The sequence below is a fragment of the Elephas maximus genome, chromosome 16 (assembly GCF_024166365.1).
Source record: "Elephas maximus indicus isolate mEleMax1 chromosome 16, mEleMax1 primary haplotype, whole genome shotgun sequence".
Taxonomy (NCBI): Eukaryota; Metazoa; Chordata; class Mammalia; order Proboscidea; family Elephantidae; genus Elephas; species Elephas maximus.
The window spans coordinates 71,347,104-71,419,192 of NC_064834.1; the positions used below are offsets into that span (position 1 = coordinate 71,347,104).

Consider the following 72,089-nt stretch of genomic DNA (forward strand, 5'->3'; position numbering starts at 1 on the left):
CTGCACACAGACCGGAATCCGAATCTGTGTATGGGGTGGGAGGCAGTCTCTGAAACCATTTTAGAGCTCAGCAACCAACCGGTTGCCCTAGAGCTGACTGGGCTCATGGTGACCCCACGTGTGTAGAGTAGAACTGTGCTCCGCAGGGTTTTTGATTGCTGTGACGTTCTGGAAGCAGGCCATCACATCAGGACTTTCTTCTGAGACATTTTTGGGTGGGTTCGAACGAGGGGTGGATTATCCAATAAGCAAAGTAAGCACGGGCTGACTTGTGCTTACTTACTAAAATCTGTAGTGAACAATTTCACATGAGTTTCACCACACCACATGAAAGAGAAATTTGTGTGAAACTGTTCATTACAGGTTAGTAAGTAAGCACAAGTAAGCCTTACTTGCTCGTTGGATAATTCACCCCTGGTTCTAACCACCAACTTTTTGGTTAGTAGTCACACGTTTAACTGTTTTCGCCACCCAGAGACTTTAACCCATAGTCGTTGAGTCGATTCCGACTCGTAGCGACCCTGTAGGACACAGCAGAAGTGCTCCCTTGGGTTCCCAAGGCTGTAAATCTTTACGGAAGCAGACTGCCACATCTTTCTCCCCCTGATGGGTTTGGACCACCTGACCTTTGGGTTAGCAGCTGAGTGCTTAACCACTGTGCCACCAGGGCTCCTTATCAAACTATAAAGGGCCCAAAATGTATAGAGTAGGCTATTCTGACAAATTCCTTTGCAGTGGCCAGCAGCAGCCCCCTTCCTTGTCTCTGAATGACACTGGGCATGCCAATTTACATAGGGGTATATCGCTTTCAGAGAGCTCTTTGAAAAGCGAAAAGTGTATCCTTGATGTAAACTTTTCAAGAGAACACACTATTCCAGCCATGGGCCGCTCCCTCATTGTGGGTAAAGGAGCAAAGCCACAGTCAGTGGCCAGCTGGCCATTCTCAACATGAGTGAGGCTGGAGCTGTTGTATCTGTAAGCCAGTACAATTTGGGGGATTTCGTTACGTGAATAATTCTGATGAGCACAGAAGGCCTTCTGGGTGTCTCTGGGCACACCCAGCTCTCCTTCCCCTAAATGGAGACCCTGGTCACAGCCCTGGGTCTGTCCCGAGCAAGTGGTGTGATCTTGAGACAGTCATACAACATCTTTTGGCCTCAAATTCCTACAGGAAAGACACCATGAAAACGCTTCTTCCAGATTTGTTATCGGTGACTCTGAAGGACTAGTTAATGTTTTGACACTTGACCTCAGTTTTCTATGCCTTATCTTTTCACACAGCAGTGTAGTGCCAGGGGGGTAGCCCCAAATTTTAAGTCCAACAGCTTCGTATTCTTGGGCAAATTGTTTTCTCTCTCCAAGACTCAGTCTTCTCATCTGTAAAAGGAAAGTTGACCGCACAACGTTGGGTACATCACCTAGCTCACAGTGAACCAAAAAAACCCAAACCTGTTGCCATCGCATCAATTCCGACTCATAGTGACCCTAGAGGACAGAGTAGAACTGCCCTAGAGGGTTTCCAAAGAGTGGCTGGTGGATTTGAACTGTGGACCTTTTGGTTAGCAGCTGAGCTCTTAACCACTGTACCACAGTACTCAATACATCTAAGTGTTCCTCCTTTCTCTTATCTCTTGGCAGACTGAGCTCTTTGAGGCGTCCTTCTTTGCCTCTCTCATTCCCTAAACCTGGAGGGTGAGAATCCCTGGAGAAAAATCCCCAGAGGTGTACATGAATGTTCTTAGCACCATGATTCATCATAGCCCCAAAGTGGAAACAACCCAAATGTCCATCAACTGAAGAACGGATAAACAAAATGTGGTCTATCCATATAATGGAATATTATTCAGCTATAAAAACAGATGAAGTACCAATTTATGCTGCAACGTGGATGAACCTTGCAAACATTATGCTGACTAAAAGAAGCCAGGCACACACGACCACCTATTTTATGATTCCTTGCCCAGAAAAGGCAAATTCATAGAGACAGAATGTGGATTAGTGGTTGCCTAATCTACTGGGAACCCTGGTGGCATAGTGGTCAAGTGCTACAGCTGCTAACCAAAAAGATGGCAGTTCAAATCCACTAGGAGCTCCTTGGAAACTCTATGGAGCAGTTCTACTCTGTCCTATGGGGAATCAACTTGACAGCAACGGTTCTGGGGTTTTGTTTGTTTGGTTTAATCTACCGGAAGGCTGGAGGGGATGAAAATGTTGCAGGGTGATAGTTAAAGGGTACAGGGTTACTTTTGGAGTGACAAAAATATTCTGGAATTAGATAGTGGTGATCGTTGTACAACTTTGTGATTGTAGGAAATGCTACTAAATTATATACTTTAAAACGGTGAATTGAGTGGTATGTGGATGACATCTTAATATAAAAAAACTAATCCCTCGGTGGATGCAAAAGGGTGAGTAGCCCAGAGCTGGCAGCTGGGTGGAGGGGCACTACCACAGTAGCACCTCCTTCTTGGCCCCTCCAGCCTTACCTTGCTTGGGTCTCCTCCTTAATCTCTTTTCTGTTGCTACCACGTGACTGGCCGGGGGCGGGGGGGGCCTGGGGGTAGTCACTTGCTGCTTAGCCGAAAGGAAATGGTTGTGATTTTGCAAAGATCACTTTATTAAAAATAAAAAGGGCCAGGTAGGGTGGGATGGATCATAGTAATGTAAATGCTCAAAATATAAAGAGAATAAAATTAGGAAGTGTTCCGGATCTCAGATTCCTTACCCTAAAGTTGCCACTTTGAGGACTAACCCAAACCATGGTGTTTTCAATTGCCTCACATGCATGTGAAAGCTGGACAACGAATAAAAAGGACCAAAGGAGAACTGATGCCTCTGAATTATGGTATTGGCAAAGAATACTGAGTATACCATGGACTGCCAGAAGAATGAACAAATTTGTCTTGGAAGAAGTATAGCCCGAATGCTCCTTCGAAGTGAGGATGGTGAGACTTTGTCTCACTTACTTTGGACATGTTATCAGGAGGGACCTGTCCCTGGAAAAGAATATCATGCTTGGTCAAGTGAAAAAGAGGAAGACCCTCAAGGAGATGGATTGACACAGTGGCTGCAACAATGGACTTAAAGATTGCAACAATTTTGAGGATGGTGCAGGACCAGACAGTGTTTCCTTCTGTTGTACACAGGGTCACTACGAGTCAGAGCCGACTCGACAGCACCTAACAACAACAACAACAAAGTAGCCAGAGGCTCAGGTCAACTCAGGTCCTTCCCACCCCCTCATCCCCGAGAAGGGAAACCAACCCTGAAATCCCTATTTGGAGGCTCTGGACAACTCCCTCCATTCCTTCTTCCCTGCCATTCTGGGCCTGGGCCCCAGCTGGTCACGGTTTGGTGAGAACGTCTGGCAATTGGGTTGATGGTGCTCTCAGCAGAGAATGACACTTTTCTCCCCTCCAGCCCAAGGGACAAAGGCATTAGTGGGAGTGGGGGACATGCATGGAGACCCCCAGCTCTTCCACCCTCCCTCCCCAGAGAAGGAGATGCTCCTTCCTCACAAAAACAAACAAACAAAAAACCCAAACCCATTGCCGTCAAATCAATTACAACTCATAGCAACCCTATAGGACAGAGTAGAACTGCCCCACTGGCTTTCCAAGGAGTGGCTGGTGGACTCAAACTATCAACCTTTTGGTTGGCAGTTAAGCTCTTAACCACTGCACCACCAGGGCTCCGACAATGCTCGGCAAACACCTGTTGATGAACTCACCACCCAAGCTCCCAGAAGCATCATAACTTCCCCCTTGCTTCCTGGGAACGTGTAGCCTCCTTAGCCCATCTTCAACTCCTAGGTTCAAAAACCACCAGTTCAATTGTTAGAGCATCTTAGGAATGTGGAGAAACATTCGTAAGTTTCTCTTTCCTGCTTTTGCTTACATGGTTTTAGATTTTAAGATCAAATAACACATTGAAGGCCAAATCTTTGGGTGAGTTTAGATTGGTCTCAACCCCTGTTGGCCTCTATTACATGGCCAACTTGAGCTGATGTGTAGGGAACAGCCCACCTGTTTCCTCTGGTGTCTCCCATAAAAGGTGGCGAATGGGTACCACTTTGGGGTCCCCCCCAGGCAGAATCGCCATCACCAGTCGGGGGCGGGGGTTGCTTTTCCTTGCCAGACCTCATTTACCTCCAGAGAGACGGGGGAGCTGGTGTTATCTAGAGAGAGTTTGGAATACAGGAATGAGGCTTTCCTCTTTCCTCGGAGCTTTAGAAGCTTATTTACAAAGCCCTCAAGTTCCGGGGTTTGAAAGGGCTCCCAAAAAGACATAAGATATTCTCAAAGCAATCCAGGCCCTAGTCAATATTTATAACCAGGGGCTTCAGCTCAGGTGGCTTCATGAGTCTATTTGAGCTCCACTTAACTGCTGTACATTGATCATCTATGGGAGACCTTTCGCCCGTTGGCTTCTCTTGCTTTATTATACTGGGCAATTGGGAATACACTTAACCTTCAAAGGCTTAACTCGTGCCATTCAAAGGAAAAATGTCCACCTTATTTTTAAGCCCTATCTTGTTCCCCTGCAGTCTGAATAAACATTACTCAAGAGCCAGAGTTACTTAAGCATCAATCATTTCCACTTCAAGGAGAAGGTAAAGGGAACAAAGACGTAACACCAGAAAAAGACTGAAATTTAACCTCCTCCGCTGTGTGCTTTCCGAGCCTGTTCAGATGAGTTCTTCAAAAAGAAGCCCCAGAGAACTGATGTTACCTCAGGTTCACTCAGGGAGTGTTCTTGAGTGTGAGGCAAGCCATCCTGGAAGCCCCCAGGCAGGCAGTACGAGTTTGCTCTTTGTCCTCTTTTGAGTCTTTTCCACAAAACTCTTACTCTTCAAGGGACCCTCCCTCAGACGAGAGGCCTCTGTCTCCCACCCTATCTCCCTCCAAGACGATTCTCTGTTCACGACCTTCCACCTGGTCTTTCTCTTCCTTCCTTTGCTTCCACTCATCCACTGGGAAAAGACAATTACCCTCTCCAGAAAAACCAGCCTCAGAAGTCTCCACATTCTCAAATCTCGTTAACTCCCCCCACCCAAAACACCAAGCCAGTTTGCCATCAAGCTGATTCTGACTCACAGCGGCCCCATGTGTATCAGAGTAGAACTAACGGTATTCCATAGGGTTTTTTTTTTTTTTAATAATTTTTATTGTGCTTTAAGAGAAAGTTTCCAAATCAAGTCAGTCTCTCACACGAAAACCTATACACACCTTGCTACACACTCCCAATTACTCTCCCCCTAAAAAAAAAAAATTTTTTTTTTTTTTAATGAGACAGCCCGCTCTCTCCCTCCACTCTCTCTTTTCATGTCCATTCCGCCAGCTTCTAACCCCCTCCACCCTCTCATCTCCCCTCCAGGCAGGAGATGCCAACATAATCTCAAGTATCCACCTGATCCAAGAAGGTCACTCCTCACCAGCATCCCTCTCCAACCCACTGTCCAGTCCAATCCATGTCTGAAGAGTTGGCTTCGGGAATGGTTCCTGTCCTGGGCCAACAGAAGGTCTGGGGGCCATGACCACCGGCGTCCTTCCAGTTTCAGTCAGACCATTAAGTTTGGTCTTTTTGTGAGAATTTGGGGTCTGCATCCCACTGCTCTCCTGCTCCCTCAGAAGTTCTCTGCTGTGTTCCCTGTCAGGGCAGTCATTGGTTGTAGCCGGGCACCATCTAGTTCTTCTGGTCTCAGGATGATGTAGTCTCTGGTTCATGTGGCCCTTTCTGTCTCTTGGGCTCGTAATTACCTTGTGTCCTTGGTGTTCTTCATTGTCCTTTGATCCAGGTGGGTTGAGACCAATTGATGCATCTTGGATGGTTGCTTGCTAGCATTTAAGACCCCAGATGCCACTCTTCAAAGTGGGATGCAGAATGTTTTCTTAATAGATTTTATTATGCCAATTGACTTAGATGACCCCTGAAACCATGGTCCCCAGACCCCTGCCCCTGCTACGCTGGCCTTCGAAGCATTCAATTTATTAAGGACACTTTGGGTTTTTTTTAGTGGGTCTTTGCTTTTGGTTGAGTCCAGTTGTGCTGACCTCCCCGGTGTTGTGTGCTGTCTTTCCCTTCATCTATAGTTCTTATCTACTATCTAATTAGTGAATGCCCCTCTCCCACCCTCCCCGCTATCGTAACCACAAAAGAATGTCTTCTTCTCAGTTTAAACTATTTCTCAAGTTCTTATAATAGTGGTCTTATACAATATTTGTCCTTTTGCAACTGACTAATTTCACTCAGCATAGTGCCTTCCAGGTTCCTCCATGTTATGAAATGTTTCACAGATTCCTCACTGTTCTTTATTGATGCATAGTATTCCACTGTATGAATATACCATAATTTATTTATCCATTCATCTGTTGATAGGCACCTCGGTTGCTTCCATGTTTTTGCTATTGTAAACAGTGCTGCAATAAGCATGGGTGTGCATATATCTGTTCATGTAAAGGCTCTTATTTCTCTAGGATATATTCCAAGGAGTGGGATTGCTGGATTGCATGGTAGTTCTATTTCTAGCTTTCTAAGGAAGCGCCAAATCGATTTCCAAAGTGGTTGTACCATTTGACATTCCCACCAGCAGTGTAGAAGTGTTCCAATCTCTCCACAGCCTCTCCAACATTTATTATTCTGTGCTTTTTGGATTAATGCCAGCCTTGTTGGAATGAGATGAAATCTCATTGTAGTTTTGATCTGCATTTCTCTAATGGCTAATGATAGTGAACATTTCCTCATATATCTGTTAGCTACCTGAATGTCTTCTTTAGTGAAGTGTCCATTTATATCTTTTGCCCATTTTTTAATTGCGTTATTTGTCTTTTTGCAGTTGAGTTTTTGCAGTATCATGTAGATTTTAGAGATCAGGCACTGATCAGAAATGTCATAGCTAAAAACATTTTTCCCAGTCTGTATATATATATATATATATATATTTGTAGGTAGTCTTTTTACTCTTTTGGTGAAGTCTTGGGATGAGCATAAGTGTTTGATTTTTAGGAGCTCCCAGTTATCTAGTTTTTCTTCTACATTCTTTATAATGTTTTGTGTACTGTTTATGCCATGTATTACGGCTCCTAACATTGTCCCTATGTTTTCTTCCATGATCTTTATCGTTTTAGATTTTATATTTAGGTCTTTGATCCATTTTGAGTTAGTTTTTGTGCATGGAGTGAGGTATGGGTCTTGTTTCATTTTTTTGCAGATGGATATCCAGTTATGCCAGCACCATTTGTTAAAAAGACTGTCTTTTCCCCATTTAACTGTTTTGGGGCCTTTGTCAAATATCAACTGCTCATATGTGGATGGATTTATGTCTGGATTCTGAATTCTGTTCCATTGGTCCATGTATCTCTTGTTGTACCAGTACCAGGCTGTTCTGACTACTGTGGCGGTATAATAGGTTCTAAAATCAGGGAAAGTAAGGCCTCCCACTTTGTTCTTCTTTTTCAGTAATGCCTTATTTATCTGGGGCCTCTTTCCCTTCCATATGAAGTTGATGATTTATTTCTCCATCTCATTAAAGAATGTCCTTGGGATTTGGATCAGAATTGCATTAAATATATAGATCGCTTTTGGTACAATAGACATTTTTATAATATTAAGTCTTCCTATCCATGAGCAAGGTATGTTCTTCCACTTACGTAAGTCTCTTTTGGTTTCTTACAGAAGTGTACTGTAGTTTTCTTTGTGTAAGTCTTTCACATCTCTGGTAAGCTTTATTCCTAAGTATTTTATCTTCTTGGGGGCTACTGTAAATGGCGTTGATTTGGTGATTTCCACTTGGATGTGCTTTTTGCTGGTGTAGAACACTCCAACTGATTTTTGTATGTTTATCTTGTATCCCGATACTCTACTGAACTCTTCTATTAGTTTCACTAGTTTTCTGGAGGATCCCTTAGGGTTTTCTGTGTATAAGATCATGTCATCTGCAAGTAGAGATACATTTACTTCTCCTTGCCAATCTGGATGCCCTTTATTTCTTTATCTAGCCTAATTGCTCTGGCTAGGACTTCCAGCACAATGTTGAATAAGAGAGGTGATAAAGGGCATCCTTGTCTGGTTCCCGATCTCGATGGGAATGTTTTCAGGCTCTCTCCATTTAGAGTGATGTTGGCTGTTCGCTTTGTATAAATGCCCTTTATTATGTTGAGAAATTTTCCTTCTATTCCTATTTTGCTGAGAGTTTTTAACATGAGTGAGTGTTGAACTTCACCAAATGCCTTTTCTGCATCAATTGATAAAATCATGTGATTCTTGTCTTTTGTTTTATTTATGTGGTGGATTACATTAATTGTTTTTCTAATGTTGAACCATCCCTGCATACCTGGTATGAATCCCACTTGGTCATGGTGAATTTTTTTTTGGATATGTTGTTGAATTCTATTGGCTAGAATTTTGTTGAGGATTTTTGCATCTACATTTATCAGAGGTATAGGCCTATAATTTTCTTTTCTTGTGGTGTCTTTACCCGGTTTTGGTATCAGAGATATGGTGGCTTCATAGAATGAGTTTGGTAGTATTCCATCCTTTTCTATGCTCTGAAATACCTTTAGTAGTAGTGGTGTTAACTCTTCTCTGAAAGTTTGGTAGAACTCTGCAGTGAAGCCATCCGGACCGGGGCTTTTTTTTTGTTGTTGTTGGGAGTTTTCTGATTACCTTTTCAATCTCTTCTTTTGTTATGGGTCTATTTAGTTGTTCTACCTCTGTAGGTAGTGTGTTTCTAGGAATTCATCCATTTCTTCTAGGTTTTCAAATTTGTTTGAGTATAGTTTTTCATAGTAATCTGATATGATTCTTTTAATTTCAGTTGGGTCTGTTGTAATATCGTCCCTCTCATTTCTTATTCAGGTTATTTGCTTCCTCTCCTGTTTTTCTTTTGTCAGTTTGGCCAGTGGTTTATCAATTTTGTTGATTTTCTCAAAAAACCAGCTTTTGGTCTTGTTAATTCTTTCAGTTGTTTTTCTGTTTTCTATTTCATTTAGTTCAGCTCTAATTTTTCTTATTTGTTTTCTTCTGGTGCCTGTGGGTTTCTTTTGTTGCTCTCTTTCTGTTTGTTCAAGTTGTAGGGATAGTTCTTTGATTTTGGCCCTTTCTTCTTTTTGGATGCGTGCATTTATTGATAAAAATTGGCCTCTGAGCACCACTTTTGCTGTGTCCCAAAGGTTCTGATAGGAAGTTTTTTCATTCTCATTGGATTCTCTGAATTTCTTTATTCCATTCTTAATGTCTTCTATAATCCAGTCTTTTTTGAGCAGGGTATTGTTCAGTTTCCAACTGTTTGATTTCTTTTCCCTGCTTTTCCCGTTATTGATTTCCACTTTTATGGCCTTATGGGCAGAGAAGATGCTTTGTAATATTTCAATGTTTTGGATTCTGCTGAGGCTTGCTTTATGACTTAATACGTGGTCTATTCTAGAGAATGTTCCATGTGCACTTGAAAAGAAAGGACACTTGGTTGCTGTTGGGTGGAGTGTTCTGTATATGTCTACGAGGTCAGGTTGGCTGATTGTGGCATTTAGATCTTTCGTGTCTTTATTGAACTTCTTTCTGTACGTCCTATCGTTCACCGAAAGTGGTGTGTTGATGTCTCCTACTATTATTGTGGGGCTGTCTATCTCACTTTTCAATGCTGATAGAGTTTGTTTTATGTATCTTGCAGCCCTGTGATTGGGTGCATAAATATTTAACATGGTTATATCTTCTTGGTGTGTTGTCCCTTTAATCATTATATAGTGTCCTTCCTTATCCTTTCTGATGGATTTAACTTTAAAGTCTATTTTGTCAGAAATTAATGTTGCCACTCCTGCTCTTTTTTGGTTGTTGTTTGTTTCATATATTGTTTTCCATCCTTTGGGTTTTAGTTCGTTTGTGTCTCTAAGTCTAAGGTGTGTCTCTTGTAGGCAGCATATAGTCGGATCTTGTTTTTTAATCCATTCTGCCACTCTCTGTCTCTTTATCGGTGCCTTTAGCCCATTTACATTCAGGGTAATTATGGATAGGGATGAATTTAGTGCTATGATTTTGATGTCTTTTTTTGTGTTTTGTTGACAGTTTCTTTTTTCCACTTGATTTTATGTGCTGAGTAGATTTCTTTATATATTGTCCTTTCCTCATATTTGCTGTTGTTGGTTTTGTTTCTGCTGAGTCTCTATTTTTCCCTTGTATTTTATTTTGATGAGTAGAATAATTTGTCTCCTTTGTGTTTACCTTATTTTTTACCCCATTTTTCTAAATTTAAAACTAACTTTTATTTCTTTGTATCACCGTATCTTCCTCTCCATATGGAAGGTGTATGATTACATTTCTTAGTCCCTCTTTATTATTTTAATGTTGTCTTCTTTTATATAATAACATCGCTGTTACCCTGTTTTGTTTTTTTTTGGATTTACCTGTGTAGGTTGACTTCTGGTTGCTCTGCCCAGTGTTCTAGTCTTGGGTTGATACCTGATATTATTGATTTTCTTACCAAAAAACTCCCTTTAGCATTTCTTGTTGTTTTGGTTTGGTTTTTACAAATTCCCTAAAGTTGTGTTTCTTTGGAAATGTCTTAAATTCACCTTCATATTTAAGAGACAGCTTTGATGGATATATGATTCTTAGCAGGCAATTTGTTTCCTTCAATTTTTTAAATATGTCATCCCATGCCTTCTTGCCTGCATTGTTTCTGCTGAGTAGTCCGAGCTTATTCTTATTGGCTGTCCCTTGTAGGTGACTTTTATCCCTCGCTGCTCTTATAATTGTCTCTTTATCTTTGGTTTTGGCAAGCTTGATTATAATATGTCTTGGTGACTTTCTTTTAAGATCTACCTTATGTGGAGTTCGATGAGCATCTTGGATAGATATCTTCTTATCTTTCACAATATCAGGGAAGTTTTCTGCCAACAAATCCTCGACAATTTTCTTTGTATTTTCTGTTATCCCTCCCTGTTCTGGTACTCCAATCACTCGTAGGTTATTTCTCTTGATAGAGTCCCACATGATTCTTAAGGTTTCTTCATTTTTTTAAATTCTTTTATCTGATTTTTCTTCAAATATATTAGTGCCAAGTGATTTATCTTTGAGGTCAGAAATTCTAGCTTCTACTTGCTCAGTTCTGCTCCTCTGACTTTCTACTGAGTTGTCTAATTCTGTAATTTTATTGTTAATCTTCTAAATTTCTGATTGCTGTCTGTCTATGGATTTTTCCAGCTTATTAAGCTTTTCATTATGTTCCTGAATAATCTTTCTGATTTCTTCAGTTGCTTTAGCTGTGTGTTCCTTGGCTTGTTCTGCGTATTGCCTCATTTCCTTCCTGATGTCTTCAAGGGTTTTGTATACTAAACTTTTGTATTCTGCATCTGGTAATTCCAGGAATGCACTTTCATCTAGAAGATCCCTGGATTCTTTGTTCTGAGAGCCTGTTGTGGTGATCATGGTCTGTTTCTTTATGTGACTTGATATTGACTGTTGTCTCTGAGCCATCTCTAAGTTATTGTATTAGTTTATGCTTGCTTACTGTGTCGTAGTTCCTTGCTTTGTTTTGTTTTGGTATACCCCTATGGGTTGGTTAAGTGAGCTAGCTTGATTATTTTCGCCTTTGGAGTTCTGGTGTCCTGTCCCCAGCTGGCTAGAGCTGTTATCAGGTATATCATTCTAGCAGTCCCTTCAGTTTTCTTGTATGAATTCAGCTCAGGTTTCCAGGTAGCTGATATCAAGTGTGTGGTACAGGCTCTGTCCTACAGTCTTAGAGGGGCAGGGGTGATTGGCGTATATACCTGTATCTGATTGCAGCAGGGGGTCACGCTCTGAACAAGGCAGGGGACTGAGAACTGACCCCCAATGTCTCTGAGGAAAACCTGTCTCTGTTCCCTAGAGCGTGCTGGTGGGTGGGTTCTGCAGAGGGACCATGGGCACCCAAAGCTTTTGGTTGTATGGACTGGGAGGTACCAGTTATCTTTGGGCCCCTGTCTCGGGTGGCTGGGTGACCTGAGTGGAGCTACCAGTCCTTAGGTCCCTGATGTGGGTAGGTGAGGACCTTTTTTTAACAGGAAAGCAATGTCAAATGTCAAACACCCACCTCTCCACCATACAGCTGAAATGGTTGGAGTTTGCCAACAAGGACCTATTCTCCTGAAATAGGCCCACACAGGTCCATGCAGAAGGGAAAGGTGCTCAAGGTCCACGGATAGTTTATGCCTGAACAGGAGCCGCTTCTGTCCTGAGCTCCCCCAGTTAATGGAGCTAGCAAATTATCTTTTCCCCCCAGTTGCAAATTTTTTCCTTCTCCAAGGCCGGTAGGACGGCTCAGGTGCTCACCAGGGTCTATCTCAGGCCCAGGGATTCAGCCGCTGAAGCTGGCTTGGGGGTGGGGGTGCGGTAAAATATACGCAAGTACTTAGCTTTTGCCGAGAGCGCCCTTCTCCTCAGGTTCCGGAGGTGTGAGTGGGCTGTGTGGCTGCTGCTTCTCCCTGAGGAAAGTGCGGCCGAGCGCTAGGACCAGCCCACCGCTGCCACCCCCGCCGCTGCTACCCCCGCCACTGCCACCCCCGCCACTGCTCCAGGAATGGTGCCTGAGGGCTCCCCGTGATTCAGGTCCGGTAACTCCTCTCCACTTCTGAACGGCCTCTTCCTCCCCTTGCCCCTCAGTTCATTGTCTAAGCTTGCCTTTGATGCTCAGGGCTCCCAGTTTGTCACAAATATACTCATTTCACTTGTTTTTTCAGGTCTTTGTTGTAAAGAGGGCTCCACGGAAGCATCTGTCTATTCCGCCATCTTGGCTCCGCCTCCTCCTCCATAGGGTTTTGAATGGCCAATGTCTATAAAACACAAGATTACACCTAAAAGTTCACCATCACTCCACTTCTACAAAAACCAGTTGTTTTCTAGTCGGTTCTGATTTGTGGTGACCCCATGTGTGTCAGAATAAAACTGTGTTCTGAAAGGTTTTCAGTGGTTTCGTTTTTGGAAGTGGATTGCCAGATCTTTCTTCCAAGTTCTGTCTGGATGGAATTGAACTTCTAACTTCAGTTAGCAGCCCAGTACGTTAACCGTTAACCGTTTGCACCACCTAGGAATTTCTGTTACCTCCACAGGTCTCTGTTTTTGGCTTTGAGATGCAAACATCCACCTGCCTCTGACTCACCTGGGAAGCTTGTTAGCATACAGATTTCCTGAGCCCTATGCCTGGCACTCTGGGAAGAGGGCCAGGGCATCTGCGAACTCCTCAGATGACCCTTCTGCCCTCTGGCTTTGGAGACAGAAAACTGTGCTGGGTTCCATGCTTTGCCCTTTACTAGCTGCATGATGTTTTTCAACAGCTTCGTTGAGATATAACTCACAGACGTATACCATACAATGCACCCACGTAATGTGTACTGTTCAATGGATTCCAGTATATTCAGAGTTGTGGAACCGTTAAAAAAAAAAAAAAAATTACTACGATTTAATTCCAGAACCTTTTCATCACCCCAAAAAGAAACCCTGTACCCTGGAGCAGTCATTCCCCATCCCGCAGCCATGCCCCACCCCCAGGTGATGACTAACCTGCTTTCCATGTCTATAGATTTGCCTACTTCAGACACTTCATACAAATGGAATCCTATAGTATGTGGCCTTTTGCATCTGGCTTATTTCACTGAACATAACGTGTTCAGGTGTACGTATCAGTAATGCATATCTTTTTAAGGCTGAGTAATATTCCATTGCACGTATATACCGTGTTTTATTTATACTTTCTTCCATTGGCAGTTGTTTCTTCCTCTTGTCTATTGTGAATAACACTGCCATGAGCATCGGTGCACAAGTGTCTGCTGGAGTCCCTGCTTTCAATCTCTTGGGTATATAGCCAGGAGTGGAATTGCTAGGTTGTATGGTAGTTCCCACTGCCTGCTTTCCTCCTTGATGCTGATCTGGCCCCAGAGAACTACACCCTCCTTGTTGGTTTCCTTTAACCCTGCCCGCACATCTGTAAAAAGCTCCTATTTAGAATCACTCTAAGTGTTTCATCTGCCTCCTGCCTGGACCTGGACTTGCGGATATAAGACTGCAGACCCTAGTGAATCCACAAGGTACCATCCCCTCTAAGGCTGGACTCCCATTGTGGGAGCAGGGGACCCTGGTGAATCAACAGGTATCAACCCTTCTAAGGCTGGACTCCTATTGTGGGAGCAGCGGACCCTGGTGAATCCACAAGGTATCATCCCTTCTAAGGCTGGACTTCCATTGTGGGAGCAGCTGCTTTTAATGTGGGGTGGGTCCTTCTTGCGAAAGTACATCTGGGAATCTGGAAATGCGAAGCAGTCCTCTGCAAGGAAGGTCAGCTCCTTGCAGCAGCCTCTGCTGGCCAGAGCATGGCATGGAGGCCAGAGCAGGGGCTTTGGTGCACAGGTTCTAGTTGCTTCTGGAGCAACACTGGGGACATGCCTCAGGTCATTGGGTACTTCTGCACTGGGGGAATGAGGATGGTCTGTTCTGTATTCTCCTTTGGGGCAATGGAGGGGGGTGACAAGTCATCTCACGCCACACTCTGGCAATCTGCCCAGACGAAAGGTAGATGTGGCCTGGGCAAGGTTCCTGGGTGGTGCAAAGGGTTTGTGCTTGGCTTCTAACAGAAAGGTTGGTGGTTGGAACCCACCCAGCAGCCTCATGGAAGAAAGGTCTGGTGATCTGCTTCCATAAAAGACAACAGCCAAGAAAACCTACGGACCACAGCTCTACCCTGTAACACATGGAGTTGCCATGAGTGGGAATTGACTCCATAGCAGTGAGTTTGGATATTCGCTTTAATGGTCTGGGTGGGAGGTTAGGAGACAGACGCAGGAGGAGTCCAGCTTACCAGACACCTCTGGCTTGCTTTCTAGGTTATGTGCAACCCCTTACTAGGCCAGCTTTACCCCTGCTCTCTCTGCGACTCAAAGACACCAGGCCCTCCCTGGCTGGTTGGCCAGCTGGAAGTCCTGCTGCAGGCTGACATGACACCCCCAGGCAGTGCCTTATCAGCATCCTCCTTCCATTTCCAGAAATTCTCTCTCCTCCTAGGCTCAAGTTCAGACCGATCTCCCCACCTTGTAACTCCCTCCTCCCGCCCTTCACTCCGTCTTTGCCCCATCCCCCCTCATTGTCATTGCTGACCTTAGTCGGTTGCATTCCTATTTCCTCGACCTTGGCTATGAGGGCCAACCCCTCTGCTCCACTACAGATGGATCCTCCCCAGATTTCAGCTCCGATTTATGAGCAGAAAACACTTGCTTTTAGACGTTCTCACAGCCCATCATGCTTGTCTACTGCAAATGAGCCAATGCATGCTGCCTACAGAGGGGCGGCTGTTCATTGTCCGGGGGCGTTTATCTCAGTGGGACACAAAGATTGGGGTGTCTGCCAGCCCAGCTCTTTCTCAACATGCTGGAGAGGGGTACACTTCACTCACCTAGAAAGGCTCCGAATTTATGGTGCTCTCAGATCAAAACAAGGTCACAGGAAAATTGGCTGCCCCCACTGTGAGTCCAAAGTGATTTCCACTAAAATAGGTAGAGAAGATGGAGATCATGGAGAAGTGAATTTTGAATTTAGTGTCTAGTGCTCCAGCTTCTAAAAATAGCCTCTCTCCCGGGATCTGACCTTGGCTTTCTCTTTTGGTTGTCTCCTTTGAAACTGTGTAGACGTGTCTTTGTGAAATTTCTTCCTGCTTGCTACCAATTCCCCACCGCGAGTCAGAGCACACTTCAAATGCAGCATATCCCAAACTGAACTCATTCGTTCGTTCATTCATTCATCCATTGTGCTCAGTTGGTCACCATCATCTCCAAACTGCTCTGCATCCTCACTGCTCCCCCACCCCGAGTTGCTGGCACTGCCATTCCACCTCACCTTGGCTCTGAACCTCCCAGTCTTCCGCATTCTCATCCCTTTCATTTCCCACCCCCAGCAGACCACAACCCCCAGCTGTCTGCCAACGGTTCTCTGCTTCCTGGCTTTCCCTGCTCCAGTCTACCCTCGAACCCAAAGCCTGAATTCTGTGAGGCACCACTCTGGGCCCTCTGCTCCTGCTACAAACGTTCATTCATTATGGAGGAAATGTTGACAACTCATCTCATTCTTTGTGCATCTGACATTTCTTGAATATATATTATGTGCTGGGCATGATATTTGGGGCTGGGATTATAATGTGACCGAGACCCCCAGGTGCTCACAATTCAATATGAGAGACAAACATGACACTGCACCATCAAATGGAAAGCTCTGTGATGGAGCAAGTGTGTACTCTGGGCAGGGATGGGTTATCCAATCGACAAGGTAAGCACAGTGCTTACCTTGCTTACCAGATCATCTGTGGTGGCCAATTTCATATCAGAGATTCTGCTTCTGGGTATGGCTGCCATCTGTCTTTTCCCCAACCCCCTAGCACATTCCTACAGAATCAAAGCCTGTTTTCAAATTTACAATCCCTGACAGGGGCGGATGACCCAGTAAGCAAGGTAAGCCTGGGCTTACTTGTGTTTACTTACTAATCTGTAGAGAACAATTACACGTGGGTTTTACCACTGTGTGAAACTCATGTGAAATTGGTCACTGCGGATTAGTATGTAAGCACAAGTAAACCCGTGCTTATCTTGCTTACCGGGTTGTCTGCACCTTACTCTGGGACCACAAATAAGGGCCCTGACCACAGACACAGGTGTCGGGAGGGCCCCCAGTACTTGCAGGATCAGGTCTAGATTCCTTAGTGTGGGGGCAGGGTTATCCACACTGGGCCAGCTTCCCTTCCAGCCCTGGCCCCCAGTCTTCTCACATGTCCCATGAACCAGCCACAAAGGACTCCTCCGGCCTCTTCCCAAAGACGCCAGCATCCTCCGACACCTGAACATTTTTGCTCATTTTTCTTTCTCCCTGGATTATCCTTACTCCTCACCTCTACCTGTCAAAATCCTACTGAGTCTTCAAGAGCCATAAAACACTACCTCCTCCCTGATGCTTTCCCTGGTTTCCAGATTCACACATAATCTCCTTTTTCTGCCCCTTTCTCTTTCTACATGGTACACAGCAATGGTCTGTATGCTTCTTATTGGTGGCCTTGAACCCAGCGGGGGCAGGGACCACATTTGTATATCTTTGAGAACCCTAAAGGACTGCCTTCCATAATGCTCTGTAAGCAGTAGAAGGGTGAGCTCAGGAGAGGGCCCAGCAGGACGGTCTTCCCAGCTACACTGAAACCCTGATGACCCCGCACGGTAGATTCAGACTGCCCTATGGATACTGCTGCTTCATTGTGCTGGGATCCTCTAAGCCGTTTCCTCCCTCACTAGGCCCAGACAAAGTCAAGGGTGAGTCCCATTCATCTTTGTGTCCCTGGAGCCTTGGCTGGCAACTTGCAGGTCCTCCTAAACATTTCCTCTGCCCGACCAAGTCCAGGTCATTCTGTCTTTCACTTAACCATGTGTACTCTTTAGTACGAAGTCCCTGGGGGTCGCAAATGGTTAAGCACTTGACTACCAACTCACCCAAAGGTGCCTCAAAAGAAAAACCTGGCAATCTGCTCCTGAAAGCTCACAGCCTTGAAAACCCTGTGGGGTACAGTTCTACTCTGCACACTTGGGGTCGCCACGAGTTGGAATGAACTCAGTGGCAACTGGTTGGTCTTCAGCAGTGTGAGACTGAATTAAAGCTCTTGCAAGTGTAAGGGCATTTTGTTATTTTTCTAGGTCCACTGCTCGCTGCCATCCTTCTCAATCCATCCCTATTTCTCAACCTGCTGGCAAACCTTCCCCTCCTAACCCCGCTTTATTTGGACTGGCCAGCAGCCCAATCCATATGACCTCCCTCCCCTCCCCTCCCCTTGCACTTGAGCCTCTCACCTTGACTTTGCTTTGGAGAAAGTATAAGGGGCTGGTTTCCTCCGTCCCCTTGAATCATATTCTGTAATCTTGATCAGCATTTTTATTTCATGTGGTAAGATGTTCTGCCTTGGAGTCTGACTTCTTTGGGGGAGGGGAGGGAGTTGGAAAGAGGAGTGTGGATGATGGCTTATTTTATTATGTGTGATGGCCACGGGGTAGACAAGCAATCCGTCAAGCTGGAGGCTGGGGGTGGGAAGGGGGAGAAGGACACTAAATACCGTAAAGTCACAGTGCAAAATATTTTTCAAGGAGACATCAAAGCCTTTTTCCATAGTGTCTTGCCTTGACCCCATTTCACACTGGCAAAACACAAACTCAAATTAGAATAAAAAATACCAGGCCAGCTCCATTTAGCTAGTTGGGCTGCTGGGCTAAGTGACTGGTTTTATTAAAGTCACCAAGTGCAAACATTCCAAGATTTATTTTCCTTGCTTATAATTTTTTCTGCCTTTCCACTGGTGGGCTGTTTATTTCTAATGATTTGGTAGGAAAAAACACTCGCTCATACCAGTGGAGGTCTTATATGCCAAACAGCAAGAACATATTTTACTGCAGAATAAAACCCCTGCAAAACAGGCTCCGGGGGGTCGGCTCAACGGCCAGTTTACAAGTGTAGTACAATTGACGCCATTATAATTAAAAAAAAAAATTAGTTCCCTGCAACAGTCTGATTTTTCAGGGCAAAGATCTGAATCTTTCTCTTTGCGCGTGAATATCCCCGGACTGGAGCAGAAACATGGAGGGTGAGTCATAGACCAGCTCTGGGCTTTAAAGACTAACGCAGATCCTATAAATCTAACCCACATTCTTTCATAGGGAATGACTGACTTTTATGAAAGCCAAGGGTTGTAAATCTGAAACCTAAATAGCTTACTTTGCAGCAGATAAACACAGATTTATTTATTGACTGAGCCCTAACTTAACCCTTTCACGGCACCACTGAGGACTTGGTGGCAGGGGGTGGGGGATATATGGTTTCTGGGTGACACAACTACTAACTTAAGGGTTGATATTTCAAACTTACCCAGCAGCACTGTGGAAGAAAGGCCTGGCTGTCTGCTTCTGTAAAGATTACAGCCAAGAAAACCCTGTGGAGCAATTTACTTTGCGTGCATCGGGTTGCCATGAGTCAGAGTCGACTAGATGGCCATGGGTTTGGTTTTTGTGGTTTATAGTGGGGACTGCTCAGACCCAGCACTGGTGTTTCTCCCTAAAAGCTGAAGTGTGGATGGGTCGTACCACATGACTATCTTCAGGAGTCCGGGTTGGAGAGACATAAGGAGTGTGTCTTTCTGCGGCCAAGGGCGCTTCCTACTGGTCCACCTCTGCCTGGTGCACCTTGAACTGCTGGGAGATGGCATTTAAAGGACAGTTTCCAACACACAGGAGCTAACGTAGAAGGGGTTTCTGTGTGGGTGCTTGTATGTGAGCCGGGGCCAGCCTCGGCTTCTGATCCCGAGATGTGTGCCCCTGGCAAAGCATCAAACCTCCCTGGAGAAGGACCCCAACCTTCTCCTCCACAAAATCGTGCATCTCATATGCTGTGACGATCAAATAGGATGCTTAATAAAGTGCTTAAAAAAAAATTTTTTTTTAGCACAGTGCTGGCCCATGGGCAGCACTCAAGACCTGCTAGCAGTATCTTAGCACTATTAGAACTATGGTTAGGTAGACCAGGCTTCTCAAATGCACACAGCAGTTCCCTGGGGAGCTCACTAATATGCAGATTCTGAGGCAGCTGCCTGAGACTGAATTTCTACCAAGCTCCCAGGTGATGCCAATGCGGCTGGTCCCTGAACACACCGTACCCTTTCTCTTTCAATTCTCAGCACAACGCTTTGCCATGTGGCCAGGTCAAGGAATCCTACTGGGGTTGATGTTACTATCATCCCAGCCATCAGCTTGATTCTTGGCAAAGCCACAGGTCTCACTGGGTCTCGAAACCTCCCCAGCCCAACGTGTGCTGCCACATTCCTCGCTGCAGGGCCAGCAGGTCCTTGGGTTGTGGTGGTGGCCCAGGCTTGATGTCCACTCTTCACTGCCTCCTGTCCCTCCAGCCGCCTCCTCATGGTTGCTGGGCCTTGTCTCCATGGGCCTGGCCCGTGGTCGTGCAGCCCCTTTTAGCCTCAAGCTTCTGTGTTTAAACAAGTCACGCCCTGTGTTGCCGACCAAACTTTAAAGGGAAAAAGGGCCCGCCAGCCAGGAGGGAGGGAAGGGCGTCTATCATTTTTATGTGGCATTTCAAAGGAGGAGGCCCCGCACAGCCTGGAGACAAAGGCCTGCTCTGGGCTTAATGGAGACCTGGGTTTTAATCATTAATGCTTAATACTAAACCGGCTCGAGGAGGCCCCGCAGGGGTCGGAAGGGTGCCCCGGATGCCCTGGCTCAGCCCTCAGGTGGCGGGGGTGCCACAGGGGTTGGATGGCTTCAGACCCTTGCGGGGTGTGGATGTGTTGGGCCCTGGGCCTATCCTCGTTAATGGGGGGCTTCCGGTTGAAGCTGAGTGTGGGGGCCTTCTAGCTGCAAGAGCCTGGGAATCTAGAACTTAGTGTGTGGGGACAGGGGGCACATTCATGGGCACGTAGGGGCACCAGATGGGGAAATGGGTCCTTCACACCCACTTACCTTGTCCTGGACAGGTGGGGACATTAGCCTCTCTCTAGACCAGACCTGGGTTGAGTAAGCAGCCCAAAGCCATGCTCACTTGATCTATGGCAACCCTGGGAGTCCAGTGCAGCAGGATAGGCCCCAGAGCCAGCTCCCCCACGTGCCTCCTTCTGCTGTGCCTCCTGTGGTGCCCCCACCCTGCTCATCTCCCTCTTCTCCCTAGGACTGAATTTTCAACTCTGACCTTGGCAGTCCTCCCATCCTCTCAGCCTCCCACCCACCTGGCAGGCCTTCCCCCACACTCAGTGCCCCTAGCTCTCCACCTTATCTTATTTTAATCATTTACCTGAGGCTGGGAATGAGGCGTCTCCTTCAATGTTTTCTCAAGTGCTTGACAAAGACTTGCATCACACAGAGAGAAAGTCATTTCCTTTCCAACTGTCCTCCAAACCTTCTGATGACAAGGAGCTGAAAGGACAACCAGGTGCAGGCCTCTCAGCCTCTTTAGCACTTGTTACACCACCTTCTTCACAAGGAGGAGCAGGCCCTGGGCTCAGAGCCATTAACAGGCCAGGCATCTGGCTAGAATAAGCACTGTACGGTATTTGCTGCATTTCTGTACTTATTTTTAACTTATTTTTGTGTTGAGGTTAGCACTGTAAGTGGTGTTAAATTGAATGTTAACCATGAGTCGATAACGACTCATAGCGACCCCATGTGATGCAAAATAGAACTGCACTCCCTGTAGGATTTTAAATGGCTGTGATCTTTCATTAGTACATCACGAGGCCTTTCTTCTGAGGTGCCTTTGAGTGGATTTGAACCACCAACTTATCTGTGCCACCCAGGTACTCCAAACTAGATGTTAAGCTGGGTGAATTATCACAAACTGGACACCTTATGAAATCAGCACCAGGATCAAGAAACTGAATTATCACCCACAGGATTGCATTAGCCCCTGCCCAGATTCCACAAAAAGTGCTCTGGTGATTTGATGGCAAGAAACCAGATACTTTAGGACGAAATACTTGGTTCTATAAGTGAATCCCCGTAGAATGACCTCATGGTCATCCAAACACCAAAGCTGTTATAGCTCATGGTGGAACCCATGGCATATATGAGGCTATCTACCATGGGATCCCTGTGGTGGGCATTCCCTTGTTGTGGATTAGCCTGATAACACTGCTCACATGAAGGCCAGGGGGGCAGCAGTGCATCTGAACATAGACACAATGACAAATACAGGTTTGCTCAAGGCTTTGAAGACAGTCATCAATGACCCATCACATGAAGAGAATGCTGTGAGGTTATCAGCCACTCACCCTGTAAAGCCACTGGACGGAGCCATCTTCTGGATTGAGTTTGTCACGTACCATGAAGCAGCCAAGCACCTTCGCCCAGCGCCCTCAGCCTCACCTGGTCCCAGTACCACTCTTTAGATGTGACTGGGTTTCTACTGGTTTGTATGGCACTCTTTATTTTCCTTGTCATAAAATGTTGCTTGTTTGGTTATCAAGAGTTTTTTAAGACAAGAAAGAAGAAAAAGAGGGACTTATAGATCTCTTTAAGACCTAAGATAATAGGCATGAAAGGTGAGACCATCCCATTTAATTTAACCACTATGGTTCAAGTTGTGGGAAGATTCTCCTCCACATCTGGCAAGAGCTGCGCCTGTTCTGATTCCCCCAGATATTTTACTGTTGGTTAATTGTTATGGTGTTAGTTAACCCATTCTACCCTAATGAGGAAGAATCCTCTGTGCTTTTTGATAAATTCTTTCTCAATATTCCTCTTCAAACGAATAGTTCCATTCATCAGATCAAAAAGGCAAATGCATTATAATGACATGTGCAAAGACCTGGAGTGAGAAAACCAAAATGGAAGAACATGCTCAGCATTTTTCTCAAACTGAAAGAACTGAAGAGCAAATTCATGCCTTGAGTTGCAATAGTGAAGGATTCCATAGGCGAAATATTGAATGATGCCGGAAGCATCAAAAGAAGATGGAAAGAATACACAGAGTCAACTCTAGCAAAAAGAATTGGTTGACGTTCAACCATTTCAGGATGTGGCACATGCTCAAGAATTGATGGTACAGAGGAAAAAGTCCAAGCTGTACTGAAGGCATTGGCAAAAACAAGGCTCCAGAAATTGATGGAATACCAATTGAGAGTTTCAGCAGGTGGATACAGAGTGGAGGTGCTTACTCATCTATGCCAAGAAATTTGGAAAAACAGCTACCTGGCCAACTGACTGGAAGAGATCCATATTTGTGCCCATTCCAAAGAAAGATGATTCAAGAGAATGTGGAAATTATCAAACAATATCATTAATATCATTCACAAGTAAAATTTTGCTGAAGATCATTCAAAAGTGGTCGTAGTAGTGCATCAATATGGAACTGCCAGAAATTCAAGCTGAATTCAGAAGAGGACATGGAATGAGGGATATCATTGCTGATGTCAGATGGATCCTGGCTGAAAGCAGAGAAAACCAGAAAGATGTTTACTTGTGTTTTATCGACTATGCAAAGGCATTCAGCTGTGTGGATCATAACAAATTATGGATTAAATTTTGAAAAATGGGAATTCCAGAACACTTAATTGTGCTCATGCAAAACCTGTACATAGACTAAGAGACAGTCATTTGAATAGAACATGGGGATACTGTGTGGTTTCAAATCAGGAAAGGTGTGTGTCAGGGTTGTATTCTTTCATCATACTTATTCAATCTGTATTATTCGTTGGAGAAGCCAGACTATATAAATAAGAACAGGGCATCAGGATTGGAGGAAGACTCATCAACAATCTGCGATATGCAGATGACACAAACTTACTTGCTGAAATTGAAGAGGACTTGAAGCACTTACTGATGAAGATCAAAGACTACAGCCTTCAGTATGGATTACACCCCAATATAAAGAAAATAAAAATCCTCACAACTGGACCTATTGGCAACTTATTAGCAACATCATAATAAATGGAGAAAATATTGAAGTTGTCAAAGATTTCATTTTACTTAGATCCACAATCAACAGCCATGGAAGCAGCATTCAAGAAATCAAATGATGTATTGCATTGGCCAAATCTGCTGCAAGGGACCTCTTTAAAAAGTTGAAAACCAAAGACGTCACTTGGAGGACTCAGGTGTGCCTGACCCAAGCCATGGTATTTTCAATAGCCTCATATACATGGGAAAGCTGGACAATGGACTAGGAAGACTGAAGAAGAATTGATGCCTTTGAATTATGGTGTTGGCAAAGAATATTGAACATACCATGTACTTTCAGAAGAACGAACAAATCTGTCTTGGAAGAAGTACAGCAAGAATGCTCCTTAAAAGCAAGAATGGCAAGACATAGTCTCACGTATTTTGGACATGTTATCAGGAGGGATCAGTCCCTGGAGAAGGACATCATGCTCGGTAAAGTAGAGGGCCATCAAAAGAAAGGAAGATTCTCCATGAGATGGATTGACACAGTGGCTGCAACCTTGGGCTCAAATGTAGCAAACGATTATGAGGATGGTGCAAGACCAGGCAGTGTTTTGTTATGTTGTTCATAGAGTCACTATGAATCAGACTCAACTTGATGGCACTTAACAGCAACAACAACAGCCAGGGATATAAGGATGCATTATGTTCAAGGTATTATTCTCATTTTGTAAATCCTGAAAACTTCTACTTCGATGATGACTTCTGTATAATTTCATAACTGGAAAAATAAAGGAAACTCACTGGAGCCTCAACCTCTTGATTTGAAAAGATCAGAAAGCCTGATGTTGTCACTGTGCATTTTCAGAGACATTTTCCATATAAATAAAGTGCATTCATTTAGGGGGGAAAACCCAGAATTATCAGCTCCCAGAAACCCCTAGCTTGCCTTTGTCTAGTCATTCCCTTCATCCCCCCCCTCCCCAAAAAAGGGCTAACCACTCTCCTAGCTTCTAACAGCATAGGTTAGTGTTACCTAATTTTTGCATGTCAATTATATAAATGGAATCTCCCCACGTCTGGCTTCTTTTGCTCACCTTCGCATGTGTGAGATTCATCCATGTTACTGGGTATAGTTGTGGATCATCCATTCCCATTGCTGAAGATATTCCTTGTATTAATTTTCATGGCAACTTTCCATGTGTAGCACATACAAACTGGTTTTCCACTTACCTCTCTCAACATACCTACTTTTTAGAATTCTTAGAGAAAATCATAGATTATGAAAAAAGTGAAATAATAGTACAGGGGGAACACAGGGCAAAAAATAGTGAAGATGGTGCACAAGTCCTGAAGATGTGGCATCCTTTCAGATTCAGGAATTCAGGGCAATGGGGTTTCTGACCCTGGACCCCCATGCCTAGGTTGGGCCAGTTTTAACTGTCAAACAGGAGCTTAGTAAAAACTCCTGGCTCACCTTTTTATCAGGTCTCTTCCAGGCCAGGCGCCATGGTCACATCCCCTGCTCGGAACTGCCTGGTGGGTCTCAGGAGGACACAGGGACCCAGCAAACACACGCACAAGTGGGCTCAGAACCTCTCCCAAGTCCCCCCGGCAGCAGAAGGGTGTGGGCGGGCCCAGGCTCCCCAGCACACCTCAGTGACCTTTCCCACCTCCCTGGGAAAATTCCTCAGCAGGAGATAAGATCCGTGTCATTAGGACCTTGTCATTAGGGCCTTGTAGGAGTCCTTATGCCTGGGAAGCAGGGAAACTTCCTATCTGGCTTGAGCCAAGGGCCTCCCAGGACTGTCTCCATCTGGAGTTTCAGCAAACCCTGCTCTGGCCTCAGAGCTAATGGCCCCACTGAAGCCCCCCAGCTAGCTTCCCTGCTGAGAGGGAGACACTTCTGGAAACAGCACCAGGCCAGGATCCCCAGGAGGCTAGATGCAAAGATGCCAAGAGAAACCCGAGCCCCTGCCTCCTATTCAATTAGGTGTCGAGTTCCATGTTTCTTTCCCAAGAGAGGAAAAGCAATTCACAAACACAAGCGATAGGTGATACTGACTTGTTTACCTTCAGATAATGCTTTGAAAGTCTTGTTGACTTCGTTAATCTCAGAGATCTGATCACCCAGCTGTTGATGGCCCGCACTTGGAGGTCAGAAAGAAAGACCTCTGTTCTCTTCCTGCAAACCCAGGTTTAAATCTCAGCAACCCTGTCACTTCATAGATGGGTGACCTTTTGCAAGTCCCTCAACCCCCCTCAACCTTAATTTCCTGGTCTGCAGCGCTGAGGAAATAATCCATTCCTTGAAGGGAAGGGCCGAGGAGAGGATTAAATGGGCCACTTCGGTCCGGCATTCAGCGCAGTGGCAGGCTAGGGAGGGCTCAGTGAGCGGCTTTGGTCTCTGTCTGGAGAAAAGGAAGAGATGAAAAAATAAAGGATAACCTCAAACCCAGTTGCTTGGTGTTTAACTCCAGTTCTTGTCATTCTTCATTCAAGTTGACGTTTTCCTTTGAACAGAAGAGAGAAATCAGAAAAGAGGCATATCTCTGTCATGCCAAGGGTGAGTCTGTTTGGTTTAGAATCTCAGGTCCACACACAGTGTGGTCCTTGGGGGCTTGTTTATTTCCAACACAGAGGTCCCCAGGGAGGGCAACCGGTCTGCACTCAGCTACTAACAAAAAGGTTGGCGCTTCAAATCCACCCAGCCATGCCGTGGAAGAAAAACCTAGCTATCTAGCCCCCACGTGTCTGTCAGTTTGTCATACTGTGGGGGCTTGCGTGTTGCTGTGATGCTGGAAGCTATGCCACTGGTATTCAGATACCAGCAGGGTCACCCATGGAGGACAGGTTTCAGCTGAGCTTCCAGACTAAGACAGACTAGGAAGAAGGACCCTGCAGCCTACTTCTGAAAAGCATTAGCCAGTGAAAACCTTATGAATAGCAGTGGAACATTGTCTGATATAGTGCTGGAAGATGAGCCCCCCAGGTTGGAAGGCACTCAAAAGATGACTGGGGAAGAGCTGCCTCCTCAAAGTAGAGTCAACCTTAATGACGTGGTTGGGGTAAAGCTTTCGGGACCTTCTGTTGCTGATGTGGCATGACTCAAAATGACAAGAAACAGCTGCAAACATCCATTGATAATTGGAACCTGAAACGTACAAAGTATGAATCTAGGAAAATTGGAAATCAACAAAAATGAAATGGAAGGCATAAACATCAATATCCTAGGCATTAGTGAGCTGAAATGGGCTGGTATTGGCCATTTTGAATCTGACAATCATATAGTCTACTATGCTGGGAATGACAACTTGAAGAGGAATGGTGTTGCATTCATTGTCAAAAAGAACGTTTCAAGATCTATCCTGAAGTACAACCCTGTCAGTGATAAGATAATATCCATATGCCTACAAGGAAGACCAGTTAATACAACTATTATTCAAATTTACGCACCAACCACTAGGGCCAAAGATGAAGAAATAGAAGATTTTTATCAACTGCTACAGTCTGAAATTGATCGAACATGCAATCAAGATGCATTGATAATTACTGGCGATTGGAATGTGAAAGTTGGAAACAAAGAAGTAGGATCAGTAGTTGGAAAATATGGCCTTGGTGATAGAAACAATGCTGGAGATCAAATGATGGAATTTTGCAAGACCAATGACTTCTTCATCGCAAATACCTTCTTTCACCAACATAAACGGTGACTATACACATGGACATCACCAGATGGAACACAGAAATCAAACTGACTACATCTATGGAAAGAGACGATGGAAAAGCTCAATATCATCAGTCAGAACAAGGCCAGGGGCCGGCTGTGGAACAGACCATCAATTGCTCATATGCAAGCTCAAGCTGAAACTGAAGAAAGTCAGAGCAAGTCCACGAGAGCCAAAATATGACCTTGAGTATAGCCCACCTGAATTTAGAGACCATCTCAAGAATAGATTTGATGCATTGAACCACCAGTGACTGAAGACCAGACGAGTTGTGGAATGACATCAAAGACATCATGCATGAAGAAAGCAAGAGGTCACTGAAAAGACAGGAAAGAGAGAAAAGACCAAGATGGATGTCAGAGGAGACTCTGAAACTTGCTCTTGAGCTTCAAGCAGCTAAAGCAAAAGGAAGAATTCATGAAGTAAAAGTACTGAACAGAAGATTTCAAAGGGCCTCTCGAGAAGAGAAAATAAAGTATTATAATGACATGTGCAAAGAGCTGGAGATGGAAAGCCAAAAATGATGAACACGCTCGGTGTTTCTCAAGCTGAAAGAACTGAAGAAAAAATTCAAGCCTCAAGTTGCAATAGTGAAAGATTCCATGGGGAAAATATTAAATGATGCAGGAAGCATCAAAAGAAGATGGAAGGAATATACAGAGTCATTATACCAAAAAGAATTAGTCACATGTTCAACCATTTCAAGAGGTGGCATATGATCAGGAACCGATGGTACTGAAGGAAGAAGTCCAAGCTGCTCTGAAGGCATTGGCGAAAAACAAGGCTCCAGGAATTGATGGAATATCAATTGAGATGTTTCAACAAACAGATGCAGTGCTGGAGGTGCTCACTCATCTATGCCAAGAAACATGGAAGACAGCTTCCTGGCCAACTGATTGGAAGAGATCCATATTTATGCCTATTCCCAAGAAAGGTGATCCAACCGAATGTGGAAATTATAGAACAATATCATTAGTATCACATGCAAGCAAAATTCTGCTGAAGATCATTCAAAAATGGCTGCAGCGGTGTATCAACAGGGAACTGCCAGAAATTCAGGCCGGTTTCGGAAGAGGATGTGGAACCAGGCATATCATTGCTGATGTCAGATGGATCTTGGCTGAAAGCAGAGAATACCAGAAGGATGTTTACCCGTGTTTTATTGATTATGCAAAGGCATTCAACTGTGTGGATCATAACAAACTATGGATAACACTGCAAAGAATGGGAATTCCCGAACACTTAATTGTGCTCATGGGGAACCTTTACATAGATCAAGAGGCAGTTGTTTGGACAGAACAAGGGAATACTGATTGGTTTAAAGTCAGGAAAGGTGTGTGTCAGGGTTGTATTCTTTTACCATACTATTTAATCTGTATGCTGAACAAATAATCTGAGAAGCTGGACTATGTGAAGAGGAACGGGGCATCAAGATTGGAGGAAGACTCATTAACAACCTGTGTGATGCAGATGACACAACCTTGCTTGCTGAAAGTGAAGAGGACTTGAAGCACTTACTAATGAAGATCAAATACCACAGCCTTCAGTATGGATTGCACCTCAACATAAAGAAAACAAAAATCCTCACAACTGGACCAGTGAGCAACACGATGATAAACGGAGAAAAGATTGAAGTTGTCAAGGATTTCATTTTACTTGGATCCACAATCAACAGCCATGGAAACAGCAGTCAAGAAATCAAAAGACGCATTGCATTGGGCAAATCTGCTGCAAACAACCTCTTCAAAGTGTTGCACAAAGATGTCACCCGAAGACTAAGGTGCTCCTGACCCAAGCCATGGTATTTTCAATCGCATCATATTCATGTGAAAACTGGACAATGAATAAGGAAGACCGAAGAAGAGTTGACGCCTTTAAATTGTGGTCTTGGTGAAGAATATTGAATATATCATGGACTGCCAAAAGAACAAACAAATCTGTCTTAGAAGTACAGCCAGAATGCTCCTTAGAGGCAAGGATGGCGAGACTGCCTCTCACACACTTTGGACATGTTGTCAGGAGGGATCAGTCCCTGGAGAAGGACATCATGTTTGGCAGAGTACAGGGTCAGCGGAAAAGAGGAAGACCCTCAACGAGGTGGACTGACACGGTGGCTGCAACAATGAGCTCAAGCATAACAATGATTGTAAGGATGGCGCAGGACTGGGCAGTGTTTCTATCTGTTGTTCATAGGGTTGCCATGAGTCGGAATCGACTCGACGGCACCTAACAACAACATCTACTTCTAAATGGTCACAGCTACTGAAAACCCTATGGAGGGCAGTTCTACTCTGAAACACATTGGGTCACCATGAGTCAAAATCACCTTGACGGCAATGTTTTTTTTTTTTTTAATCTCTCATTGAAGCTAGGATGTTTCTAAAAGGCTATCTCAGCACCCTCAATGAAGGTCCCAAAGCAGAATTCCCACAATATTTCCTTCTGCTTACACTTCGTGACCAACCCCTCCAGTGACCCCCGAGCCCTGGCAACCACTGATCTGCATCCTGTTCCTATAGTTTTGCCTTTTCCTCAATATTATATAAGAATAATTTTCCTCAATAATATATAAGAAGCCTTTTGAGACTGGCTTCTTTCTCTTAGCATTATATATTTGTGATTCATACAAGTCGTTGTCTATATCAATAATTCTTTCCTTTTTAGTGCTGAGTAGTATTCCACTGTATGGATGTACTGCCATTTGGTACATTGGATTGTCACCATTTGGAAGACAAGAGTTATTTCTAGTTTTTTGGCGATTATGAATAAAACTGCTATGAACATTTATGTTCAGGGGTTTGTGTGAACACAAGTTTTCATTTCACTTGGGTAAACATCTATTGGTGGAACTGCTGGGTCATATGGTAAGTATATTTTAACTTTTTAAGAAACTACTAGACTCTTTTCCAAAGTGGCTGTAACATTTTGCATTCCCCCCGGAAATATTTGAGAGTTCCAGTTGTTCCCCATTCTTCTCAGCACTTAGTATGTCAACTTCCTTCCTGCCTCCCTCCCTTCCTTCCTTCCTCCCTTCCTTTCTTACTCCTTTCCTCCCTCCCTCCCTCGCTCCCTTCCTCTTTCCCTCCCTCCTTTCCTCACTCACTTCCTTTCTTGTAGTTTAAGATTAAGGTGGTGTAGACACTTCTCAGCCCAAGCACACAGAATGGGGACACAAGTGAGCAAGGCTCTATGTGGAGGCAGGGGAGAACATTCCTTAAGTCCAAGAAGCATTCCTCCATTGGAAGTATGGGAAAAGTCCGGGCTGTGGAATCAGACCCCTGCTCTGATCCCAACTCTGCTATTTTCTGGCCAGGGGACCTTTAGTGAGTCCCCTCTTCTCTAAGCCACACTTTCGTCACCCACAACAGAAGGGGGAATTATAACTGTCTCCGAGCCTGGTGGTGAGCAGTTAATGGCATAATTCATGTGAAACAGTTCCACCAACTGAGATGTGTGAGAACTACAACTTCTTTTCCTTTTTTCTAATTCATTTTTGCATCCCTTTCTCTGTAGGAAATGTTTTGGCACAGGCCCTACCTCTGGGGATTTGTGTTAAGGTCCAAGTGCTCAGTAAATGTCAGCAGTTGGATTTAAAGGTTCTTGGTAAAATTGGCTATTGGAGGCTCCAATGTGCTTGTACATGATTAGAAGACTGTCGAGGGCTGTGGGAAGTGGCCACCGTGATTATTTCCCAAAGATCTCTGCTGTCCCCACCATCCTGACTTTTTCCACGGGTGACCCAAGCTCAGCTTCTCCACATACATTCTCAAGGAAACATATATATGTTCATCAAGATGAGCAAGGCCATGTCTGCCCTTTGGAGGGGTTAGCACGGACCAGGGGAGACAAGGTGAGTAGAGAAATAAGTTAAAAGGGGGTCTTCTCACCATAGAATAGGCCAAGTCAGGCAGTAAGTGATCTCAGAGGAGGAAGACCGACTACCAATCAAAGTGTTTCAGATGAGGAGGTACCATATGAGCACCTTTAGTCTGGGAAGAGTATTCAAGGCAAGGGAAGCAACATAAGCAAATGTGGGAGATGCAGAAGGGAAGAGCATTTCCTGAGAACCAGTATGGAGCTGCATTTGGCTGGCACACAGCAAGAAGGAACGTAGTAGAGAGGAAGGCTGAGAAGGCAGCCATGGGTGGCCTTGGATGCCAAGCCGAGGCATGTGGACATACTTCCTTAGGCCATGGTAAGCCAGAACCAGCTTTTAAGTAGGAAGCTTTCTGATCTAAATTGAATTTTTGGAAGGCAACTCCAGCATCTAGGAGGCAGGACTAAAGAGGGAATAGCTTCAGGCAGGTGGTCCAGGTAGGAAGCGAGGACGATGGCTGGGAGAAGAGGAAAGGAGGAACAGGTTCAGGTAGGGATGGAGTGAGAGGGGTACAGAGACAGTGGGGAGGTGAAGCTGATGGCACCTGGTAGCTGATACAGCTGGTGAGGGCATGAGCTTGGGCACAGAGAAGAGGTAGAGTTGAAGAGGTTCCTTTGCTATTGGTCATTGTATTAGTTTTCTATGGCTGCTGTGACAAACTACCACAGATGTGGTGGCTTAAAAAAACACAAATTTATTATCTGAGAGCTCTGTAGGTCAGAGGAGCCCTGGCGGCACAGTGGTTAAGAGCTCAGCTGCTAAACTAAATGTTGACGGTTTGAATCTATCAGCTACCCCTTGGGAACCCTACGGGCAGTTCTACTCTGTCCTATTGGGTCACTATGAGTCAGAATCTATTTATGGCAGTGGGTGTAATTTTTGGGGTTTGGTAGGTCAGAAGTCCAACATGGGACTTACTTGGCTAAAATCAGTGTGTCGGCAGGGCTGTGTTTCTTCGAGAGATATAGGGAGGATCCTTTTCCTTGCCTGTTCTAACTTCTAGAGGCTGCTGGCATTGCTTGGCCCACCGCTCCCTGTCCTCCATCTTTACAGCCAGCAACTCCTTGGCCTTTCTTCTGTACTCGTGTCTCCCTCTACCCACAGCCAGGAAAGGCTGTCTGATTTTAAGGACCCACATGATTAGATTTGGCCCACCTGGATAATCCAGGGTCATGCCTCCATCTTAAGGTCTTTAACCCAATCATTTCTGCAAGTCCCTTTGCCATGTAGGTGGCATACATATTCACAAGTTCCAGGGATGAAGGAAACTTTGGGGAGGGGGAGCATTGCTCTGCCCACCAAAGTTACTTAGCCTCGAGCTCCAGATCCAGGCAGGAATACCTCTCACAGTGTAGCCGATGCCTCCTTGGGGGTCCCTGTGTCCCCTCTGAACTTTCTGACCAGGCCCCTTTCTCCAGGCATTCAGCCCAAGCCCATCTCCAGCTCCTCCTTTCATGACTAACTTGATTTCTTGTCTTGGTTCCCTTCTCTTCAGCTTCTGCTCTCTTCCCCACCTCTCTGTCTCTGCCCAATTTTCTGCTTTGCATGTTGCTATGATGCTGAACAGGTTTCAGTGGCACTTCCAGACTATGTTGGCCTAGGAAGAAAGATCTGGCAATCTACTTCTGAAAACCAGCCAATGAAAACCCTATGAATCACAAAGGTCCAATATGCAGCCTATCATGGGGGGTGGTACAGGACCAAAACAGTGTTTTCTTCCATTGTGCATGGGGTTACCATGAATCAGGGCCTGTCTTGACAACAACACTAATGACTTGACTAACAACAACACCAATGACAAGACTGGCAGCTGGCTACCAGCCTCCTTGCCCTGTTCTCCACCAGCCAGCCTCCTGCCATCAGCAATTTGGGGTGTAGAATGGATATTCTTTGGGGACCCTTGAGAGAGCTGGGAGGAAACCAGCTTCCCTGTACCCCCACTGTTGAGGGGGAGTGCCTCCTCAGCCGCCTGGTGGGTGTCTTTTGCAGGCAACTCCTCTTCTTTGCCAGGGTGGGGCTATCGCTCTGACGGCTCTCAGGACCTGCCACGCGCAGAAAGGAAGCGCTTTCTTCATCTCCACGTGGTTGCCACAGCCTCCAAGGCTGGGGCACTGAATGTATATTCAGAATTCACCAGCATTCGAAGGCCTCTTAACTAAGGAGACTGTGCTCCCTCCCTAGTCAGCACCAGGCTGGAGCTTCCATCTGTTCTCAGAGCAAGCACAGATCCGAGGCTGTTTTGTTTGTCAAAGCCTCAAGAGCAAGAAATGCGGAATGAAAGCAAACAGCTCGGCCCTGACCACAATATCGTATGGTGTTTGTCCTCCAGCTCCACACGGGACCTGGCCTTGCCCTGTACACGCCCCGGGGCAGCCAGGGCCACATTCCAGGCTCATGTGGGCAGCTCAGCCTGAGGTGGCAAAACAAACACAGATGGTGACTCTGCAGAGAAGAGCTGCGTGGGGCCTCTGGGCCCGGGGTTATTTGAAGAACTGTGGGCGAGACCATGGCACTCTCCCCAGAGTTCCTGCAGCCACAGCATTCCTGGCTGTGAGGACTGTGATGGGGACAGCCACCTCTCCCGGGCCACCTGCACCTTGCTCCTGTAGGGACCCTCAGCTCCAGCCAAGCCAGGCACCTGTCACCCCTGAAAGCCTTGCCTTCTCCCCCGCATGGCTTTGCTCACCATCTCCCCTTGGTGCTGTTCAGCAAACCTCCCCAACCCTTTCTGGCCTTCCTGGTCCAGTGCAAGGTGATGGGGCCATGGAGATGATTCAAATACAGTGACAGCACACCTGGACCTCCCGGTGACGGAGACAGGGACTTACACCAACTAATATGATGCAATGAGCTGAGGGCCATGGTGTGGACACCCAGGGCACTAGAGAGCAAGCAATCAGGGGAGGCTTCCTGGAGGAGGAGAAACCTGAGCAGAGTGAGGTGGTCAGCCAAGCAAAGGGAGTTAGCCGAGGGCATTGTAGGCAGAGGGGCGGGTGGAACACCATCTCAGGGAGTCCATCTTTGCTGGATCTTCTCACCCTCAAACCCAACCCAGACACCTCTGTGTAGCTATGTGTTTGTTTGTCTCATTGGCATAAGAGGGCCATGTTAGGGGGTGTGTGTGCCAGGTGAGTATGTGTATGAATGTGGGTTAGTATGAATGTGAGTGTATGCATGGGTGTTTGTGTGTATGTATATGTGTGAGTCCATGAATGTGTGTGTGTGACAGTGTGTGAGTATACGACTGTGTGTGTGTGTGTGCAAATTGTGTGTGTGAGTGTGAATGCCTATAAGTGTGCGAATACATGTAAATGTGTGTGTATACGTGTGAGTGTGAATGTGTGTGCATGTGAGTGTGTGAATGTGTGTGTGAGGGTATACATGTGAGTGTGTAAAGAAGTACATGTGAATATGTGTGTACAAGAGTGTGCGTGATAGTGTATGTGTGTGAGGGTATGTGTGAAAGTGTGTGTATATGTGACAGAGTACATGTATGAGAGTATGTGTGTGTGAATGTGTGAGTGCGTGACTGTGTCTATGTGTATGTGTATTTGTGTGCAGGAGTATTTGAATGTATCTGTGTGAATGTGTGTGTGTATGAGTGTGTGTGGGTGTGCGTGTGGTATCTGTGACCCCCCCACCCTCTGTGTCACCCCCACAATGACTGCACCCCAGCTTGCTAAGCACACAGAGATGACTGTGTCCGCAGCACAGCGGATGAAGCCTCCAGCCCGGGCACCTCAGTACTGCGCTGCCCTTCCCAGATGTGTCTCCTCAGCTGTGAAGTGCAGATAAGGCTGGCATCTCAAGGCTCTCGTGGTGACTCTGTAAGATGATTGACAAGTGCAAAGCATTTGCAAGGGCCTGGCATACAGCAAGTGCTCCATAAATGTAGCTATTATTCTCGGTGACAGTGTAATGCTCCCACAGCCTCAGTGCCAGGCGCTAACTGTAGTGCTAGAGGCCTCAGGGAGCTGTGGAAAAGCCCCACTGGAGGGCCAGCCTGAGGTGAGTGCCGGACCAGCGCCGCTCCCCTGGGCTGCCGCCCAGCATGGACCTGTCTTCTGTGATGTTGCAGCTAGCCCAGCACCACTTGGAGCTTTCCCAGGAGAGTGATCTTGCTGCTGCCCCCCTGTACTCCAACCCAGCTCTCAGAGCCCCCACTGGCACTGGGCTGAGTGAGGCTGGCCAGGAAGAAACCCCACTGGGCATCCTGTGGGACCTAGTGGGCTGGAGGCCCTGGAGCAGACCTTGTCACTGGCCAGGAGGCTCCCTGCCCTTCTGCCCCCCAACACCGCCTTGCTCTCCAGTCTGGCGGCTGCAGCTGCAGGATGACAGCTGCCTTCTCTGTCTGGCTTCTCCCAGCAGGTGTGGGCAGAGCTGCTGCTTTCTCTGCCTGGCCTCTCCTAGTGCTGGTGTGGGCTGAGGTGCTACCCACACCTGGCCTCTCTGAGCAGGTGTGGACTGAGCTGCTGCCTTCTCCGTCTGGCCTCTCCCAGTGCTGGTGTGGGCTGAGCTGCTGCCTTCTCCGTCTGGCCTCTCCCAGTGCTGGTGTGGGCCAACCTGCTGCCCACGCTGCCCCGGGGACTGCCTTGGCCACTGCCCACTTTGCTGCCGAGCATCTCTGTTACCCAGGTTGGCGGGGCGGGGGGGAGGCTGGCAGCCTGACCGAGGTCACGATAAGGAACAGCATGTGCTTGAAGCTAGTGCAGTTCCAGAAAGAATTGACAGGCAGGTTTGCAACCCTGAGACTCCAGGGTTGCAATTTGCCTCCCAGTGGACAGGACTTCGCCCGGCTCCTCTGAGTGCCAAAAGCAGAAGCACCAGAGGCGAGGGGTGCCTCGCCATATGCCCTTCCTGCCTGGGTGGGTGGAGGGGTTAACGCCCCTTCAGGGTTTTTATTGGCCACCAACAGAGTGCACGCCTACTACGACCTGAGAAGCAGAGGCAAGTCCGGGCAAGATGCAACACTAAAACCTCATTGTTAGTTTTCAGTCTCCTACGGCACCTCCAACAAAGCCCATCAGGGGGACAGAGAGCCTGTCCCCCCTGCGCTGCTTCCTGCTGCCATTGGTGTCAGTGGGGGCCCAGTCCACCCACACATGATCCCGGGGGTGATGATGATCCCAGGAAAGGGGCTGAAAGGGGAGTGAGGACAGCAACCGGGGGACAGCCAGAGACACTCCCCTTCCTCCTCCCCAGCCACTGAGTCTTAGAAAAGAGCCCACGCACTGAGGCCAGCCCCTTCCTGGATTTGTAATGCACCTCCCTCCTTCTGTGAGCAGCAGTCCCTCTGCAGAGTGTGGAATCATCTGGACGCTTCTCCTCCCGACTGCCGGCAGCCATTTTTGTAGCTCGAAATGACTAAAGCCTCTGTTTCTTCTAAGTGAAGTGCCAAGACACTGGGTCTTGAAGGATTTGCCCTATCCTTCACTGGCCACTTTCACCTTCAATGGGTTTTTCTCTGATGTTCCACTTGAACGTCGCTTGGCCTGTCGGCTGGTGGGGGGAAAACACTTACTGCTGTAGAGGGCATGGGCGTGGGCAAGGGTGCTGGGAGTGGGAGGGTGCTAGGAACTGATATTTATTAAGCACGAACTAGGGGTGGTTATGGAGTCCCTGGGTGGTGAAAATGGTTAAGTGTTCGGCTATTAACTGACAAAGTTGGCAGTTTGAATCCACCCAAAGGCACCTTGGAAGAAAGCCCTAACGATCTACTTCTGAAAGTTCACAGCCATCGAAAACCCTGTGGAGCACAGTTTTACTCTGACACACGTGGAGTCTCCATTAATTAGAGTCGACTAGATGGCAAGTGGTTTGGTTTGGTTAGGGGCTGGTCGTTTGAAAAATCCTTCACCTTTGGGCCATACAACAGCCCTGCAAGATATGCCTTATTTGCTCTTTTCATAAATGGGTAACTGAGGTTTAGGGAGGCGGATCAACCTCTCAAGGTTCCACAGTGTCAGTGAAGACCCAGAATTTAAAGTCATGACTGGCTGACTCCAGAAGCCACAGCTTTCATGAATACCTTGTTCTGCCATTCTGCCAATAGCCTAGCAGGTATCAAGTATCAGGAGCCTTTATGCAGGGCCAGGCGCAGAGCCAGTGTTCAAAGCATAACTGCTAAATGAGCAAAGCATGAGTAAGTGAATGTATGAATGAATGAATGAGTAAACGAGAGAACAAAGCTTCTTTGAGATCATGGAAACCAGTCCAGGAGTTTCCCTCTGTGACCTCATGCTCAAACGTTCCCACCCACAGCTTCTCGAACCTGAAAGCTGACCCAGCCAAGTTTGCCCAGTTGATAAGGTCACGCAGCTCACCTGCACCTCTTATCTGCAACCTGAATCCAAACAAGAAGCTGGGCTGGGATAAGGCCAAGGAAGGCAATGCCTGGAATCATCGGTAGACTAGGGTTAGCTGTCTAATCAGATGCCACGAATACATATTGCGCACCTACTATGTGTCAAGCTCTGTGCTAGACCCCGAGGGTGAGATGGGGAACCAGACAGTGTCTACCTTTCTGTGGCTTGTAATCTACTGGAGAAAGCACGCGAATGTTAGAGAAGCAATTACAAATGGGATGAGGGACATGAACAGGGAGAGGCATGAAGCCAGGTGGTCCCAGCAGACCTTCTGGGAGACGAGAAGGAGCCAGCCAGGAGTCAGCAATGGAAAATTATCTACCTCTCTTCATGCTGGCATCATTCTAGAGTACCAATGTGCTTTAGTTTTTGTTTTTCCTGTTCCTGGTCAAAATGGGCTCCCCACAAGCCACCTCTCTCCTGAACACAGAGGCGTCTCCCTGTTCCCTGAGCTTGAGCTTAGCTTTTTCTCCATTCCCACCCTGTTCCCCAGAAACAGTGACCCAGCCCCACACTTCCCACCCAGCTCTCCTGTGGGCCTTCCGCTCTCCTCTTCGGCAGATGTGGACTGTGACCTGCTCAGGCTGGCCTACTGACCGCCTGCTATGGAGTTGGTTCTGACTCACGGTGATCCGTATGTGTCCGAGTAGAACTGTGCTCTGTAGGGTTTTCAGTGGCTGAGTTTTCGGAAGCAGATAGCCAGGCCTTTCTTCTGAGGCACCTCTGGATGGACTCAAACCTCCAACCGTTCAGTTCGAAGCCCAGTGTGTTAAATGTTTGTACTACCCAGGGACTCCTTCAGGGACAGAAGGAGCAGCAAACCAGGCACCTATGGGCCAGCTTTGGAGCCTACCTCCAACCTTTAGTATTATTTCTGTGGGGGAAATGTGTTCTGAGTTCCAAAGAACTGGCTTACACATTGTGTGAAAACAGAGCGCATTTGCAGCAATGGACAGACTACCTGTGGCTTTTAAACACTTTTTTTTTTTTAAGCCACAGAAACCTCTGTTCAAATAATATCTTGCATGCTAGCTCAAGATGTAAAACAGGTTTTAAAATGAATAGGTCCAGTGGAGGTTGAGGGATGGAGGTGGTCTAGAGACTTCCTGGCCCCTTAGGGTCCTGCCACGCATGGTCTCAACCTCCCACCCTATGCTATTGTCAGCTGGGACGTCTGAAGACCCGCTGAATTACTGAGTCTAAGTGAATGGCAGTGTATCGAATACACGGGGCTGTTTAAGACACATAAGATTTGGTTTGGCCTTTGATTGAAGGCTTTTGTCTTATCCTGAATATGCCTCTACTTCAACAGAAGTGATCTTTTTTTTACAGTAATGGCAGGTTAATGGGGTACTCCACTGAACCCCAAGATATTGCCCATGTTGCTTTCCACGGATCAAACAAGGCAGATCAAAGTAAAGATTTTCAAAATTCTCTTGCAGGAGAGAATTCCTCCAGGCAAAACTTTGAGGTTTTCACAGTCCTGAAATCTAAGCTTGACTTTCTTCTGGCAACAAAAAAGATCCCTTTATTTGTGCCAAGCAGAGATATATTTCTTCTCCGAAACTATTTTATAGATTACGCGTCATTTTCTGCTTTCCTTTTTATTCTTGTAGTAATTATCTTCCTTTAAGAAAATGTCTGCACAGCGTATAGTGGGCATGTTGAGGCAGATAAGCACAGCGAGCTAAGCCAGCTGGGAGCAGAGTGGTTTCTGTAACCCTTCTAAATCCCAGGACCCACGTGGTTAGATCTCGGGGCGGTGCCACATTCAAAGAACTAAAGTCTCACAGCCAAAAAAGTAATTAAAAAGGAATTCCAAACCTGGTCTTCTCGAAACTGTAAAGAAGATCCAAATTCAGAGTCTGCCTTAACAGTTTCTTCCAGTGGTATGTCTCACCATGTTCTAAATTACTCTCCTTGTTAATGTCTGATTTTGCGTAGTACAAATAGGTTATCAAACGAATGCACTCTTTTGGCCTGAACCAATCAGCTCAATGGAGCAATATTTGGTTGTTACATTACTAGTGTCCAGTAGCCCATAAGGCAAAGGAAATCTGACCCCAGTATCAATAAGAGAGATATTATGATCACTCTTTCTCGTAGGACAAAGGAGAGACCATGTATCCTTCTATAGGCACGTGGTTAATACATTGCATCTAAGGTTAAATAAAGTAGGAGAAGTTATCACTCTGATAGTCCAATGAGAGGCAGATGCTAGATGGTAACATTATAAGTCCCTCCCTTTGCTGTGATAACAGGAAATAGTGAATGTGTGGGATCCTGACAATGACTGGGATGAGAAATAACTCCTGAATTTGTTAAAGACCAAAAAACAAAACAAAAAAAAATACCCAAACAAACCAAACAGAACACACCTGGTGCTGTCGAGTTGATTCCGACTCATGGTGATCCCATGTGTCAGAGCAGAACTGTGCTCCCTAGGGTCGTCAATGGTTGATTTCTCAGAAGTAGATTGCCAGGCTTTTCTTCTGATGTGCCTCTAGGTAGACTTGAACCATCAGCCTTTCAGTTAGGAGGCTAGTGTGTTAATTGTTGGCACCACTCAGGTACTCCACCCCTAAAAATCGGAAAAGTTTTCAGAAAACAACTCAACTGAAAAGGAAATCCCTATGAACAGCTTCTAGACCACAATGTTATTTCTTTTCTTTTTTAATATTCTATTGTTTTATGTGAAAGTTCACACAGCAAATTAGGTCCCCATTTAACAATTTTTACACAGATTGTTCTGGGACCCTGGTTACAGTTTTCATAGTGTGTCAGCATTCTCATTATTTCCATTCTGTTTGTTCTGTTTCCGTTTGCTGTCTCGTCTTTGCTTTCGGGTAAATGCTGATGGTTTTAGTCTCATACAGTTGATTGTTTCAGGGAGCACATTGCTCCTGGGTGATATTATTTATTTTATAAGCCAATATGTTATTTGGATGAAAGATGACCTCCAGGAGTAGCTTTCAGTGCCAAGTTCAAAGGGTATCTTAGGGCAACAGTCTCAGGGATTTCTCTAGTCTCTATTGGTCCAATAGGTCTGGACTTTTTTAGGAACTTGAATTTTGTTGTATATTTTTTCCCATGCTATCCGGGACCTTCTATTGTGTCCCTGGTCAGAAAGGTTGGTGGTGGTAGCCAGGCACCATCTAGTACTTCTGGCCTCAGGTTAGAAGAGGCTGTGGTTTGTGTGGGCTATTTAGTCCTGTGGATTAGTTCCTTCTTTTAGTCTTTGGTTTCCTTCATTCTCTTTTGCTCCAGAGGAATAGAGACCAATAGTCATATCTTAGGTGGCCACTCACAAGCTTTTAAGACCCCAGATGCTACTTACTAAACTAGGGTGTAGAGCATTATCTTTATGTACTATGTTATGCCAGTAGACTAAGTTGTCCCAAGAGACTATGGTCCTAAGGCTTTTTAACCCAGTAAACCAATTCTGCAAGTCGTCTGGATCTGTCTAGGAAGCCTCCATAACTATACCTCCTATGTGCTTTATTACGTATGTGGATAGGTACACAGCACACACAAATGTGTATACATATGTATGCCTACAGACACACCTATACGTGCACATGCACGTACTCACATGTGCCTTCTTATACATGTGTATGCATACGTATCTACCCGTGTAACCACACACATGGTTTTTGGTCATTACTGTTGTTGCAACAATGCATATCTTATAGCATTTGCGAAAGTTGTCCCTTTTTCTCATGTACTTCTTAGTGTCTTTCTTTACCATGGTCAGGCTGTGCAGACAACCCATACTTGGTATTGCCTTTCCTATCACCCAAAATAACATGTATCTACTACCTAGAAAGTGATTTCCCCTTCTTCCCCCTCCCATTTCTGGTAACCATCAAAGAACATTGTTTTCTGTGTGTTTATCTATTCTTGACTTTTTTTTTTATAATAGTGGGACCATACAATATTTGTCCTTTTGTGATTGACTTATTTGGCTCAGTGTAATGTCCTCCAGAGTCATCTATGTTATATTTCACAGACGCCTCATTATTCTTTATAATTGCTTAGTATTCCATTGTATGTATGCACCACAACTTGTTTATCTATTCATCCATTGATGGGCACTTAGGTTGTTTCCATCTTTTTGGTGAATAATGCTGCAATGAATACAGGTGTGCATATGTCTATTCGTGTCACTGCTCTTGTATCTCTTGGATATATAGCTAGGAGTGGGATCGTTGGGTCATAAGGTATTTTTATTTCTAGCTTTTTGAGAAAGAGCCATAACGTTTTCCATAGTGGTCGTAACATTTTACAATCCTAGCACCAGTGTATAACAGTTCCAATCTCCCCATAACCCTGCCAGCATTTGTTGTTTTCTGTTTGTTTTTTTTATTGCCATTTTTACAGGGGTGAGATAGTATCTTATTGTACTTTCGATTTGCACCTCTCTTTTTTTTTTTTAACGGCTAACCAGGAAACCCTGGTGGCATAGTGGTTAAGTGCTATGGCTGTTAACCAAAAGGCCAGCAGTTTGAATCTATCAGGCATTCCTTGGAAACTCTATGGGGCAGTTCTACTCTGTCCTATAGGGTTGCCGTGCGTCAGAAGACGCAGTGGCAAGGAGTTTTTAATGGCTAATGATCATGAGCATTTTTTCATGTATATGTTGGCCGCCTGAATGTCCTCTTTGGTGAAGTGTCTATTCGTGTCCTTTGCCCATTTTTTGATTGGATTGTTTGTCTTTTTGTTTTGAGTTGTTGAAGTTTTCTATGTATTTTAGAGGTTATACCCTTGTCAGATACATCCTTGCCAAAGACTTTTTTTTTTTCTAGTCTGTAGGTTCTCTTTTTAATCTTTTGGTGAAGACTTTCAACGAGCTTAAGTCTTCAGTTTTTAGGAGGTCCAGTTTTCTAATTTCTCGTCTGTTGTTTGTACAGTTTTAGTTACATTTGATAGGCTACTTATGCTGAAAATTAGGTTCCCTAGTTTTGTCCTTATATCTTACAGGAACTTTATAGTTTTAGCCTTAACATTTAGGTCTTTGATCCATTTCGAGTTAGTTTTTGTGTACGGTGTGAGGTATGGATCCTGTTTCATTTTTCTGCAAGTGGGTAACCAGTTTTGCCAGCACCATTTGTTAAAGAGACTGTTTCTTGTCCATTGAATGGACTCCGATCCTTTGTAGAGGATCAGCTGCTCGCAGATGGATGCTTTACTTCTGAATCTCAAGGCTACTCCACTGGTCTGTGTGTCTGTCATTAAACCAGTACCAGGCTGTTTTGATTAGTGTGGCTGCATAGTAAGTTTTGAGATCGAGAAGTGTGAGACCTCCTACTTTGTTCTTCAATATTGCATTAGTTATTTGGGGCTTCTTTCCTTTCCAAATAAAACTGGAGATTAGTCTTTCCATTTTGTTAAAGAACGTTGTTGGGATTTGGATTGGGATTGCACTATATCTATAGATCGCTTTGGGTAGTGTTAACATTTTCACAATGTTAAGTCTTCCTATCCATGAGCATGGAATTCTTTCCCATTTACCTAGGGCTCTTTTGGCTTCTCACAGTGGTGCTTTATAGTTTTCTTTGCGTAAGTCTTTTACGTACCTGGTTAGGTTTATTCCTAAATATTTTATTCTTTTGTAAATGGTATTGCTTTTTTGATTTCCTTTTCAGAGTTCTCCTTGTTAGTGTAGAGGAACCCAACTGATTTTTTTGTGTTGATCTCGTACCCTGCCACTTTGCTGAATCCTTCTATTAGTTCCAGTAACTTTCTTGTGGAGTCTCTGGGATTTTTTATGTATAGGATCATGTCATCTGTGAATATGGATAATTTTACTTCTTCCTTTCCAATTTGGATACCCTTTATTTCCTTTTTTGCCTTATTGCTATAGCTAAGACTTTCAGTACAATTTGATTAAGAGTAGTGTTGAACAAATATTGCCCTAATGTTGAATAAAGGGCATTCTTGTCTCATTCCTGTTCTCAAGGGGAATGCTCTCAATCTTTCTCCATTGAGAATGTTGGCTGTTGGTTTTGCATGTTGTTGTTCTTGTTAGGTGCCATTGAGTCGATTCTGACTCAAAGCGACCATATGTACAACAGAATGAAACACTGCCCAGTCCTGCACCATCCTCACAATTGTTGTGCTTGAACCTACTATGTCAATCCGTCTTGTCGAGCGTCTTCCTCTTTTTCATTGACCCTACTTTACTAGGCATGAAGTCCTTCTCCAGGGACTGGACCTCCTGATAAAGTGCCCAAAGTTTATGTGAGATGAAGTCTTGCCATCCTTGCTTCTGGTGAGCCTTCTGGCTGTACTTCTTCCAAGACAGATTTGTTCCTTCTTCTGGCAGTCCATGGTATTTTCAATATTCTTTGCCAACACCATAATTCAAAGCCATCAATTCTTCTTTGGTCTTCCTTATTCATTGTCCAGCTTTCACGTGCACACGAGGCAATTGAAGACACCATGGGTTGGGTCAGGTGCACCTTAGTCCTTAAAGTGACAGCTTTTCTTTTTAACACTTTAAAGAGATCTTTTGCAGCAGATTTGCTCAATGCAATGTGTCTTTTGATTTCTCGACTGCTGAATCCATGTGTGTTGATTATGGCTCTAAGGGAAATTAAATCCTTGACAACTTCAATATTTTCTCCATTTATCATGATGCTGCTTGTTGGTCCAGTTGTGAGGATTTTTGTTTTCTTTATGTTGAGGTGTAATCCATACTGAAGGCTGTGGTCTTTGATCTTCATCAGCAAGTGCTTCAAGTCGTCTTCACTTTCAGCAAGCAAGGTTGTGTCATCTGCATAACACAGGTTGTTAAAGAGTCTTTCTCCAATCCTGATGCCCTGTTCTTCTTCATATAGTCCAGCTTCTCCGATTACATACAGATTGAATAAGTATGATGAAAGAATGCAACCCTGGTGCACACCTTTCTTGACTTTAAGCCACGCAGCGTCCCCTTATTCTGTTCAAACGACTGCCTCTTGGTGTAAGTGCAGTCCCCTCATGAGCACAATTAATTGTTCTGGAATTCTCATTCTTTGCAATGTTATCCATAATTTGATATGATCCACACTGTCAAATGCCTGGTTTTGCATATATGCACTTATTTATGCTGAAGTATTTCCCTTCTATCCCTATTTTGCTGAGAGTTTTTATCAGGAAAGGGTGTTGGATTTTATCACATGCCTTTTCTGCATTGATTGAGATGATCGTGCAATTCTTTTCCTTTGGTTTATTTATGTGGTGAACTACATTTATTGATTTGCTCATGTTCAACCATTCTTGCATCCCTGGTATGAATCCCACTTGATCATGATTTTTTTTTGATACGCTGTTGAACTCTGTTGGCTAGGGTTTTGCTGAGAATTTTTGTGTTTGTATTCGTGAGGGGTATTTGTTCTGTAATTTTCCTTTTTTGTGGTGTCTGCCTGGCTTTAGTACCAGGGTTATGCTGGCTTCATAGAATGAATTAGGGAGTATTCCCTTCCTTTTCTATGTTCTGGAATAGTTTGAGAAGAATTGGTGTCAACTCTTCTCTGAATGTTTGGTAGAATTCTCTAGTGAAGCTATCCGGGCTGGGGCTTTTTTTCTGTTGGGAATTTTTTTTTAATGACATCTTAAATTTCTTCTTTTATTGTGGGTCTGTTCAGATTTTTTACCTCTATTTGTGTTAGTTTAGGTAGGTCTTTCATTTCTAGAAATTTGTGTATTTCTTCTAGGTTTTCAAATTTGTTGGAGTATAATTTTTCATAATATTCTGTTTTGACCAGCTTTATCTAAGTTGGCTCTGTTGTAATGTCACCCATTTCATTTTTTATTTAGGTTATTTGCATCTTCTCTCTTTCTTTTTTCTTTGTCAGTTTGGCCAGTGCTTGTCAATTCTACTGATTCTCTCAAAGAACCAACTTCTGGGCTGGTCGATTTTTTTTTTTCTGTTATTTTTTCTGTTTTCTATTTCATTGATTTCTGCTCTGATCTTTATTATTTCCTTCTGGTAACTGTGGTCGTCTTTTGCTATTCCTTTTCTATTTATTCAAGTTGTAATGTTATTGATTTTAGACCTTTCTTCTTTTTTGATGTGTGCATTTATTGCTATAAAATTATCTCTGAGCACTGCTTTTGCTTGTCCCAAAGGTTTGGGTATGTTGTGTTTTCATTCTAAGAATTTTTTTGGTTTCTTTTTTAATTTCTTGTATTACCCAATAGTTTTTAAGTAAGGTGTTATTCAGTTTCTATGTATTTAATTTTTTTCCTTGTTCTTTTGGTTATCGATTTCTAGTTTGATAGCATTATGGTCAGAGAAGATGCTTTTTATTATTTCAATGTTTTAAAATGTGTTTATTGATGTTTGCTTTGTGGCCTACAACATGGTCTGTTCTGGAGAATGATCCATCTTGTTGGAGAACAATGCATACTGTGCTCCTGTTGGATGGTGTGTTCTGAATACGTCTATGAGGTCGAGTTGCTTGATTGTGTTATTTAGATCTTCTGTATCTTTGCTGAGTTTCTTTCTAGTTGTTCTGGCCATCATCAAAAATAATTTGTTTAAGTCTCCTACTATTAATGTCGAACTGTTTCTTTTTTCAGTTCTGTTAGAGTTTATTTTGTGTATTTTGGAGCTCTATCATTTGTTGCATAAATATTTATTATTGCTATGTCTTCTTGGTGAATTGACACTTTAATCATTATATGATGCCCTTCTTTGTCTCTTATAATGGATTTTGACTTAAAGTCTATTTTATCAGTGACAATTATTGCCACTCCTGCTCTCTTTTAATTGCTGTTTGCTTAATATATATTTTTTCCATCCTTTGATTTTTAACCTATTTATGTCTTTGTGTCTAAAATCTGTCACTTGTAGGCAACATATTGATGGGTCTTTTTTTTTTTTTTTTTTTTTCTCATCCATTCTGCCCCTTGACTGGTGCAGTTAATCCATTTACATTCAGTGTGATTATCAATAGGTATGAATTCACTGCTGCCGTTTTGTTATGCTTTTTTGGAGGGGGGGGGGTGTGGTGTTAATGGTTTCTTTGTTCTGCTTAATTTTCTGTGCTGAGTTATTTTTGTGTATGGATTTTCTTTTCCTATCCTTTGTTATTGTGGTTTTTGTGTTTACTGAGTCTTTTTGATTTTCTTCTTCTTTATTTTGATGAGTAGATTTATTAATTTTCTTTGTGAGTACTCTGAAATTTACCTTTATCTTCCTAAACTTAAAAGTCTGATATATCTTGATATGGTCTTGACTTCCTCTCCATATGAAATCCCAGAACTACACCATTTATTCCCCCTTTTTGTTTTGAAGTTCTCGTCGTTTACAGCTTAACATCTCTGGTTCCCTGTTATCAGTTTTGTAGCTTTATTTTACTTTCATGAAGTCTTTATCTGGGTTGGTATCTGGATGATGCTACTGTGTGTCTTTATCTCAGGTTGTTGTCCGATGACATTGGTTCTCTGTTCAAAGGCCTCCCTCTAATATTTCTTGTATGGTTGTTCTGGTTTCTACATACTCCCTTAATTTTTGCTTATCTGGGAGTGTCCTAGTTTTGCCATCATTTTTAAAAGACAATTTTGCTGCATATATGATTCTTGGTTGGGAATTCTTTTCTTTCAGGATTTTATGTATAAGAAATCAGTACTTAGTCTTATTGGTACCCCTTTGTAAGTGATACTTCATTTTTCATGAACTGCCCTCAGAATTCTTTCTTTGCCTTTGGCTTTGGAAATTCTGATTATGATATGTCTTCGTGAATTTATTTTGGGGCCTATCCCATATGGGGTTCATTGAGCTTCTTGGATAGAAACATTCTCATCCATCTTTCGTGATATTTGGGGAGTTTTCTGCCAGTATATCTTCAAAGTTTCTCCCTGTCCTTTTTTCTCCTCGTTTTCTGGAATTTCTATTACAGGTAAATTATTTCTCTTGATGGTGTCCCACATAACTCTTAGGCTTCTTCATTTTTCCTCATTCTTTTTTCTGATTTTTTCTCAAACAAATTAGTGTCAAGGAATTTGTCCTCTATTTCACTGATTCTTTCATTGATTCAGTTCTACATCTACATCCTTCCATTGAGTTATCCATTTCTGATATTTTATTGTTACTCTTCTGGATTTCTAGTTGTTGTTTTTGTATGGTTTCTAATTGCCTATTTAGTTTGTCATTTTGTTCTTGTATTATTTTCCTGAATTCTTCCAGGGTTTTTTTTTCTGTGTTTTCCTTGATCTCTTTGAGGAGCCTAAATATAAAGCTTTTGAGTTCCTTGTCAGGTAGTTCTATCACCATTTCCTCCTCAGGAGTGTTTTCTGTCCCTTTATTTTGCTCACTTGTTTGAGCCATCTTATCTTGTTTGTTCATATGATTTGTGGTTGTCTGCTGTCTCCAAGGCATTAAATTGTTAATTTATTTATGTTTTTCTTTATTGATTGCATGTTTGTTTTGTCCTGATTCTTTTGCTTTGTTTTGTTATGATATATCAGGAGTTTTATTTCTTCTCTTTCTGTTTAGAATGTCTTTCTTCCTTTGCATTATTTTGTTTGCTGTTGTTGTGTGGTACTGGTCTATATGTGACTTTAGTGGTGTTGGTTGACTGAGTGTGATTTCTTCTCACTAGTGGGAAAGATGAGTCACTTTCACATGTGAGTCCCCTGTAGTTAGGCTCGTATTTCTTCCCTTACAGGATTGAGTGAAGGTGGGAGAGGAGGTTTTTTCCCTGATATTGAGTAACAAGTGTTGACCGGTCAGCGTCCTTCCACAGCCCTTGTGGGCCCATGGGGTCCTTCTGGGTTGGTGCTAGCAGTTAGAGGTCAGGGAAGGACTTCTCCATAGCCACTGTGAGGGAGAGTTACCCAAATAGACAGGATAGACCCTCTGTGCATGCATGAATTGGTGTCTCAGTAGGTGACGGGTGATCAAGGGGTTTCAGTGCATGTGCATTTGGCCTGCCAGAACTACCTGGGTGCAAGATGTGTGATGTTGCAGCCGGATGGACATTGGATGAGGACACTAGGATCTTTCATTTGTCAATTGGTAGAGGTGCAGATTAAGCCTGTCAGAAAAATGATGGGCATGGCTCATGAGGTGATGTGCCTGTCCTGCTGGTCACTGGGTGTGGGTACAGGGAGTATTCTCACTGGTTGCCAGGTTATGGATGCTGTGGGAACATGCTGCCAGTTGCCAGGTGGTCAAGATGGGGGTGTACAGGTCACCATTCTGTGAGCAGATGGTGTGGGAGCTTGCATTGCTGGTTGCTGGGGGGGGGGTCATGCCACTGGTCACTGGGAGGACAGGGGGGGCTGGGGGGGAGCATGCTCCTCCAGTCACTGGCATGGGCACTGAGGCAGTCTCCACAGAGTGCAGCTGGTGATCAGGACCTAAACCTGACCTAATGTGATGAGGGGAGGTGTTGTCTGGAGTCCAGTCAGATGGGGGATCTCCAGCTGCCACTCCACAAATCTCTCCTCTGTGGGTATCACCTGCTCAAAGGACCAAGGAACACTGCTGGTGAGTAGTTCTACCCCTATTTACTGGCTCCTTTCCTGCTCTGTAGTCACCTGGATCCCTGGAGCTTTCACCAGCCTTCCTGCACTTTCCCTCCTTAGATCTGGTTCACGTTCTGCTCATCTTGCTTCACTCTGGGTTTGTCTACCCAGTATCTCTGTCTTCTATTTGGAATTCTGTGAAGTTGCCTTCCTGTGTTCCTCACCTGGGAATGCTGCTCACTTTGTCTCAAGATGGCCACACTGAGCTGGGCCAGCTGGCAGGGTGCCTATAATCTGTACATTTCTTCTTTCACTGTTTTCATTCACTTTCTCCTTCCATTTAGTGTTTGATCCAATTCTTCATCCTTCTGTTTGCTGCTCAGGGTTCCTACATTGTCATCTGTATCTGTTTCAGCTGGTTTCTTGAGTCTTTGCTGTAGAGAGATAGCATGGTGCATCTGAGTAAGCTGCCATCTTGGGCTGTCTCCCGCACTGTTATTTCCTTATAATTCCTTGTAAAATGAGGCTTTGTATGTAGCAGAACTGAAGATATAAAAGTGTTGACAAAAAAGTCCCTGGCTTAAAAAGCTCCTGCTCTGGAAGGGGGGTCATAGTCATAGACAAGAAGAGAAGTGATCAAAGAGAGAACTCCTGAGAAATCCAACCTCTGTATCAAAAGTATATCTAAGAAGATAGCGGACTAGGTAGACGCTACCTCGGATCCCTCTTGCAACAAGGACTTGGAAAAACAAGTGAATCGATCACATACATAACAATCTACGAACCCTGAACAACAAACACAGATTTAGAGACGGAGAATGAACAAATACAGGGAGGCAGCAACTGTTTTTGGAGCCTGGAGCCAGCGTCCCAGTCAGGTAACCTTGGCCCCCAGCTTAGGCCTGGGCCCAGGGGAGCTGACGGTGCAAACAAGGGGCGCAGCCCTACCCCCCTGAACTCACCCTGGGAGGGGGCCCAGCCAGTCCCCGTGGGCAGCGTGGCGACGCGGCTGGTGGGAGAAGTCTCCGGGAGGCAGTGACTGGTTTTGGAGCCGGGAGTGCAGCGTCCCAGCCGGGGAACCTTGGCGCCGGGCATTTGACTGAGAGCTGTCACGGCGCAAGCACAGGGCGCAGCCCTACTCCCCTGAACTAACCCCGGGAGGGGGCCCAGCCTGTCATCAGGGGTGGCGCTGCGAAACGGCTGGCAGGACGAGAAGTCCCCGGGTGGCAGCGGCTGATTTTGGAGCCGGGAGTGCAGCGTCCCAGCAGGAGAACCTTGACGCTGGGCGTTGGACTGGCAGCGGAGGATGTGACCGCGGCTTCAGCAGAACAGACCCTCGGGGGCAATCTCCACACAGGCAGCACACATAGGCGACGCGCCCCTCGGGAATCTCAGATAAAATAGTCATTCCAAGCAAGAAAAGCAACTTTGGCTATATTCCGAGGTGCTGCTCTCCTATTTCTCTGAACCCTCCCCCACCCTTCCCAGGTGGCTTCATTAACATTGGAATTTCCTGAGCCAGAGGGAGAATGGCTCCGGCTCCACAGGGGCTTTGCTTCCCCCACTTTTTTTTTTTTTTTTTTTTTTTTGGTCTTTTCCTAACCCATTCTTCCGGCCTGAGAGAAGGAACCACAAAAAACCCAGGGACCAAAAATCCATCCCTAATTGGACTTAAAACACAGAACCAGCTACAGCCAAGCATATATGATCCAAATCTTGGACTTTCACCCTTACAGGGAACAGGGTGGCAGTTATAATCCAAAGGCAATTCTGATAGGGATCTGACTGCATTTTTTTTTTTTAGTGGATTTTCTGGAAAAACAAGTTTCCCAGGTCTGATATCTCTGCTTATTCAACAGAGCCCTAACTGACCCACAACAGGGAACTGAGGGCTGAAGCTCCCCACAGACCGCCTAGCCTCTTGCCTTAAGGGTCTAAGGAGGGTGACATCTACCAATCAGTGGAGGTACTTGCGTTGGGGGCCTAAGGTACAGCTGCAGTGCCCTCCAACCAAGGTGCTATAGGAATAGAGACACACCTACCTCACTGACACTTGGGGGAACCCTGTCAGCATCCTGCCCCCCCGGAGGGTGAACCCCAGCTGCTAATAGAATCTGATGCACACAACTATCACCACTACTTCTCGAGGTGGATAGGTGTTAGGGTGCAGCACACACTTCATGACCCAAAATCAGATTCTACTCAAGAATAGTGAATAGACTCAGGAATACATATCTGGCAACAGCCCAAACCAGCTGGTAATAGGTCATAAGTAAGTCAAGGGCTACAACAAACAAGACAGCACAATCTAGTAGCCCATCCATGTATATTGAAAGAAAACAAAACAAGATAAGACTCAGTGAGCAATTACAGAATAAACCACTACTATTTTTTTTTTTTATATCTTAGTGATGGCCCGGAGACAGCAGTCGATATCAAACCACATAAAGAAGCAGACCATGACAGCTTCTACAACCCCCCAAACAAAAGAATCAAAATCTTTCCCAAATGAAGATACAATCCTGGAATTATCAGATACAGAATACAAAAAAATAATTTACAGAATGCTTCAAGACATCAGAAACGAAATAAGGCAAAATGCAGAAAAAGCCAAGGAACACACTGATAAAACAGTTGAAGAACTCAAAAAGATTATTCAAGAACATAGTGGAAAAATTAATAAGTTGCAAGAATCCATAGAGAGACAGCATGTAGAAATCCAAAACATTAACAATAAAATTACAGAATTAGACAACGCAATAGGAAGTCAGAGGAGCAGACTCGAGCAATTAGAATGCAGACTGGGAAATGTGGAGGACCAGGGAATGAACACCAACATAGCTGAAAAAAAATCAGATAAAAGAATTTAAAAAAATGAAGAAACGCTAAGAATCATGTGGGACTCTATCAAGAAGGATAACTTGCGTGTGATTGGAGTCCCAGAGCAGGGAGGGAGGACAGAAAACACAGAGAAAATAGTTGAAGATCTGCTGACAGAAAACTTCCCTGACGTCATGAAATACGAAAGGATATCTATCCAAGATGCTCATCGAACCCCATTTAAGATTGATCCAAAAAGAAAAACACCAAGACATATTATCATCAAACTTGCCAAAACCAAAGATAAAGAGAAAATTTTAAAAGCAGCCAGGGAGAAAAGAAAGGTCTCCCTCAAGGGAGAATCAATAAGAATAAGTTCAGACTACTCAGCAGAAACCATGCAGGCAACAAGGCAGTGGGATGACATATAGAGAGCACTGAAGGAGAAAAACTGCCAGCCAAGGATCATATATCCAGCAAAACTCTCTCTGAACTATGAAGGCGAAATTAAGATATTTACAGATAAACACAAGCTTAGAGAATTTGCAAAAACCAAACCAAAGCTACAAGAAATACTAAAGGATATTGTTTGGTCAGAAAACTAATAATATCAGATACCAGCACAACACGAGGTCACAAAACAGAACGTCCTGATATCAACTCAAATAGGGAAATCACAAAAACAAACAAATTAAGATTAATTAAAAATAATAATAATAATACACGTAACAGGGAATCATGGAAGTCAATAGGTAAAAGATCACAATAATCAGAAAGAGGGACTAAATATAGGAGGCGTTGAACTGCCAGATGGAGAGTGATACAAGGCGATATAGAACGATACAAGTTAGGTTTTTACTTAGAAAAATAGGGGTAAATAATAAGGTAACCACAAAAAAGGTATATAAAAAAAAAACAACTGCATAACCAAGATAAAAGCCAAGAAAAACGTAACGACTCAACTAACATAAAGTCAAACACTATGAAAATGAGGATCTCACAATTTACTAAGAAAAACGCCTCAGCACAAAAAACTATGTGGAAAAATGAAATTGCCAACAACCCACATGAAAAGGCATCAAAATGACAGCACTAAAAACTTATTTATCTATAATTACGCTGAATGTAAATGGACTAAATGCACCAATAAAGAGACAGAGAGTCACGGACTGGATAAAGAAACACGATCCATCTATATGCTGCCTCCAAGAGACACACCTTAGACTTAGAGACACAAACAAACTAAAACTCAAAGGATGGAAAAAAATATATCAAGCAAACAATAAGCAAAAAAGAAGAGGAGTAGCAATATTAATTTCTGACAAAATAGACTTTAGACTTAAATCCACCACAAAGGATAAAGAAGGACACTATATAATGATAAAAGGGACAATTGATCAGGAAGACATAACCATATTAAATATTTATGCACCCAATGACAGGGCTGCAAGATACATAAATCAAATTTTAACAGAATTGAAAAGTGAGAGAGACACCTCCACAATTATAGTAGGAGACTTCAACACACCACTTTCGGAGAAGGACAGGACATCCAGTAAGAAGCTCAATAGAGACACGGAAGACCTCCTTACAACAATCAACCAACTTGACCTCATTGACTTATACAGAACTCTCCACCCAACTGCTGCAAAGTATACTTTTTTTTCTAGCGCACATGGAACATTCTCTAGAATAGACCACATATTAGGTCATAAAACAAACCTTTGCAGAGTCCAAAACATCGAAATACTACAAAGCATCTTCTCAGACCACAAGGCAATAAAACTAGAAATCAATAACAGAAAAACTAGGGAAAAGAAATCAAATACTTGGAAAATGAACAATACCCTCCTGAAAAAAGACTGGGTTATAGAAGACATCAAGGAGGGAATAAGGAAATTCATAGAATGCAACGAGAATGAAAATACCTCCTATCAAAACCTCTGGGACACAGCAAAAGCAGTTTATATCGATAAATGCACACATACAAAAAGAAGAAAGAGCCAAAAGCAGAGAACTGTCCCCACAACTTGAACAAATAGAAAGTGAGCAACAAAAGAATCCATCAGGCACCAGAAGAAAACAAATAATAAAAATTAGAGCTGAACTAAATGAATTAGAGAACAGAAAAACAATTGAAAGAATTAACAAAGCCAAAAGCTGGTTCTTTGAAAAAATTAACAAAATTGATAAACCATTGGCTAGACTGACTAAAGAAATACAGGAAAGGAAACAAATAACCCGAATAAGAAACGAGAAGGACCACATCACAACAGAACCAAATGAAATTAAAAGAATCATTTTAGATTACTACGAAAAATTGTACTCTAACAAATTTGAAAACCTAGAAGAAATGGATGAACTCCTGGAAAAACTCTACCTACCTAAACTAACACATTCAGAAGTAGAACAACTAAATAGACCCATAACAAAAAAAGAGATTGACATGGTAATCAAAAAACTTCCAACAAAAAAAAGCCCTGGCCCGGACGGCTTTACTGCAGAGTTCTACCAAACTTTCAGAGAAGAGTTAACACTACTACTACTGAAGGTATTTCAAAGCATAGAAAATGACGGAATACTACCCAACTCATTCTATGAAGCCAACATCTCCCTGATACCAAAACCAGGTAAAGACATTACAAAAAAAGAAAATTACAGACCTATATCCCTCATGAACATAGATGCAAAAATCCTCAACAAAATTCTAGCCAATAGAATTCAACAACATATCAAAAAAATAATTCACCACGATCAAGTGGGATTTATACCAGGTATGCAAGGCTGGTTTAATATCAGAAAAACCATTAATGTAATCCACCACATAAATAAAACAAAAGACAAAAACCACACGATCTTATCAATTGTTGCAGAAAAGGCATTTGATAAAGTCCAACACCCATTCATGATAAAAACTCTTACCAAAATAGGAATTGAAGGAAAATTCCTCAACATAATAAAGGGCATCTATGCAAAGCCAACAGCCAACATCACTCTAAATGGAGAGAACCCGAAAGCATTTCCCTGGAGAACGGGAACCAGACAAGGATGCCCTTTATCACCGCTCTTATTCAACATTGTGCTAGAAGTCCTAGCCAGAGCAATTAGGCTAGACAAAGAAATAAAGGGCATCCGGATTGGCAAGGAGGAAGTAAAGTTATCACTATTTGCAGATGACATGATCTTATACACAGAAACCCTAAGGAATCCTCTAGAAAACTACTGAAACTACTAGAAGAGTTTGGAAGAGTCTCAGGTTATAAAATAAACATAGAAAAATCACTTGGATTCCTCTACATCAACAAAAAGAACACCGAAGAGAAAATAACCAAATCAATACCATTCACAGTAGCCCCTAAGAAGATAAAATACTTAGGAATAAATCTTACCAAGGATGTATAAGACCTATACAAAGAAAACTACAAAGCTCTACTACAAGAAATTCAAAAGGACATACTTAAGTGGAAAAACATACCTTGCTCATGGATAGGAAGACTTAACGTAGTAAAAATGTCTATTCTACCAAAAGCCGTCTATACCTACAATGCACTTCCGATCCAAATTCCAATGACATTTTTTAAGGTGTTAGAGAAACAAATCACCAACTTCATATGGAAGGGAAAGAAGCCCCGGATAAGCAAAGCATTACTGAAAAAGAACAAAGCAGGAGGCCTCACTCTACCTGATTTCAGAACCTATTATACAGCCACAGTAGTCAAAACAGCCTGGTATTGGTACAACAACAGGCACATAGACCAGTGGAACAGAATTGAGAACCCAGATATAAATCCATCCACATATGAGCAGCTGATATTTGACAAAGGCCCAGTGTCAGTTAATTGGGGAAACGATAGTCTTTTTAACAAATGGTGCTGGCATAACTGGATATCCATTTGCAAAAAAATGAAACAGGACCCATACCTCACACCAAGCACAAAAACTAACTCCAAGTGGATCAAAGACCTAAACATAAAGACTAAAATGATAAAGATCATGGAAGAAAAAATAGGGACAACCTTAGGGGCCCTAATACAAGGCATAAACAGAATACAAAACATTACCAAAAATGATGAAGAGAAACCAGATAACTGGGAACTCCTAAAAATCAAACACCTATGCTCATCTAAAAACTTCACCAAAAGACTAAAAAGACCACCTACAGACTGGGAAAGAATTTTCAGGTATGACATCTCCGACCAGCGCCTGATCTCTAAAATCTATATGATTCTGTCAAAACTCAACCACAAAAAGACAAGCAACCCAATCAAGAAGTGGGCAAAGGATATGAACACACACTTCACTAAAGAAGATATTCAGGCAGCTAACAGATACATGAGAAAATGCTCTCGATCATTAGCCATTAAAGAAATGCAAATTAAAACCACGATGAGATTTCATCTCACTCCAACAAGGCTGGCATTAATCCAAAAATCACAAAATTATAAATGTTGGAGAGGCTGCGGAGAGATTGGAACTCTTATACACTGCTGGTGGGAATGTAAAATGGTAAAACCACTTTGGAAATCTATCTGGCGTTATCTTAAACAGTTAGAAATAGAACTACCATACAACCCAGAAATCCCACTCCTTGGAATATACCCTAGAGAAACAAGAGCCTTCACACAAACAGATATGTGCACACCCATGTTCATTGCAGCTCTGTTTACAATAGCAAAAAGCTGGAAGCAACCAAGGTGTTCATCAACGGATGAATGGTTAAATAAATTGTGGTATATTCACACAATGGAATACTACGCATCGATAAAGAACAGTGACGAATCTGTGAAACATTTCATAACATGGAGGAACCTGGAAGGCATTATGCTGAGCGAAATTAGAGGCAAAAGGACAAATATTGTATAAGGCCACTATTATAAGATCTTGAGAAATAGTATAAACTGAGAAGAACACATACTTTTGGGGTTACGAGGGGGGGAGGGAGGGAGGGAGGGAGGGAGAGGGTTTTTTACTGATGAATTAGTAGATAAGAACTGCTTTAGGTGAAGGGAAGGACAACACTCAATACATGGAAGGTCAGCTCAATTGAACTGGACCAAAAGCAAAGAAGTTTCCGGGATAAAATGAATGCTTCAAAGGTCAGCGGAGCAAGGGCGGGGTTTGGGGACCATGGTTTAAGGGGACTTCTAAGTCAATTGGCAAAATCATTCTATTATGAAAACATTCTGCATCCCACTTTGAAATGTGGCATCTGGGGTCTTAAATGCTAACAAGCGGCCATCTAAGATGCATCAATTGGTCTCAACCCACCTGGAGCAAGGGAGAATGAAGAACACCAAGGTCACACGACAACTAAGAGCCCAAGAGACAGAAAGGGCCACATGAACCAGAGACCTACATCATCCTGAGACCAGAAGAACTAGTTGGTGCCCGGCCACAACCGATGACTGCCCTGACAGGGAGCACAATAGAGAACCCCTGAGGGAGCAGGAGATCAGTGGGATGCAGACCCCAAATTCTCATAAAAAGACCATACTTAATGGTCTGACTGAGACTAGAGGAATCCCGGCGGTCATGGTCCCCAAACCTTCTGTTGGCACAGGACAGGAACCATCCCTGAAGACAACTCATCAGACATAAAAGGGACTGGACAGTGGGTAGGAGAGAGATGCTGATGAAGAGCGAGCTAATTATATCAGGCGGACACTTGAGATTGTGCTGGCATCTCCTGTCTGGAAGGGGGATGGGAGGATAGAGAGAGTTGGAAGCTGGCAAAAATGTCACGAAAGGAGAGACTGGAAGGGCTGACTCATTAGGGGGAGAGCAAGTGGGAGTACGGAGTAAGATGTATATAAACTTATATGTGACAGCCTGACTTGATTTGTAAACGTTCACTTGAAGCTCAATAAAAGTTAATAAAAAAAAAAGTATATCTAATAGTTTGAAGACTCAAATAAGACTAGAAAGGTATAAAAACAGAGTAATCAGAATGCAGGCACAAAACAAGGAGAGACTGAGTCTGCCTGGAGGTAATGAGGATCAGGGAAAACCACACCTAGCAAAGAGGAACAGGAAGGCCCTTCCAAACTGAGGGAATAACATAGACAAAGGCTTGAGGGTAGGATTGTGCCTGGTGGGTTCTGGAAACTTGTAAGTAGTATGTGAGGCTAGAAGGCATGAGAAAAAAGACTGGGCACAGATGTAGGGATTTGCAAGGTGTACTCGGAGGCCAGAAACAGAGTGTCCTGGCTGGAAGAAAAGGTTAAGGGTAAATGAACAAGAAACTAGCACTGACACTTTCTCCTGTGTAACAGAGATCCCCAGTTAGTAGGTTGGACTCAATCACAAAAACCCAAGCCTTACCTGCCAGATCCCTAGGTAGGCTGCCACCTCCACAAAACCCTTCCTCCTCTGTAGTTCAGAAAACAGCTCAGATATCAAAGACTTGACTGTTAACAGAGGTCCCATGTGTTGAAGGTTTCTAGGAAACAAAAAACAGCACATTTTAATCAAAGACTGGGAAACTGGGGAAGGCGGTGGAACCACAACAGGTATATGATTTAAGGGAAGAGTCACCTGGCCACTTGTGCAGCTCAGACCCAAGTAGAGAGAGAGAGAGGCAAGACACCAAGAGGAGTGATCAGAGACAGAGAAGCCCAGGAGAAATTCAACCTCATTATCAAAATTATATTTATATAATACAGTGAAACCTGTGAGAGAACCTCACTGGGACTTCAACATTCTTCCGGGTCTCACAGGTTTTCTGTCTTTGACACGGTGCAGACATATCACTCTTCTTTGCTCTCTGTTAAGAATCGTACCTCATAAACACCAAAAAAATGTTTCTTTCTGATTATATAGGACTGGAAAAGAAACTAAACCATTTTTTAGGATTTCCATGTTTATTCAATTATGTACCTATATGTATGTACATACATGTGCATATAGTATTGAAGCAAAGATATGGGTAAAATTCACTTTTACTTGTGCTTCAAACTATTTCTGGCTTTCGCATCTGTGCCTCTTCATATTTGGGTAGCAACACCAATGATTTTCTGATTCCATCCACATCTCAAAGGTTCCAGCTTTCAGAGACTATTTATTGTTGTTGTTAGGTGCCATTAAGTCAGTTCCAACTCATAGCAACCCTACATACAACAGAAAAAAACATTGCCTGGTTCTGAGACATCCTCACAATCATTGTTTTGCTAGAGCCCATTATTACAGCCAATATGTCAATCTATCTTGTTGACAGTCTTCCTCTTTTTTGATGACCCTCTACTTTATCAAGCATGATGTCCTTCTCTAGGGATGTGTCTAAAGTGTATGAGACAAACTCTTGCCATCCTTGCTTCTAAGGAGCATTCTGGCTGTACTCCTTCTAAGATAGATTTGTTCGGTCTTCTGGCAGCCCACGGTATATTCAATATTCTTTGCCAACACCATAACTTAAAGACATCAATTCTTCTTCAGGCTTCTTTATTCATTGTCCAGTTTTCACATGAATATGAGGAAATTGAAAATATCATGGCTTGGGTCAGTTGCACCTTAGTCCTTAAAGTGGCATCTTTGCTTTTTAACACTTTAAAGAGGTCTTTTGCAGCAGAGTTGCCCAATGAATGCATCATTTGATTTCTCAACTGCTGCTTCCTTGGGTGTTAATTGTGGATTCAAGTAAAATGAAATCCTTGACAACTTCAATCTTTTCTCCGTTTATCATGATGTTACTTATTGGTCAAGTTGTGAGGTTTTTTGTTTTTTTTTTTATGTTGAATCTGTGAATCTGTGCTGAAGGCTGTGGTCTTTGATCTTTGTTAGTAAGTGCTTCAAGTCCTCTTCACTTTCAGCAAGCAAGGTTGTATTATCTGCATATCATAGGTTGTTAATGAGTCTTCCTCTAATCCTGATGCCCCTTACTTCTTCATATAGTCCAGCTTCTCTGATTATTTTCTCAGCATACAGATTGAATAAGTATGGTGAGAGGATACAACCCTGGCGCACACCTTTCCTGATTTTAAACCACGCAGTAGCCCCTTGTTCTGTTTGAATGACTGCTTCTTGGTCTATGTACAGGGCTTCCCATGAACACAATTAAGTGTTCTGGAACTTCCATTCCTCCGCAATGTTATCCATAATTTGTTATGATCCACACAGTCGAATGCCTTTGCATAGTCAATAAAACACAAGTAAACATTTGTCTGGTAATTTCTGCTTTCAGCCAAGATCATCTGACATCAGCAATGTTACCCATCATTCCACATCCTCTTCTGAATCTGGCTTGAACTTCTGGAAATTCCCTGACAATGTACTGCTGCAATCGCTTTAGAACGATCTTCTGCAAAATTTCATTCATGGTGATATTAATGATATTGTTCAATAATGTCTGCATTCTGTTGGATCCCCTTTCTTTGGAATGGGCACAGATGTGGACCTCTTCGAGTTGGTTGGCCAGATCTTTTAAATTTCTTAGCATAGATGAATGAGCACATCCAGCACTGCATCTGTTCATTGAAATATCTCAGTTGTTATTCTGTCAATTCCTGGAGCTTTATTTTTTGCCAGTGTCCTCAGTGCAGCCTGGATTTCTTCCTTCAGTACTATTGGGTCTTGATCATATGCTGCCCCCTGAAATGGTTGAATGTTGACCAATTCTTTTTGGTACAGTGGCTCTGTGAATTCCTTTACACAGGAATCATTTAATGGAAAATATTTGAGTTTTCCTTCTCTGACAGGTTTCTGCCTTACACAGATTCCAACTTTCACAGGTTTTACTATAGTTTGAAGACTCCAAGAGACTAGCTAGCTTGATATGAAAACAGCAGTGTCCACTTCCACACTGTCCATCTTCTTACCCAGGAAGAAGCTACCATTTTCAACTATTTTAGGGTGATTCTTTTGGTATTTACCGCGTTGTCTCTAAATAACTTGCTTATCTACTTCTTAATTCTCTCCCCCCACCACACACACCAATTTTAGGCATAATCTATTGAATTCACACTATAAAATATAAAGGCTTACCTCTGTTTCAACCTACCTTACGTGCAAACCCATCATTTACGTACCCATACCCATACACACACACACACACACACACACACACACACACAACGCATACACACCCTATAGTTAATTCTTTCTGTGTTTTATAGTTTTCTTAGTTTTCTAGGGAATTATTAATTAGACCACAGGCAATGGTATAAACAACTCAATATATGTATACATGCATTAGGTATTTTGTCACTTGTCTATCAGTTTGTCGTACTATGGTGCCTTGCCTGTTGCAGTGATGGTCGAAGCTATGCCATCGGTATAATTCAAATAGCAGCAGTGTTGCCCATGATGGGCAGATTTCAGCAGAGCTTCCAGACTAGGAAGAAGGAACTGGTGGTCCACTTCTGAAAAAATTAGCCAGTGAAAACTTTTTGAATAGCCGTGGAACATTGTCTGATATAGTGCCCAAAGATGAGCCCCTCAGGGGAAGAGCTCCCTTCTCAAAGTGGAGTCGACCTTTATGACATGAATTGAGTCAACCTTTCTGGACCCTCATTTGCTGGCATGGCATGATCCAAAAAGAGAAGAAACAGCTGAAAACATCCATTAATAATTGGAATGTGGAATGTACAAAGTATGAATTTAAGAAAATTGAAAGTTGTCAAACTGAAATGGAACACATAAGCATCTATACCCTAGGCATTAGTGAGCTGAGATGGATTGATATTAGCCATTTTGAATCAGATAATCATATAGTGTACTATGCTAGGGATGACACATTAAAGAGGAATGGTGTTGCATTCATTGTCAAGAAGAACATTTCAAGATCTATCCTGAACTGCAACTGCTGTCGGTGACAGAATAATATCCATATGCCTGCAAGGAAGACCAGTTAATACGACTACTATTCAAATTTGTGCACTGACCACTAACAACAAAGAGGAAACTGAAGATTTTTACTAACTTCCGCAGTCTGAAATTGATCAAACCTAAAATCCAGATGCATTAATAATTAGTGGTTATTGGAATGCAGAAGTTGAAAACAAAGAAGGAATAGTAGTTGGAAAACGGCCTTAGTGACAGAAACAGCCCCAGCGATCGCATGATCGAATTTTGCAAGACCAACCACTTTTTCATTGAAAATACCTTTTTTCACCAACATAAACTGCAGCTATACACGTAGACCTCACCAGATGGAATACACAGGAATCAAATTGACTACGTCTTTGGAAAAAGACGATGGAAAAGCTCAATATCATCAGTCTTAACAAAGCTAAGTGCCAACTGTGTAATAGACCATCAATTGCTCATAATCAAGTTCAAGTTGAAGCTGAAAAAAATTAAAACAAATCCACAAGAGCCAAAGTATGACCTTGAGTATACTCCACCTGAATTATAGAGGCCATCTCTGTAATGGATTTGACTCAATGAACATTAATGACCAAAGACTAGACTAGTTGTGGGAGGACATCAAGGACATCATACATGAAGAAAGCAAGAAGTCTTTAAAAGACAGGAAAGAAAGAAAATACCAGAAAGGATGTCAGAAGAGACTTGGAAACTTGCTCTTGAAAGTAGAGTAGCTAAAGTGAAAGAAGAAATGATGTGTAAAAGAGCTGAATGGAAGATTTCAAAGGGTGGCTTGAGAAGACAAAGTAAAGTATTTTAATGAAATGTACAAAGACCTAGAGTTAGAAAATCGAAAGGGAAAAACATCATGCTCGGCATTTCTCAAGCTGAAAGAACTGAAGAGAAAATTCAAGGCTTGAATTGCAATGCTGAAGGATTCTACGGGAAAAACATTAAATGACGTGGGAAGCATCAAAAGGAGATGGAAAGACTGCACAGAATCACTGTACCAAAAAAAATTGGTTGACTTTCAACCATTTCAGGAGACAGCATATGATCAAGAACCAATGGAATTGAAAGAAGAAGTCCAAGCTACACTGAAAGCACTGGTGAAAAACAAGGCCCCGGGAATTGACAGAATAACAATTGAGCTGTTTCAACAAATGGATGCAGCACTGAAGTGCTCACTAGTCTATGCCAAGAAATTTGGAAGACAGCTGCCTGGCCAACTGACTGGAAGAGATCCATATTTGTGCCCATTCCAAAGCAAGGTGATCCAAAAGAATGAGGAAATTATCTAACAATATCATTAATACCACACACAAGTAAAATTTTGCAGATCATTTGCAAGTGGTTGCAGCAGTACGTCAACAGGGAACTGCCAGAAATTCAAGCCAGATTCAGAAGAGTTTGTGGAACGAGGGATCTCATTGCTGATGTCAGATGAATCTTGGCTGAAAGCAGTGAATACCAGAAAGATGTTTACCTGTGTTTTATTGACTATGCAAAGGCATTTGACTGTGTGAACCTATAAGCAACCTCACAATAAATGGAAAGGCAATTGACGTTGTCAAGGATTTCATTTTATTTGGATCCACAATCAAGGCCCTTGAAAGCAGCAGTCAAGAAATCAAATGATGCATTGCATTGGGCAAATCTGCTGCAAAAGACCCCTTGAAAGTATTAAAAAGCAAAGGTGTCACTTTGAGGGGTAAGGTGCACCGCGATAAAAAAAAAAAATCATCTTTTAGGAATGGGAAAGCTGGACAATGAATTAGGAAGACCAAAGAAGTATTGATGACTTTGAATTACGGTGTTGGCAAAGAATATTGAATACACCATGGACTACCAGAAGAAGGAAAAAATCTCTCTTGGAAGAAGTACAGACAGACGTACAGCTCCTTAGAAGGGAAGATGGCTGAGACTCCTTTTTTTTTCTTTTCTTTTTCTTTCTTCCCACCCTCCCTCCCTCCCTCCTCTCGTAACCACAAAAGAATGTCTTCTTCTCAGTTTAAACTATTTCTCAAGTTCTTATAATAGTGGTTTTATACAATATTTGTCCTTTTGCAACCGACTAATTTCACTCAGCATAATGCCTTCCAGGTTCCTCCATGTTATGAAATGTTTCACAGATTCCTCATTGTTCTTTATCGATGTGTAGTATTCCACTGTGTGAATATACGTAATTTATTTATCCATTCATCTGTTGATGGGCACCTTGGTTGCTTTCATTTTTTTTTTTTTGCTACTGTAAACAGTGCTGCAAGAAACATGGGTGTGCATATATCTGTTCGTGTAGAGGCTCTTATTTCTCTAGGATATATTCCAAGGAGTGGGATTGCTGGATTGCATGGTAGTTCTATTTCTAGCTTTTTAAGGAAGTGCCAAATTGATTTCCAAAGTGGTTGTACCATTTGACATTCCCACCAGCAGTGTAGAAGTGTTCCAATCTCTCCACAGCCTCTCCAACATTTATTATTTTGTGTTTTTTGGATTAATGTCAGTCTTGTTGGAGTGAGATGAAATCTCATTGTAGTTTTGATTTGCATTTCTCTAATGGCTAATGATCGTGAGCATTTCCTCATGTATCTGTTAGCTACCTGAATGTCTTCTTTAGTGAAGTGCCTGTTCATATATTTTGCCCATTTTTTAATTGGTTATTTGTCTTTTTGTACTTGAATTTTTGCAGCGTCATGTAGATTTTAGAGATCAGGCGCTGATTGGAATGAGACTTTTTCTCACACACTTTAGACACGTTATCAGGAGCAACCAGTCCCTGGAAAAGGACATCATGCTTGGTAAAGTAGAAGGTTAGCAAAAAGGAGGAAGACCCTCAATGAGATGGACTGACACAGTGGCTACAACAATGACATCAAACATATCAATGATTGTGAGGATGGTGCAGGACTGGGCAGTGTTTCGTTCTGTTGTACATAAGGTCACTATGAGTTGGAATCAACTCGACAACACCTGACAACAAGTATTTTGTCAGTTTTATCTTGAAGAAATTTATTCTAGAGCTTCTGAGCTCCAACCTGGACTAGTTGCCTCCTCCTCCTTGGGCACGAAAGCTGGACTGGAGCCACTCTTCTGCTTCACCCTACAACTTTCCTTTGCCTCTCCCTTGTGTTGGATCTTGCTTTCTATATCCTGTCTTCCTCTTTTTTGGTTTCTCATGTTTTATTTTCTCATGGATTAAGTTCTCCGTGATCATTCTCCTTTTTAGCTTTTACTTGGCTATTCTTACAAGTTTATTCTATTAAATACATTTTTTCAGTAATTTGGGTAAGTTAAAAAAAATCCCATTAGAATTGGGGTATACTTGCATTACTTTTATAGAATCCTTCAGGGGCACAGGCACTTAAATAATTATTTCAGCCTCCTGGATAGATCTAAGTCATCCAGCCTGCTAAAGTAATTGTTTACTGTAAAAAAAAAAACCCGTAAAATTGTCCTAACTTCCCATCTCACAGCTGATAGAAATCCCAGGTTGCTTCCCGGTGGCTCTGGGGTTTCATGGTAGTGGAAGGGTTTGGTGTTTATTTTTCCCCAAGTCAGTTCCATATTCCTGCTTCCATGGAATTCCCTGTCTCAGCTCTGACTCTGACCCCTGCACATCTATACTCTCTCCAGTCTACAACATGTCACTGGAAGCCACCCTGATCTTTCACTGGCACTAATTCAAGGTTGTGAGCCCTATACGCATAGTGGTTACAAGTCTGAGCCCTGGAATCAGGCTGTCTGACTCAGTAGCTAGAGGCCACGCTTGCCAGCTGTGCATTTGGTCAAGTTACTTAATTTCTTTCTGCCTCAATTCCTCATCTGTAAAGTGGGTAGATAGGATTTTTGTGATAATTAAATGACATAAAGCCATTCATGTGCTTAGTGCATTGGCTGCAAAATTAGCACTTAATAAATATATCATCATCATTACTGAATGTGCAGTGACTATAGAAATGCGTTATATTATCATGCAGCACAAGTGACTTTAAATTGAATATTAAACCAAACCATTCGCCATCAGGGCAATTCCAACTCAAGGCAACCCCACATATGTCAGAGCAGAAATGTGCTCCGTAGAGTTTTCAGTGGCTGATTTTTCAGTAGATAGCCAGGGCTTTCCTTCAAGGTGCCTCCAAGTGGACTTGAACTGCCAACGTTTAGGTTAGTAGCTGAGAGCGTTTAACCGTTTGCACCAACCAGCCACTCCAAACTGAGTATTAGACGTGCTTATTCTCCTCCTACTTGCCCTCTTATAAAAGTTCCTCTCTTCTTTAAGTTCCAACTGGGCCCTTTACTTTGATCTCTTCCCATCTCCTTTTTAGGAGTCCCTGCATGGCACTCAGCCATTAGACAAAAGGATGGCAGTTCAAACACACACAAAGGTGCCTCAGAACAAAGGCCTGGTGATCTATTTCCAAAGAGTCACAGCCTTGAAACTGCTGTGGAGCGCAGTTCTGCTCTGCATACCTAGGGTCACTGTGAGTCACAATCTATGACAATTAACAACAAGAACAAGTCTTAAAAGTCCTATTACTTGTTCTGTTATAGGAAAAAAAAATCTCCCCTCGTTAAGTTCCAGCTGGGCCCCGTACTTTGATCTCTTCCCTGCTTCTCTTTGGTTTACTCCCCTCTCGCCCAGTTGCGCTATCTTACCTCCTGTCCGTTACGACAAGGCGCAGGACTTATCTTTCCCCAATTAAACCAGCCATCAGGGCGTTTGGCTAAAGAAAAATGGTTTTCTCTCCCAAGAGAAATTCTATAATTGACTTTTACAGCTCAAAAACTAACAGTTATTTTTTCTCCACTTACCAAAGTTAAGATAACTTATCTAAAAGGTACACTACTCCATTTTATCAACTCTCCTTTGCTGTCCATCAATGGAGTTTTCTAATTTTCTCTACGAAGTGCATGTCTTGTTGGTTATTTTTATATAAATTGCTGTTATAGAATTTTTATTTATTATATTTTCTAATTGGTTATTGTCAGTGTGAAAGAACGTTATTACTTGTATCTTTGTTTTGAAACTGTTCATGTTATTGTGGTCTCATACGGTTTCTAATAGTGTTCAGTTCATTCTCTTGGGCTTCGCGTGTATATAATCCTTTTATCTGAAAATAATGAGAATTTTTTCTTCTTTCAAATATTTACGCCTCTTGTTTCGGTTTATTGCACGGATTTGAGAGATCCTATATAGCAGTGAGTATAATGGCTCACTGATATTGATGAATTCAGTTGCTAATATTTTGTTTAGAAATCGTAAGTGAAATGAGGCCTGGAGTTTTCTTTTTGGAATATCTTTAAGAGATTTGTTACAGTGTTTTGCTGGGTTTAAAAAACAATAAAAGAATCCAGAAGCAACTCATCTTTCTCTGAGTTCTGAAACAATTAAATAACATGTATGTTATCTATCCTTTGTTGGTTTGACCAATTTAAGCTATCTGGCCCTGGCCCTGCCCCTTCCAGGAGTAGCCCCTTGACACTGTCTCAGAGCCTATTTTAGGTTTTCTTTCTCTTCTAATTATTCATTTTCTCCATGTTTTCAAATTTGCAGTTTTACACACAGTACTCTCTGATACTTTAAATTTATTGTTTCTGGAAAAATTATCTATTTTCTTCAAGTTTTCAAATTTATTTGCAGTTTTCCAGAGTATTCTTTGATACTTTAAAAACTTTCCCCTGTATCCGTGGCTATCTGCCCTTCCTTTTGCCTCATTTTGGATATTTGTATTTTTTCCTTCTCTTATTTCCTCCTTGATCAAGGTGGGTTATGACGCATCTTTTTGTTTTATTTTTTTTAAATAACCATCTCTTGAATTAACTAATTGATTCTACTGCCTTTAGGTTTTCTAGTTTAAATTCAATTACTTGCTTTTATATTTATTAATGTTTTCCTTCTGATTGAGGCTTGAAATTCTTTTCCTAAATTTTTGAGTTCGGCAATTAATTGATTTCATTTCATTCTTTCTTGTTGAGGAATGAGAGAATTTTTTTAAATGATAATTTTCCCCCCAAGGACAACTTTGGCTTCAGCCTGTATATTTTAGTAACCAGTAGTCTCATTGGTCTCATTGGTGTTTTAGCAAATAGGTCTTTGAGAGAGTGCTCTATGTCCTGTTCGGTTGGGAAGGTACAGTTCATTTCTATGTCTGCTATTTAGTTCTAGATTTATTGCATTTTGGTGAGAAAATGTGATTCTTTGAAAAATGCTGAGGTTGATTTTGTGGCATAAAGTGGACTTACTGCCTAGTATAGAGCAAAGTTCTAAAAATATTTCATGAGTACTTGAAAAGAACTGAAATTCTCTAATATGTTATAGGTGATATATATACTCATATGTCTCACATATTTTGTATATACACATATATATGTATGTATCATTAATTATACTATTGAGATAATCTCTTTGCCTACATTTTACCTTCTTGATCTGTCAAGAACCGAGAGAGATGTTGAATTCTGTTTTTTTTTTTTTTTTAAACGTTCATCCTTTTTGTTTATCTGGAGTTTATCATGCAAGAAAGGAGCCCTGGTGGTACAGTGGTTAAGTACTTGGCTGCTAACTGAAAGGTCAGTGGTTTGAACCTGCCAGCTGCTCAATAGGAGAAAGATGTGGCAATCTGCTTACGTAAAGATTACAGCCTTGGAAAGAAACCCTGTGGGGCAGTTCTACTCTGTCCTATAGAGTCAATATGAGTTGGAATTGACTAGACGGCAATGGGTTTATCATACAAAAGAATGGCTCTCCTTTGGTAGATGCCTGATCTTGGGAGTTACTTTATTTTTTGTGTCTATGAAATTTTTTAAAATTAGCACTTCTTGCTCTTAAGATGGAACAAAAAAATCATAAAACAGCAATATAATAAAAGAGGATGTAATGGGAAAAACAGTGGTGGAATTCCTTACCAAAGTGGCTGAGGCAGGTAGGAGGCATGACTCAAGGTGGGGCTTAAACGATGTCCCTCAGACCACAGTTTCTCTGTCTCTCACCCCTTGGCTCTTCCTTGGCTTCCTCTTGCAGTAGTCCAGACCTCACATGGTTCTCACATCCCTCTCACTTCACAGTCAGTGAGATTTTCCTAGAATTCCAATGAATATCTCATCTCAACCCATTGGCTTTGTTTGAGTCACATGCCCATCTCTCAACTAATTAGAATAGCTGGGGAAAATGCAATGTGCTGATTGGCTTAAGGCTGGATCCTTCAACCCCAGAACCAGTGATGGAGTCAGCCTCACCAGAACCATATGGAGAGCAAGGAAAGGGGTGGTTCTCTAATGAAAAGCACTGGGGGGCAAACAGCAAAAGATGCCCTTTGTCTCTGAAAGGCAGGGGCTACATCATGCTGCTTCCAGTGCATCTGTGTAGCTCTCTGGCACTCTTGGGGGATAGCTTTAAGGGCTTTTGTTTTTGTGTCCATAGTGGAGATGACCATATTGATTTGGCTGAACTAAGTCTGGGCCAGGCCATGAATAACTGGTACTCAGGATGCTGGAGCCACAGGCTTATTTTTAATGTCCTTCAGTCTGTACTTTCATGAAATCATGAAAAAAGGATTTCACAAAATGCTCATTCTAAATTTTCCAAGACTGTTGATTATTTAAGGTCTCTGGATGGTGCAATGGTTTGCACCCAGCTACTAACTGAAAGGTCAGCGGTTTGACCCCATCCAGCAGGGCTGTAGAAGAAATACCTGGCAATCTGCTTTCATAAAGATTACATCCCCACTGCCAAAAAAAACAAAAAACCGTATGGCGCAATTCTACTCTATAACACATAGGGCCACCATGAGTTGTAATAGACCCAATGGCAATGGGTTTGGTTTTTGTCTTTATGTTAATTATCCAAGTATCTGTTGGGAGGCACAGAGAAGACATCCCTAAGGTAGGGGTCAGTGGGGTAGAGGATCTTCATTTCTATGTAACTCAAACTCAGTGTCTTGGATATTTTTTATGACCTCCCCAGGAAGACGAGAAGCTGGTACAACAATACTCTTGCCAACTCGCTGAAAAGTTTATCGTAGTTAGCCACACAGCTGGAGCGCCTCACCCGATTAATATCCTTGGACTAAACAGAGTCTTCATTTTATGGCTGTTATGAAACTGTATTCTTGGAACAACGACAAACTCTGACGCCTCTAAAATCATGGCCAGCCGAACCCACTTGTGTCATTGGGGTTGGCAATAAAAGCAGGTTGGATATAGAGCAGATACACCTGCCTCCCAGGCATCTCTCAGGTGCCAAAAGATAGACCGATTGTGTGGACCAAGCTCCAAGCTCTGGGAGGAAAGGAATGGAATCCCCTTGGGAAGTTAGGGCCTCAGGGAGTATAGATCAAATAAACTCCCTTCTGAGCAGGCTGCCCTTCCATCTGACAGTGAAATGAAGCAGTCTTCTTGGACTATGAATATGGAGAGACCTTTAGCCCCGCCCTAGTCAACACATGAAAAAGTATATGATTCTGGCAGGGACCCATAGAGAAGAAGGCTCTAGACCAGGCCATATGCACCTTGTCAGTTCTTTAATAAAATGGAGTTTCATTACCTTGGCCCTGTCATCATTTTTATCTTCCCTGCTGCCTGTTTTCTCCATCTCCTGGACTTGGAGTGGGTTGCTGGGTTACCTGAAAAGAGATAGATTTTTCAAAACAAAATACTACATTGCTATTACTAATGTCACATTTATACAGTATCTCCTCTGTGTCAGTCACTATGCTAACTGCACTATATACATTATCTTGGCTCCTCGCAATAACTCTCTAAGGAAGGTTTCATAATGACCATTTTAAATATGAGAAGATTAAGGTTCTGTCTTGTTAATTTGCCCAAAGTCACACAGCTCTACTCGATGACAGTGGAGTTTTGAAAAGAAACCAGCCAATGCGAAACACTGAGTTTCCTTCCACCACCAACAATAGCTGAAAAAAAGGCATTTCCTTCAAACCGATACTGACAAAATTTAGCCTAATTCCATTTTTATCTCTGATTCTAAATTAAGCAGCCCCAGTGGCATTACTAGCTTAATCCTTGAGGTAACTGTCAGAGGGAACCCAGTCTTCTCCATGCATAACCACTCCACAGCAGCCTTCCAGAACCTCCCACAGGGGTCCTTCCCTGAGGCCATGGCAAAGAAACTTAATAACAAAATCTCCCCCACTCCACCCCATCGCAGCAGCTCTGTCCAATGTTTGCCCGGCCTCTCTCTTGGCAATGCCAAGGTCTCTAGGCCACCAGAGCAAGTCCAACTTGGGTCTGGACCTGTGGCCTGACTCTGTTGTTTGTACTTGGAATCAAGGCAAAATGCTAATAACTGTTTTGCAATTTTACATCTTGGTGCAAGAACATGGTTGCAACAGGCTGTTAAAAAACCAAGAGCTGTCAAACCCATTGTGGACTGAGGAGTTCATGCAGGAAGCTGGTTGGGTTTCTGTCCTGGGAGGGAGGAAGTGGGTTCCTGTGAGGCAAGGTGCCCTTGGTACCTCCCCGAGGATCCCCCCCGGGGCTGCAGCTGTGGATGTGCCCTGGGAGAACTACCTCTCTTTGTGTGTCTTCAGGAGGATTGGGGTTGGGTTTCCCATTCTCCAAAGATGAGGAGAAAGAAAGGAACTGCTTTCTGTCAATGAGGTCCTGTATTTATTGCTGTGGTAATTTCTCCCTCCCTGAACACGTGGTTTTTAAGAGCCATTCCAAAGAAGCTGTACCCAGGATTTGGAACTGGCGTCTGAAAATATTGTCTCTAGGGCAAAACTCATAAAACCACCAATTACTATGTAGATTCTTTTTGGCCCTGTCGCAGGCTTTATATATGGGGCACATCCTCCACACCTCCGTCCCTCAGCAGCTGGGGGAGGGGTCCCTTTGCTCCCTCCTTTATTCCCTTTAAGACGTGAAGCATGAAGAGTGCTGTACCACCTCAGTGGAACACTTCAAGCTCCTCAGAAAACAACTGATTAAAAACAATTTTCCCACAGTGATTGAGCTTTCCAAAATTCCCACATATACCCCTTTTCCTTCTCTCCCCACTCCAGAACCTGTGCCCTTTTAACTCTTTTCCCCCATTAAAAAAATCCCACCGATCTTCTTGTTCCGCCACTCCCCACTTCCAACATAGGCAAGTTCTTCATCCCACTTCTGCTCACAGCCTTCCCAGCTCAGTGGTGGGGGAAGCGCTTCCCTGCTCCTCCAGGTAAAGGGAAAGACATGCAGGTCAAGAGAGGTATTTTATTTTACTTAATTCCACTTTTTTAAAAAAATTGTGCTTTGAGTGAAAGTTTACAAGTCAGTCTCTCATACAAAAATTTATATACACCTTGCTATATACTCCTAGTTGCTCTCCCCCTAATGAGACAGCACACTCCTTCTCTCCACTCTGTATTCCTATGTCCGTTCAGCCAGCTTCTGTCCCCCTCTGCCTTCTCATCTCCCCTCCAGATGGGAGCGGCCCACATAGTCTGATGCTCACTCCTCACCAGTATCATTTTCTTTCTTATAGTCCAGTCTAATCCCTGTCTGAAAAATTGGCTTTGGGAATGGTTCCGGCCTTGTGCTAACAGAAGGTCTGGGGACCATGACCTCTGGGTCCTTCTAGTCTCAGTCAGATCACTAAGTCTGGTCTTTTTACTAGAATTTG

The 72,089-nt window shown here is 43.3% G+C and overlaps 3 long non-coding RNA genes and 1 pseudogene across 3 annotated transcripts in view; 1 reads left to right on the forward strand and 3 right to left on the reverse strand.

Moving 5' to 3' along the window:
• Window positions 1-12,612: 12,612 nt before the first annotated feature.
• Window positions 12,613-20,919, reverse strand: LOC126059337 (uncharacterized). The gene is made up of 4 exons (XR_007513420.1): window positions 20,833-20,919; window positions 17,838-18,062; window positions 15,413-15,503; window positions 12,613-12,803 (listed from the first exon to the last, which is right to left on the reverse strand). It is a non-coding gene; the product is annotated as an uncharacterized LOC126059337 (long non-coding RNA).
• A 518-nt stretch (window positions 20,920-21,437) lies between these two features.
• On the forward strand, window positions 21,438-22,044 carry LOC126059400 (UDP-glucuronosyltransferase 2A2-like; annotated as a pseudogene).
• A 3,073-nt stretch (window positions 22,045-25,117) lies between these two features.
• On the reverse strand, window positions 25,118-39,940 carry LOC126059341 (uncharacterized). The gene is made up of 3 exons (XR_007513425.1): window positions 39,766-39,940; window positions 25,685-25,828; window positions 25,118-25,602 (listed from the first exon to the last, which is right to left on the reverse strand). It is a non-coding gene; the product is annotated as an uncharacterized LOC126059341 (long non-coding RNA).
• An 18,065-nt stretch (window positions 39,941-58,005) lies between these two features.
• LOC126059338 (uncharacterized) overlaps window positions 58,006-72,089 on the reverse strand; it is a 34,576-nt gene continuing 20,492 nt past the window's right edge. The window contains exons 2-4 of the long non-coding RNA XR_007513421.1: window positions 70,005-70,083; window positions 68,369-68,541; window positions 58,006-58,103 (exon numbers count right to left, since the gene is read on the reverse strand). This is a non-coding gene — a long non-coding RNA (uncharacterized LOC126059338). The remainder of the gene's footprint in view (window positions 58,104-68,368; window positions 68,542-70,004; window positions 70,084-72,089) is intronic.